Source organism: Callospermophilus lateralis, chromosome 18 (genome assembly GCF_048772815.1).
Source record: "Callospermophilus lateralis isolate mCalLat2 chromosome 18, mCalLat2.hap1, whole genome shotgun sequence".
NCBI classification, from domain to species: domain Eukaryota; kingdom Metazoa; phylum Chordata; class Mammalia; order Rodentia; family Sciuridae; genus Callospermophilus; species Callospermophilus lateralis.
In genome coordinates this window covers 18,744,844-18,810,976 of record NC_135322.1, presented here as the reverse complement: position 1 = coordinate 18,810,976, position 66,133 = coordinate 18,744,844, and the positions used below count along the sequence as shown (strand labels likewise).

At 47.5% G+C, this 66,133-nt stretch overlaps 1 protein-coding gene across 2 annotated transcripts; it reads left to right on the top strand.

The window, feature by feature from the left end:
* Window positions 1-24,042: 24,042 nt before the first annotated feature.
* Kctd15 (potassium channel tetramerization domain containing 15) lies at window positions 24,043-39,066 on the top strand. Of its 2 annotated transcripts, none has more exons than XM_076838778.2 (7): window positions 24,043-24,150; window positions 25,815-25,910; window positions 27,607-27,699; window positions 28,326-28,501; window positions 33,511-33,655; window positions 36,090-36,395; window positions 37,573-39,066. In XM_076838778.2, the coding sequence occupies exons 3-7, from the start codon at window positions 27,634-27,636 to the stop codon at window positions 37,729-37,731; spliced, it is 852 nt and encodes a 283-aa protein (XP_076694893.2). In that variant the 5' UTR covers window positions 24,043-24,150; window positions 25,815-25,910; window positions 27,607-27,633; the 3' UTR covers window positions 37,732-39,066. The 2 variants fall into 2 exon arrangements, with proteins under 2 accessions (XP_076694893.2, XP_076694892.2); XM_076838777.2 differs by having other exon boundaries at window positions 25,812-25,910.
* Window positions 39,067-66,133: the final 27,067 nt, after the last annotated feature.

The window sequence follows — 66,133 nt, the reverse complement described above, 5'->3', positions numbered from 1 at the left end:
TCCTGAGGATGGAGCATCCCCCAGGCCTGAAGGACCTGGCACTCCCAGCCTCCCTACCATGGGCTCGCTGTGCTCTGCCTCTCATTTTCTCTGGACTGACCCCAGAGGTTACTCTCCAATATGCCAGCTCCAGGGTCCCACCTGCTCTAACACCAAACTCCCCAATACCCCCAATGCCTTCACCCATCACATGGGCCTAGGGTAGGGGCGTCAATCACTTGCAAGGGCATGGGCTCCACTCTACAGGACAGGGATGTCAGGCTTTCTTGGACCTCGTGAGGACACACACACGCAAGCACACACACATGCAGACACACACACAGGCACAGACACATACCAGCACATACACAGCAATTGCACACCAACACACACATTCACACCCTCACACGCATGCAGACACAGATGCACATAGACACACAGACAGACAGACACACATGGACACAGAGGCACACGCCACCTCTTACGGGACTGAAATAAACAGGAAGGATCAGAAAGTTCCCTGTCTTGTCAAGTGTACACCCTGCACTGAATCCCCTTCTCTATCTTCTCCTGGCCCCTGTCAGAGCTTTCTCTTCTCCTCACCACCCCCCACAGGACCCCAATCCCTTTGCCTCTACTTCAAAGGTATCACCCAGGTTGCGCCTCCCCTCTCTGCATGCCTCACGCTTTCCCTGCAATCGCCCCATCTTAGAAAACAAAAAGACCCAGCCCCAAGTCCCCTTCCAGCACTCGGCCATTTCCGTCCTCTCCTTCCCAGCAAAACACACCCTTCTCTGTCTCCCAGGTGTCCCACGGGGGCCACACACCTTTCTCTCCTCTAGCCTCACCTCTCCCACCTCCCCATCTCAGCCCGTCACACCTGTATCAACCCTGCCTTCCTCCCTCTCACCCTGCCCAAGGGTGCCCTGCCCAAGGGTGCCCTGAATCTGTGCTCTTCTCCCTCTCCAATGCTGTCGTCTTAACATGAGCCACTGAACTCTCCAGCCTCAGCTCCTGAAGCAATAAGAAATAGCTACGGTGTTGACTGGTGTACCGGCTACTATTGCTCTAAGTGTTTCATATATGCATTATCTTTTTGAATCCTCATGACAGCTCTGTAGGATGGGTAGAGTACAATTACATTCTCCCCATTTTTGACAGATAAGGAAATTGAGACACAGAGAGGTTAAACAATTTGCTCTAGGGCGCACAGCTATTAAGATAAAGTTCCAGGATTCAAAGCCCAGATGTTTGCTGGGGTGTCCACATTCTTACTCATTAGCATGCTTTCTCTTTGGTGCTCCCATAGGGTAGAAGTTTTGGGGACAGTGGCTTATAAATTGGATGATCAGTGGAGCAAGGAGGAGATAAGCTCTGCAGGAAAATAGGGTGATCTCCAGGCGCCATGGAGGGCCCACTCAAGGCTGTGCCCACTCACATGCAGCATGACCAGCGTGGCCAGAGCTGGCCCTTCCAGACATGTCTAAGAGAGGACAGAGAATGGTAGCCAGAGAGAAATGGTCCTGAGGAGGAGGGGCTGAGGGAGGGAAACCCACAGGCAGAGAGGAAGCCAGGGGTCTGGGGAAGGGTAAGGTGAGAGTGGGAAGCCTGTGACTAAGGAGTCGGTGCCACTTCTGGGACCACAGGGCGGACTGGCTGCAGGTGTCGGGGGTGGCCAGGATGAGGAGAGGGAAGGGTCACCAGATGGAGATGACCTTGATTCCGGGGATGGTAGACAGGCCACATCCCACAGTCATACCCTCCTCCTTCCTCTGGGGTTGGAGCCACCATGACCCACACCCGTGTCTGCAGCCGGCTCCATCAGATCAGGCCTGCTGCCTGCCCGCTCCCTGTGCCAGCCTGTCGTACCTTGTCTGCAACGATCCGAGTGTTGCTTGTGACTTTCTGTAATTCTGCCCAAGTGCCTGGGCCAGTCCGTCTGCCTGGGCAGGTGGTGGTTGCCAGGGCTACGAGTCAGGCCTGTCCTTGGGGTATGGAACCCAGGGCAGGGGTGTGGGGCACGGAGTGAAGACATAGGGCCGCACTAGCTAGATCTGGGCCTGGGGCTGCCGATGCCTGGAGCCTGCTCTTGGCTAGCCCCACAGCCCCAGAGACCTGCTGTCCCAGCCCAGTAGGAAGGGACACAGCCCAGCGAATCCAGGCTAGAAAGGGAAGCTGCATTTCTGTTCTCCAAACCCATGTGCTGAATTTTACTTTTCCTTTTATTTATTTCTTCTTCTTAAATCCTGTTTCTCTCCCCGAGGCATCTAATCTATTATTTAACATTGGATTGTGCGATTGAAACTCCCAGGCAAATTGAAAATTATTTGTGTTTGAGGTTTCAGGCGTGAAGCTGAGACAACCATTTCTGGGAGATCCTGGGAACCCGAGTGAAGGTTGAGTGAAGAACCCTGGCGCTGCTCAGCTCCTCGGAGGGGCTGGGCGGAGCAGGGCGGTGGGGGAGCCCAGGGCACCCAGAGCCACAGCTCGGGGCTCATTAATCTCCATGTGGCATTTCGCTTGGGAAATGCTGTCAACACTTCCCACTGGCCAAAGTCCTCAAGAAGCAAAGCAGGTGCAATCAGTCACCCTGGCCCCGCGCCCACCCTGGGGGAAAAGCCTGGGTCACAGGAGAATTAATGACACAGGGACAAGGGCTCACCATCATTTTTCAGAGGCTGACTCTCCATGGAATTGCAGCCAGAGCGGCGGGCCTAAGGGAGTCGGGGAGGCTGAAACTGGGTGCTGGGTGTGACCAAGGGGCAGGGCTCAAGGTGCGATTGGGGTCCCTGGCCTGAGGAGTGCAGTAATTCGGCCTTCTAGACCCCGTACGGATACCCAAAGGCTGATAGAAAATGTGACATCACAGCACAGGGTTCAGGACAGGAATCCGGACCACCCTGCAGTGATGGCCCCAGAATTGAGCACACAGATGGTGGGAACCCCGAGCCAAGGCTGCAGGGAAGGAGGGACGTGGGGGCTGGGGGCTGAAACCAGGTCAAGTGTAACTGTGTGGGCCACGGTAAGGAGAGGGGACTTTGTGTGGAGAGCAAAGGGGAATCATCAAACGGCTTTGAGAAGGGGAGTCACACAGTCAAGTGTGTATATCCAAAAGGATCGAAAATGAAAACTGAGAGGCTGTCTTAGTTCATCTAAGCTGCTGTAACAAAAATCCCATAGACTGTGTGGCTTAAACAACAAACTACATCTCCACGTTCTGGAGTCCAAGATCAAGGGCCAGAAGATCTGATGTCTCTGGTGAGGACTGGTTTCCTGGTTCATAAAAGGCCTTCTTCTTGCTAGGTCCTCACATTGGTGCAAAGAGAGGATTCCCTTGGCCCTCTTTTAAAAGGACATTCATCACATTCATGAGGGCAGCCTGTTCATGACCAAATCCTTCCCAAAGGACCCAGCTCCGGATATCATTGTCTGGAGGGTCAGGATTTCAACAAAGGACAATGTCTGGTGGGGGGACACATATATTCAGCCAATAACAGAGGCAGCCACATACGTCCATTATTTAGAGTGGCCACGTGTCGTCATGCCAGGACCCAGGACCACAGTGAGGTGTGGCCCTCTGCCACCCTGGTGGTCACTAGATCTTCCACTGTCCCTGCAGAAACACTGGTCTGATGCCTCCGCCCCTGCTGTGAACTAAACAGAGGTGGGCACAGAGACCTACTGGTCCCATGGCCAAGGCTAGTGAGTGGGTTCAAGCCGGTGTGTATGTTTAGCATAAGTAAAACTTTTGCAGCCCACAGCCTCTGAAATAAAATCAAAAGTTTGTCATAGATCTCACACACATTCCTACACACACACACACACCCCAATAAATTCCCAAAGAGGGAATGTAACAGTCACATCTTGAGACAATAATTGGTATGTCCTGAAACAGTTATAGCTGGTGCCTTTTGGTAGCAAATATTAGAAACTTGATGGCATCCACTTCAGGTGAAGAGGGCCTTCAGGAGAAGTCTACAACATGGGGCATACACAGCTGGATGGCAGGAACCTGAGGCCTGGGACCTGGAGTGCTACCAGGGCTCTCTCTACCCAGGTCACTCTGCTCCCTCGATGGGCCTTTCCCTCCTTCTCTATCCCTATTGCGGATCCATGTCCTCTGCTCTTTCTGTGCCAGTGGCGGAAATGGAGGGGACATGCTATGGTCCCTGCTACCTGGGGAGAAACCAGCCTCTTCTCGAATCCTAGTCCTAGTCCCAGAGAGACTCCTGCACCCAGATGCTCCACGTCTCCAGATCTGTCCTAGAATTTGCAGGCTGGGGGACAGAGCTATTCAATGCTGCTCCTTGTAGCACTGTGGGAACTGACAAAGTATTAGAAACAGTAGGATGGGCTGGGGATGTGGCTCAGATGGTAGAGTGCTTGCCTTGCATGCACAAGGCCCTGCTTCAATCCCCAGCACCACCACCACAACAACAACAATAATAATAAAGAAAGAGAAACAGTAGGATTTCCATCAGTAGGAAAAATGAATGGATGGCATATGATCGGCCCAGGTTACCAAATATGATGTAGCCACTTATACAGAAAGCAAAAGTCTCTTTAGTTCTTTGGTTCAACAAATACAATCTGGGCATCCACTATGTAAGTCCCACATAGTAGATACTGCTAAAGTGTAGCATTATGACCTTCACAAAGGCTGTGATGGAGAGAGAAGTCAGGGAAGTCTTCCTGGAGGCAATGATGATTGAGCCAAGTTCAGAAGGACAAGTGGGAGACAAGGGAAGAATGTACAAATGCCCTGGGGTGAGCAAACAGGAGCTCTTGTATTTGATTATGAAGTGCACCCCCCCACACACAAATATCCTGTAATGTAGGAACATTCAGGAGTGAAATGGTTAGATTACGTGGGCCATAATCTAATCAGTCCACCCTAGTTTAAATGGGCTGACTGGGTGGTAACCGTAGGCAGGTAGGAGCATGGCCTATAAAGGAAGTGTGCCCTGGAAGGATTCATCTTCCCTGAAGCCCCTCCCACCCCCTCTGCTTCCTGACCCCTCCATGAACTGAGTAGCTTTCCTCTGCTGGCCCTTGTCCCAAGATGTGCTCCCTCACGTTGGGCCCAGAGTAACAGAGCCACCAATGTATGAACTGAGACCTCGGAAACCATGAGCCTCAATAAACTCTTCCTCCTCCAAGCTGTTCTGGTCAGGTATGTTGATCGCAGCAGTGAAAAAGCTAACTTTACAAAACAGGGTTGTGTGGAGGCCACGGAGGTGCAACCCAGACTCCTTTGTGAAGGACGGACTCCTCCCCCTGGGCCCTGGGGTGCTGCTGGCCCTCCTAGGCATTGCCAGGCTAAAAACAGCTGCTTTCCCAAGGTCACACCCACACCCCATGATTCATTGACATCAGGTACCAAGTTTCAGCTTTCTCACCCCAATAATTCTGAAGGGGCCTCTCGGCATCAAGCTCCATGTGAGCTCAGCTGAAGCCTTGGTGAGGATTGATTGCATCTATGGTAGACAGAATTACAACCCGCCCTAGAGATGTCTACATCTTAGTCCTCAGAAACTGCGACTATGTTGCCCTCTCTGGCAAAAGGGGCTTCTCAGATGTGATTAAGGACTTAGGGCTGAGGACATCCTCCTGGGCTGCTGAGATGGGCAGCATGCAATTGCAGGGTCCTATAAAAGGGAGGCATCAGGGTCAGAGTCAAAGAAAATGAACAATGAAAGCAAAAGTGAGATCGATAGAAGAATCCAAGAAGGACAGGAAGCCTCTGGAAACTGGAAAAGTTTAGAAAATGGGTTTTTCTCTAGTGTACCAGGAAGGAATACAGCCTTGCTGATCCATTTCAAAAGCTTGGGACTCCAGAACTGTGAAGAAAAAAAAAATTGTGTTGTTTCAAACCACATGTGTGCTCATTTGTTATAGCAGCAATAGGAAACTAATACGGCGTTCAGCCCAACTTCTTCCTTTTCCCAGTCCTGCTCACCTCCCCTCCATCCCACAGATGTGGAACCTGAGAGCCCTTCCTAAAAGCCTCCTGTAAGCTGATATCTATCAAGTTCTTCTCCCAAAGAACACAACCAGCAACAGCCTGAGAAGATGGATACTGGGGATCTGGGAGCTTGATCACCCATCTCACCATTGCCTGGCAACAGTGGTAGGTGGAACACAGGCAGCCCCTGTCATAAGGAGGCAGTGCAATTGTCAAAACTTTCACCATTGGATTAGCAGGTTTACCCCTGGAAGAAAATGCAATGGTGGGGGCAGTGTATTAGGGATTGGGGAAATATCAAGAGAAAACAGAATCAGTGGCGTTAGGTGGTTATTACTAAGCAGAACTAACACTTTGAAAAAATGATAACAAAAGGCTGAGAGTAATTAAGAGCTGAGTGTGAAAGCCAGAGGGTCTCCTTGATAGCATAGAAGGAAGCTCTCATGTCCTGCAGTTGGAGGACAGAGACAGCAGGAGACCTCCGAGCAGCTGAGTTCTAAAGAAAGTTAAACTCTCCACTTAAGTAGATCTGCTGTGCCAAGGTCATGCTCTGTTGGGGAACGAATGGCACTCTGACATTGGGGAGGAGGCATAGGAGTTGATAAGCCCCCAAACAAGTCTTTCAATTGCCTTGATTCTTCTGAGTCTGCAGAAGTGTCCCATTCTTTTCTATTAAGGATTAATGTTCTTTTTTCCCCAGAAATGCTGAGCTCTCCATCTTTCAAGATGCTATATACACCCCCTTTAGGATCTGGCCCCACTTTTCCTCTGGCTAGCAGGACAATAATTAGGGGTTCAGTCTCAACCTAACTGGGCTGGCCAGAGGCTGGGCTTAATAAAGGGACGAAAGAACCATAGCCCACAGGAGCTTCAGGGCCTGCAGCCCACGCATGCAAGGAGCCAGGAGAGCCCATGGGGTCTGGATTCTAAAGGTGCTCAGTCCGTGGGAGATGGGGCACATAAGGTTGGGATGTGTTGGAGAGTTTATCAATATGGGGACGCTTTCCTGAGACGCAGGATTCAATATCTGGCAAGGGCCATGGGAGGTGGTGTAAAAACACTGCCAAGATGGTCCCTAAGGACATAGAAGAAGTAATGGCCCCTGGGGCGGAAGGAACTAAATGTGGTCCTGGCCCAGGTCTGCCTCCTAGAGCCATGGATTCACTCAGTGGTCATTTCCCTAGTGTGTAATTGGAATTGGCATATTGGTGGTTATCATAATGCCCACACGGACTCCCTGGATGGCACGGTGAGACATTTGTAGTAGAGTAGGCAGAGGAGATGTCTCTGAAACTACCGTTTGACCCCTGTCGAGATAGTAAATAGAAAACATTATTAAATTATTGAGGGGATGGCAGGTATCGGGGTGCTACCCATTAAGGCATAAAGGACACAAGGGTGGGGTCCTTGTGGTATCTCTATTGAACTGACCAGTTCGGCCCCTGTTAAAACCAGTCCGAACCTGGAGAAGGATGGTGAATTGCTGAAAACAGCTAAATGGCCAAAAGTACAGCTGCTAGGCCAAACGTGAGATCCTGGCCTGCACACATTATGATCAGAGCGCAAGATATTTGGCCGTCCTCATCCGAGAACAGCTTGTATTCTATTGGAAAAGATAAGAGTATACATTTATAGTCTTTGCCCAGCAATATGTTAACTTTCCAGCCCTCTGCCCAATTATAGTCCCCCTAAATTTGGCATTGACATTGACTGTGTCCTGCTAAACACTGAATTCATCTGCCAAATTAATGACACATGCTAATTAGAAGGGATGAGCCAGGGGTGGCTAGTACATGGGAGGCCTTGCCAAGACCCATGCACACGTGAAGTGTCAGGGCCTGGTACATCAGGAAAAAATTTAAGAGCTCTATTAGTTTGGGATATGCCCAGACATCCAAAATGAAGAATAAATAATGGCATGCTCCACCTCCCTACTCAAAGAGGAAGCACAATGATTGTAGGTTCTGAAGGCATCATCCACAGCCAGGAATAATACAAACCACACTCCAGGAGACAGAAAGAGCGACCACTTTGGGCCAGTCCAGAGTAGGGCCAGAATGCCAGAGGTCCTGGGCCCTAGGACCCAGAGGACCCTATGGTCTTAGAGGTACCAGTATCGGTAAAGATATCCCCGAAGGGAGATTTGCAACCCAGCCTCTTAAAGTTCTGTCACAAGGCTATTTTACGTGGAAAAGTACAAACCTTTTGAAAAGCCACTCCTGGCATGCTCTGGGCCTGGTGTCAATCTGACCAGAGGACCCCAAGTGAAATGAAGTCTTAACTACACTCCACCCTGCAAAGATCTGAGTCCCATCAGACTTACCATATCTGATGGTCAAGTGGGCACCCAGCATCCATCATAAGATAGAAGTGACACAGGAGCCGGGAGCTTGGGCTCTCCTGCCTGACACTGTTGCCCCAAGGCCCCTCCCTCCACCCAGCTTGATGGCCACATGACGGGGAGTGTGACTGTCTAATGGAAGAGGAAAATCCAGAGCTGGCTCACCCCACCAAAACCCATTGCTTGTGGCCGCCATACCTGGGCTCACTTGCGCCACAACTAGGTGTCTGCGGACCAGTGCACTGGAATCAAAGTCCTCAGGTGGCACAGGCCAGTGGTTACTAAGGCCCCGTGGCACCTCTTTGGAATCCCCACTTCAAGGTCCTAGCTTGCCTCAAAGGTCACTAACATGCCTTCAGGGGTATTCTCCTGTGGTCCTGGCTGCCTTCTGTTCAGATTGATCTCTTTGGCAAAGGGTCCCTGGCCACACCCTTAGCAGAGTCCCCCTCACATGCTGTTTCGTTCTCTGCATGGCCAGGCTAAAAGTCTCCCAAGTCGATCCATTTCAATTCCCCTTTAATTGATTTCATCTTTAAATCATTTCTTTCTCTCGTGTCCTATAAGCCACCACAAGCTTGGACACGTGGCTGCTTAACTTTTTCTCGGGCCGGATATTCTAGTTTATTGTCCTTCCACAAAGTCTCAGGACATGGACACAATCCCATTAAGTTTGCTGCCCTTGTATTTCAAAGATACAGCGTATCCACCGGTTTCTAACACCCTGTGTCTCATTTTCTCCTGAGACCTCATCAGAATGGCCTTGCACTGGTGATAACCATTCAGGTAATGTCTAAGAAGATTCAGGTGATTCCTACATGTCTCCTCTCCTTCTGATTCTCTCTCCAGAATGGACCTTAACACTGTTCATGGCAATCTAGATGTTTCTTAGCTTGATCCTCCAAATTCTTCTGGTCTCTACCCAGGGCCCAGTTTCAAAGACACTTCCACATTTTCAGGTATTTATGACAGCAACAGCCTCACTTCTGGGGACCCGTTTTCTGTCATGGTCTATTTTGTGTTCTGTAACAAAGCAGCTGAGGCTGGAAAAAGTCTCATAGACTTATAGACAACAGGTATTTCTTAAGGTTTGGGAATCTAGAAGTCCAAGATATGCCATCCACATTGTTGTAGTCAACTTTTGCACAGCTATGACCAGAACAATTGTAGAGGAGGAAAACCTTACCTGAGGGCTCACAGCTTCAGAGGTTTTAGTCCATAGAAGGCCAGCTCCGTTCCTCAGGGCTTGAGGTGAGGCTGAACATCATGGCAGGAGGGGGTGGTGGACACAGAAGGATCAGGAAGCAGAGAGAGACTCCACCTTCCAGATACAAAATATATACCTCACAGCCATGTCCCCCAATGAGCCACTTCCTCCAGCCACACGCCCCCTGCCTCCAGTGACCACTCAGTTAATCCCATTGGGTTAAGGCTATAACCGGAACATTTCTCCCCTGAATCTTCTTTCGTTGTCTCACATGTGAACTTTTGGGCGAAACCTCACATTCAAACCATGACACATCATGTAAAAACTTTCTTATTGGGTCATCCTATAGCAGAAGGCAAAAAATAGAGGGAGTGTAGGGACTGAGGGGACATTAATCCATTCATGAGGGTAGAATAAAGGTAGAGCCCTCCTGACTTAATCATCTCTCTCTCTCTTTCTCTCTCTCTCTCTCTCTCTCTCTCTCTCTCTTTGAATACAAGGGATTGAACCCAGGGGTGTTTAACCACTGAGCAGCATACCCAGCCCTTTTTTATTTTTATTTTTTGAGATAGGATCTTGCTAAGTTGCTGAGGCTGGCCTTAAACTTGCAATCCTCCTACCTCAGCCTCCCAAGGGCCACCATGCCCCAGCCCTAATCAACTCTTAAAGGCCCCACCTCTCAACCCCTGTCACATTGGGGATTGGGTTTCCAACACATGAACTTTGGGGGAACACATTGAAACCGTAGCAATCCCTTTCATTCTGGAAGATGCAGTGTTTTAATTGTGTCAGGAATAAACATGTATTCTAGGTATGGGATTGCCTTCCTTGCCCACAGGGCCTGAGCTACACTGCTGGCCAAGGGTTTTATAGAGCATTTGGTCCAATGGCACAGGATCCCACAGAACATTGGGTCAGGTGAGTGGACTCATTTTACAGCAAAGGAGGGGTGTGGATGGGCATATAGCCTTAAGTCACATTGGTCATGTTATGTACTATTTCCTCCTGAATCTGCCAGGGCTTATTTAAAGCTCTGCTAAAGTGTCAATGCAGAGGTGATATTTTGCAATGAGAAGGTACCATTGCCCAGAGCAAAAGGTACATCTTCAATGAACAATAGTTTGGATATGGCTCTATCCATGTATGATGGGCAGAAAATGAACCTCTTCCTCAAAGTTGCCCACATCCTATTTCTCAGAACCTGTGAATAGGTTACTTCACATGGCAAAAGAGACCCTCTCCGCAGGATGCAATGAAGTTTAGGATTTTGAGATGGGGAGACTATCTTGAATTATCTAAGTAGACCCAATGTGATCAAAGGGTCCTAAGCACCAGAGTCAGGGTCAGAGTGGTGCAGTGGGAGAAGCGTTCAGACCTGGTTGACTTTGAAAATGGAGAAATCCAGCGGCCAGCCTATAAAAGCTGGAAAAGGCAAGGAAATGGATTCTCCAAAGGAATGCAGCCCTACCTGAACCTTAATTTTAGTCCAGTAAGACTCATTTTGGACTTGGGATCTCCTGAATTCCAGTATATTTATGTTGTATTAATTCACTAAGCTGGTGCAGTTTGTTATAGCAGCAATAGGAAACTAATACACTATGTCATGTGTGAATGGGGTTTGGAAACTAAGGAATAGAAGCATAAATGTCCTGTTCACCATCACTTCTACCTACCTGTGAATTGATACTGCCCACATACACAATTCTGGGTTCTAAGGACTTAGAGTTCCTGGTTCCCTTGTGAGGAATGCTCTGCTGAGGCACACAGAGAGGGTCCCATTGAGCTGTAAACCTTGCTTGCTGCCTGGGCACTTCATGCTCCTTTTGCGAAGGAACCAGAAAGTAGGAAGAGTCACCCTTTTAGCAGGAAGAATGGATTCGCATCAGCAGAACAAGGCAGCATTTTTGTTACATAGGAAGGCAGGGAGAAATCTCTTTGGCTCCTGTTTAATCCACACTCGGGTGTTTCTTGTCACTCCCTCACCCATTTTTTAAAATACTTTTTGTTTCTTATATTTAGCATGACAGTAGAATTCATTTTGATACATCATACATAAATGGAGTATAACTTCTCATTCATCTGGTTGTACATGATGTAGAGTCACACAGGTCATGAAATCATATATACACATAGAATAATAATGTCCAATTCATTCTGCTATCATTCATACCCACATACTCCTTCCCCTCCCTTCACTCTCCTCTGTCTAGTCCAAATTATCTCTATTCTCCCCCACATCCCTTATTGTGAATTAGCATCCACATATCAGAGAAAACATTTGGCCTTTGGTTCTTAGGGATTGGCTTATTTAGCTTAGCATAATATTCTCCAGTTCCATTCATTTATCAGCCAATGCCATAATTTCATTCTTCTTTAAGGCTGAGTAATATTCCATTATATATATATATATATATATATATATATAGATATAGATATATAGATATATATAGATATAGATATATATATATCACAGTTTCTTTGTCCATTCATCTGTTGAGGGGCACCTAGGTTGGTTCCATAGTTTAGCTATTGTCCCCCACCCATTTTTGACAGTGAACAGATAAGTGCAGTACAGTTACTCTAGCCTAAGAAGGTCATGTTGACCAGGATCTCAGGCCTCTTGGGCATAAGTACTTGGTTACTGTACCAGGTAAGTCACTGAGACCAGGAGAGCTGTTAGCCACGAGTAGATGGGATCCAGAATCCATAACAAAGGAGAAAGAAGTTGAGTATCAGTTTCAGCCTCAAGGTCAATAGCAGCAGTGAGGGTCGTAGTGAACCCATTAACCTTCCTCTTCCAAATTCCCCCAGAGAGAGGGACACCAGAATTCTGGGAGAGCCGCACAGTCAACCCTCTGCAATCTGTCACTTTTGTGTCCATGGATTCAAAGAATTGCAGATCAAAATACTTAAAAAAGAAGTCAGGCATGGTGGCACACACCTGTAATTACAGCAACTCAGGAGGCTGAGACGGGAGAATTGCAAGTTCAAGGACAGTCTTGCAATTTAGCCAGGCCCTAAGCAATTTGGTGAGACGCTGTCTCAAAATAAAAAATAAAAAGGGCTGGAGGTGTAGCTCAGTTGTTAAGCACCCCTGGGTTGAAGTTCCAGTGTCAAAAAAAAAGGAGAAAGAAATTCATGTCCATCCTGAAAATATATAAATTTTCTTCCTTGTTATTGCCTAAATAATACAGTAGGATAATTGTATTATATTTGTGATTATAAACAATCTAGAGATGATTTATTAGATTAAATAATTATACATATTATACATAACATTTGCATTGTATCAGGTATTATATGTAATCTAGAGATGATTTAAAGTATTTGGAAGGATGTGCATAGGTTATATGCAATTTCTATGACATTTTATTTGAGGAACCTGAGCATCTGTAGATTTTGTATCCACAGAGGCTCCTGGCACCAATCCTCCATGGTTACTAAGAGATAACTGGTTTTTGTTTTGTTTTGTTGTTTGGGGGTAGGGGGTTATTTGTTTGTTTGTTATTATACTGAGGATTAAACCCAAGGGTGCTTTTACCACTAAGCTACATCTCTAGCCCTTTTTATTTTATTTTATTTTTAATTTTGAGACAGTGTCCCACTAAGTTGCTTAGACACTCATCAAATTGCCAAGGCTGGCCTCAAACTTGCAATCCTCCTGCCTCAACCTCCCAAGACAACTGATTCTGAAATGAATCCTACTCATGCAAAAGGTGAGCTGTGCTGGACCCCTGATACACCAGCCAAGTCCCTCTTTAGTGATGAAGAGCAAATTCCCCAGCTTTGGGGATTATTGCCTGTAAAAAGCCTTAGCCAGTATCTTGCTTCCGAAAAAGCCCCGGGGAAAGAGAAATGCCTTGCCCAAGGTCAAACCCCATCTCCAAGGACACTTATAACAATCAACACGGGGGCAGGGGCATACGAGACCCTGCTCACTCACCCTAAATGGGGGGTAACTCCTTGCAAAGTTGGCCTCTGCTGATGCTGCGAAAGACCTCAACTCTTTCTGCCCGCTCCTTCCTTGCCCTCCCTTTCATAGGGATGCAAAAAGCACAGCTTTCCAACCCTTCAGGGAACGAGGCAGCAGACCAGGGAGGTGGGCCGGCCAGTGTGCACATCCCACTTAGGATAATGTTATTTTTATCATGAGAACAAGAGAAGCCTTTGCAAGGTTTTAAGAGCAAGCAACCCCATAATCTTTTGAAAAGATCCCTCTGGCTGTCATGGGGAAAGCAGATTGTAAGGATGAGACTGAAAAGCAGCAAGACCAGAAAGAGTTGCTACCCGTACCCAGATGAGGGACGACGACCGCTGGACCAGCATGAAACTGATGGTGGAGAATCGTGGGTCGGTCAGAGGAATAACTTGCCAGACTTTGGTGATGGACTGGAGATGGGAGATGTGGGAAGGAGAAAGGGCAACTCTCAGTTTCTAGCAGGCACAACTGAGTGGTGGGTGACATGGGGACACTGGGGGGAGATCAGGTTGGGAAGCAGGCAGGATCAGGATTCTCAGCTGTGACCTGCTGAGTCTAGGAGCCTCAGAGACTCCAGGATATGGGTGATAGGCTCTGCAGGTGGGAGGAGATGGAGCATGAGATTCTGAAGGGAGAAAGTGGAAGAAGAAGAGAGGAGACAGGGGAAGGGAGAGAAGGGAAAGAAAAGGAAGGGGAGGGAGCCTGAGAATGACCAGGCTGCCATGATGAGGACTGCAAAGGGGACTGAAAGCAGGGGGCTTAGCTGAGAGGCAAAGAAACTGTGAGCCCTCTGTGGATGCCAAGTGCGATAGTCAGTATAGGCCAGGTTGTGCTGTGGGAAAAAAAAAAAAATCCCTAAAGTTTCAAACGCCTAAAATGACAAAAGTTTCTTTCTCCCTCACTCTCTACATTCAGTTTAGATTAGCAGAGAGTCTGCTTGTCAGGGTCTCTTTGGAACCTAGGTTGATGGAGGCTCCATCTTGAGCTAGCTTCTTAATAGCCCTGTAAGAGAAGGGAACCTGAGAATGGAAGGTTTCTGCCTCCTGTTTTGCTGGCAAAGTGATTTACAGGGCCTCATCTAATTTCAAAGGAGGCAGGGAAAACAATGTTGCCACAGAGCCCCCGAGGAAGAGAAAGGAGAGTTCTTGGGCTGCACTAATCACTAACACCCCGAGGAAAGAGCACCAAGAGGAGGGAGTGGCCGTTTGAGCTCTATGCTGCCCAGAAGCTAGTCATCTGAGGGCTGAGAAATGTCCTTTGACTTGAATGATAGAAAGGTCCTTAATGACCTGAGAAAGAGGTGTTGGGGTGGGGGGGGAGTGCGGGTGCAGGGAACAAAGGTAAGACAGACTGGGGTGGATTCTGGAGGGCCTGGGAGCTGGATAGGAGACCGGAAGTGGACACCACTATTTCCACTCTGTCGGCTGGGGGTGCAGCGGGAGTCAGTGGATACCAGGGAAGGTCAGAGTCTGGTATGTGCTCTTTCCTGGGAGGTAACTTCAAGGTGCGTAAGGGCCACTAGAAAGGGCCCTTGAAAGGGAGAGGTTGAGGATGTGAGAGCAGGAAGGGACGGTCTCAGCATGAGAGGACAGTCTGCAGGTGCTCAAGTACCTGGGATGCTGTCGTTTCCTGCCTAACTGCCCAAATCATGCTACCAGGGCCTTTGTGGGCCTCTTCTTCCTTAGGGCAGCGTCCACCAGCATGATGGCCTTGGGTAGCTATTCGTGGACAGAGGCTGGATACGCAGGCTGGAGTGAGTACCAGAACACATCAGGCCCCATGTGCAGAAAGGAGCCAGGTGTGGGGACAGAGGGAGGCCAGAGACAGCTGTTCCCAAGCCACCACATTCCAGCACACCACTGGAAGGAATCCACAAATTCTAGGCTGAACTGGGCCTTCCAGGTCATTAGGAAGGTGTATTTGTTAAGGTGTGGTGGTGGTTGGGGGTGGGGGGAGGTAACTGATTTTGATTTAATGGAGTTAGCTCCATTTGTTCTTTTTAAATATTTAAACCTCTGAGATATGGACCTCCATTTATCCTCTTTTTCTGGACCCCCAAAAATGTTAGCGCTGGGTTGAGATATGAAATAAATTCACACTTAATTCTATGATATTTACAGTATACTCGGTTACATAGAATTTGTTATATAATTATAAGTCATAGAAGAACATGTATAACATCCCAATCTGATTGGTGTATGTATGTGTATTCACACACACACACACACACACACACACACACACACAATATAGTTTATATTTTTTCGGCTATTGCCCTGTGATACAGAAAAAAAATTTCAGTGGCATACAAGAAAGAGGCATTTATTTCTCCTGCACCTGCAGGTGGCTCTCCTAGTCCCGCCCCACAGGTCTCATTCTGAGGCTCAGCCTCGGGGGCCTGCAGCTGCTGCCTGGGGCATGTTTTCTGGGGCAGCAGAAGACAGACAGACTCAGTGCTGGCACGACCGAACTCAGGTCGGCTGGAGCCATGATCTGCTAAGTTCCCTTCGGTGAAGCCCAATATCAGGGTGGGAAGCTCTTTCTGCCCACCCGAAAGCCAAGCTGTGGCAAGAGTGGAGATGTCTCTAGGAACGACAGGGCAGGGAAAGACTGGAATCAATAATTTAACCTCTCACATGTACCAGACTGAGGTTCCCTAGGAAGAGGAAATGAGATTGCCAGAGTGGGGGGATTCATTTGTAATTAGTTCTAATTACTAAAAGAATCAATGTTTTAATTTTTTACAACTTATTTGTATTCTCCTATTCCTTCTGTAACAAAGCAAAAAGAAGAGGCTCTGGATGTCCCCCGACTGCCAGTGAAAATCCTCCATGCAACATTTTCACTAGTTGGTTTCATCTGGAAGCCTGGCTAGCCATTTTGAAAAAATAGATTCATTTTCAGATCCAGACCTTTTTAGATGCAAAAGTTAATTCTAAAAGGCTAAGAAGGGCTCTAAATGTAAAATCAGAACCGTCACAATTTGCAGGGAGATAATATTCTGAAATGTATCAAGATGCGTTTTCTTTTTGTACTTCCTTCGGTGACCTTCCAGTTTTTCAGCCAGAGGCTTGCATTGCCTAGAGGTGGAGGAGGAGGGAGGCAGCCAGGGAGGACAGCAGGAGAGGAGGGAGGAGGGGAGAGAGCAGGGGAGGGAGGGGGAGAGGTGGGGGAGGGAGGAGAGAGAGGACAGGGAAGAGGAGGGGGAGGAGGGGCAGAGAGGGTCTGGAAGGGAGGAAGACTGGATGGGGGAGGGGCTGGCTGAGGGAGGGGACTTAGGGCAGGAGCTAGAGGCCCCACGACCCCATCAAAGGAGTGACACGAGAGGGTGTCTACCCTGCCTGGTGATGTGCAAAAAGCAAGTGACAATCACAGGATTCCAGAAGAGACACACTTCCATGCCATTTATGTCCAAGTTCCAAACAGACACAGCTGTTGTCATTGTTCATGACATTCCCGTTGCCAAAAGTAGACAAACGTGCTTAGAAGTGATACAACTTAAGCTGGGGAAGGAGAGAGGGGTTTAAACTGGTCTGTATCATTTTGTTTGGTTTTTAAAGAGAGAGATGAAGCAAGCATTTCAAATGGTGAGGTTTTTACATCGGGATTCTTAGATTATTTTCTATAGTTTGAAATACAGAATGGGGGAAAGAGGCTGTGGATAGGTATGAATAGTTTGATTTCATATTTTAAATGTGTGAATGTGCGTGCACTCAGGGTGTCTTTGGGACTGTGCTTCTGTGTGTCTGTGATTATCTGTGGCTGGTTGGAAGTAGTGGGGCATGCTTGTAACTGCAGTGACTGGGAGGCTGAGGCAGGAGGATCGCAGATTTGAGGTCAGCCTCAACAACTCAGTGAGACCCTGTCTCAAAATAAAAAAATAAAAAGCAGCTCGGGGTAGAGCACCCCTGACTTCAATCCCTCAGTCACACACACACACACACACACACACACACACACACAATCTGTATTGTGTAGTACTCTTTTGTGTATACATTTGCAGGTGAGCAGGTGGGCATCTGCTGTGCCTCTGTCTCTGTTACTATGTGTATCTGTGTCTATCTATAGTTGTGATTGTGTCTTTGAGCATGTACATTCATGTGTGTGTATCTGTCCGAGTCTGTGCAATTGTGTGGGTGCACACTTGTGTGGATATGAATAGGAAAATGGCTGGTGATTACATCAAATCACTGGGACCGTTCCCTTTGGGAGGGGCGAAACAGGATTTTTTTTCCCTTCATTTTATTGAGGTTTATTACTTTTTTTGCGATGAACTTGTATTCTTTATTTTTTATTAACTTGCATTCATTGTACATATTAACAGTGTTCCACGTGCTATTTCAATCCATCATACGGTGTATACGGATCAAATCCTCTTCCCTTTAGCCTCCCCCTCTCCTTCCAATATTTTAAAAGACCTTAAAGTGTTTCTAGGCATGAAAAATAAAAAGAATTTCCCAGCAGACCCTCTGGGCTCTCTGGGCTCCTCCCTTGAGCTGAATTGCCCTTTGCCTCTGGGGGCCCTGAGGGCAGAGGAGCCTGGGGACACTTCCCAGGCTTGCCCAGGGGCACAGCCCAAAGGAGACAGGACATTTTTCGAAAGTCTTATATTTTATCTTTAAATGTTAGGCAAATTTTACGCCTTCCCCCTTAAGGTATACAAGTTCATCTTAATTATACAGTCACGAGGTATTCAGCCCGGACTCTTTGGAGTCAAGGGGCAGTTCCTGAGTTCCCATGTGTCTCCTGTGGGTGGGCTCCAGGCCAGTGGCACCCGGGGAGGGAGAGGGTACAACCTAGGCCTATCCAGAACTCTTTGAAGGGTCAGTTGGACTAGCCAACAAAAAAAGAAAGAGGAAGTTTCCACCATCATTTTCAAAATAACTCACACTTGCTGAGCGATTACCCTGGGCCTGGCTGCGTCCCTTGCATATGTCCACACACAATTCCCCAGGCATTCCCACCAGCTAGGTCCTCTCAATGTTCCCACATCACACAGCAGGACACTGAGACTCTGAGCCGGAAAGGCCAAGACCACCCAGTTGGACTCACACTTCCCAAGTTCATGCCCCATTTTCAGACAGTCTCCTACTGGACTGGCCCAAGGGGAAGGAACTGCTTGGGACAAAAAAGAGGGTCAGTGTGCCAGGCTTTGGTCCCAGGAAGGCGCCCAGGGGCAGGGCTGACTCATCAAAGGCTACTTTCCTTACTGTATAAACTCTTTTCATGAGAAAAACTCTTGGACTCTCGCAAAAGCAATCTGCTGAGCCCTGTGACCTGTGAGCCCTGGTGGTCACTTAGAGCCACAGTGGTAGCCTCCCGATATTTAGAGGCAAGACTCAAGGGTTTAAGGCTGCTCCCTCAGGAGTCCGGACAGGGCCTATATGGACTGAGAAAACTTGAGGCCTCTCTCCACTGCAACAGCCTCATCTGACCAGCAATCTCAGTGAATGCTACTGTCCCTGGGCTGCTCTGGGGCTTCTTCCCCATGTCAGGCACTGCCTGCACGGCCATCCATTTCCCTGTTTCCCGAAGTTGCTGTTGACAAGGAACAGCCTCATTCCCCCATGCCCCAAGGGGCTGCTTGGAGGATCTCAGTTCTGTGCTGAAGCAGCTCAGAAGAGTGGAATGAACCCTGAGGAGGAACCCAGGTGGAGGGCCTGGGGGCAGTGGCCTGGCTTGGCTTCCTGGAAGTAGCCACCCTCTGCCAGACCACCCCCATATTTGGGCCTTGCATCTCCTGAGGGTTTGGGTGAAAGACAGTTGAGGACATTGCTACCTTAAATTTTCCTGGAGGTACCTGTTAGAGTTTGGGGGGCCTCTCTCCACTGTTCTTCTTTCCTTCTAGCTCAGGGTCAACAGCTTATAAAATTTGGGGGTGTGTCTTGAACACAAAATCTGCCTCTCTGAGGCAGAGCTCCACTTGGCTCGGTATCCATTTCTCTTCCAAGGTGTGGGGCAGTAACCCCAGACTCCCCACCCCACCCCTAACCACAGGGAACCTGATTGGCTGAAGCCAAGCCCCTTCCTAGCAGTAGGATTGCTAGGTGGCAGGTTGACTCGGTTTGGGCCAATAGGAGGCACCCAAGAAGGTCGTGGGAGCCATTGGGATGACTTCCTTGAATTCCATGGGTGTCTAGGAAGGTCTGAAGCTTTGAGTTCCAATAATCTTGAGACCAGGGAAGAGCTGACATGAGAACAGCCCAATGTGCTGGAGATGGCAGAGGCCAGTAGAGAGACCCAGGTCTTTGATAATGCTGCAGAGCCACCCAGTCAATTCCAGGCTCCCTCCACCCACTTGCTGTTGTAGGAGAGAATCAAGTGCTCATCAGGGAAGCTACTCTGATACAGCTTTTGCTATTTGCTTCTAAATTCACATAGACCCTTTTGAGGATTAGGTAAAAAATGCTAAAATATATCTTGGAAAATGGCTTAAGCTCAGAGCAATTGGGGGTGGGGGTATTTGTGGCTCCTCAGAGGCCCCTCCATAAACCACCAACGCACTAAGATTCCTGGGCAGGAGGTCTCAGGCTGGTCTCATGGTTCTTACTCTGAGCTGGTTCCCAGGGAGGGCAAAGTTAGTTTGGTTCTGAGCAGCATGCCTAGGTTGCAGGCAGAGGAAAGGAGGGAGGGGTGGCCTGCAGCACCTGGAGACGGCCCCTGCCTTCCGATCCACCAGAAACGATAAAGCCTGTGCCTGAGCATGGTGTCTGCAACTGGGCAGGGCCCAGAGAGTCCTGGGGGTCTTGCATCATTCTCTTCAATGACAGGCAGAGGAAATGTGGTTTGGGGAGGCACTAGTGTCTTACATTCCCTCTTTGAGGGCTCAACCAGGTGGAAAGGGTGAGGGGGATTCCCAAGAGGCCAAGTGAACATCCGATTCTGAGCTCTGGGCTGGCCTGGCTCAATTCTAGCCTGGACATGGGCCATCTCTTGAGTCATGGACAGAGACCCAGGAGGGTCTGGCTTTCACCCCAGGAAGCCTGAGGGGAGTAGGGAGAAGACAGCCTTGCACAGTACCCCAGCTCTTCCCTCCTTGCAAGACCCAGCTGCTGGGTCCTTCAGCCTACTTATTACTCCATTGGTCTGGTCACAGCCTTCCTGAGATTAGGTTAGACAGACTATGATCTCACTTGGGATTCATTTTACCTGCCTCATTAAGGTCCTAATTTTTAAACAGTCTGCAAACAACAATAACAACAAAACACAAAATCACACTGGAAACCAACCTGAAATATCTGAAAACCTGAGGTCTTGCCCTGGGTTCTGTGTGCCACTCATGGTTTTATACCTGGCAGACGACCTGCCTGACCTGTGATGTACAGAGGAATGTCAAAGTGGGCACAGGTTTGAGTCTGCTTTTTACACTATAAACTGCAATGGCTTAAGTGCTAGTTAAATCTTAATGATAAAGCAAGTTCTGATTAGACTCACATCCAATTTTGTTTCCTGGACCGCAGTAATCAAAGTAGATGTATTCCACAAGACGTGCAATATGTTTTCAGTCCTAATTATACATTTTCAATTAAAAAATGCATCATCATTGTATTACATACCACAGACCATTAAGTGCCTATCACAGGGCCATGTCCACATTTCAATGTAAGGGATGGTTGACATTTAGCCAGGAACTTTTAAAACACTTGAGAATAAATTATGACCCAAACTTACTCTTTTTAACGACATGTATAAAGTTCAGCTCTTTAATAAAAGGGCTCAGGAATATAAAAACAAAGTCCCCAGCAGTATTAAAGAAAGAAAGGTCCTTCAAAATGGTCAGTTTTTGTTTCGATTAAATTGTGCATTTTTAATATAGTTGGTATAAAGTGAAACTCTTTAAAAAAACATGTAGGAATTTAAAATAAAGTGGAACATCCTATTTTCAGGGTCAGCAGTACAACAGTGAGATCTGTCTCTTAAACAATGACACTTAGTATCTCTGTAGTTCTATGAATACTTTTGAAGTGTCATATTAAAACCAATCTCGTGGCCTTGAGGCAAAGGGAAGCAATTAGTCTTGGAGTTGTGAATAAATAAAAATCCATTTATACACCCGTCCTTGACATGTACCTTGCAAATCTTAGAAACTTCATCTAGTGGGAAAAGAAATGTTAAATCATGAATACCAATACTAATCACATTGCCATGTGGCTTCCTAAAACAGTTGAGTTTATACCAATCTTTTAAGTATTAATTTATATGTATATATTCATCCATATTGAACACAAAACAAAGGCACACCAGCAACGACCTAGAAGAGAAAAGAGGACTGAGGGGTCCTGGGGGCCACGAGGGCCATCACAAGCAGGTTTTCAGTGGGTCCTGGTTCCTCAAACGAGCCCGGTGCATTTTTCGTCATTCTTCTCTTCTCAAAGGAATAGGAAGTTTCTGTCCTTGAAGCTGGGAGCATCCCCACAGCATCTCCTCCATTGAGGAGTGACCCCCACCTGGGGTTTGGGGAGAACCTCAGGAAGTCACAGTACTTGTAACTTCCTATTTGGGTCCGTTCCTTCAATGCGAGGTGGAGGTTGCTTTGCTGTTCTTAGGTTCTGTACAGCGTTGGACAGATCGGAGCAGTGGGCCACAGAGCTGAGCCCACCACTCAGGGTGGGCCAGGCCTGGCCAGGCTACCCAGCGCCAAGAGTGGTGTTGTTTAGCCAAAGCTGGGAATTAGAAGCCCAGGGGCTCCAGAGCGTGGGGAGCAGAGTGGGCAGCCCTGGGCCGCATTGCACAGATCCCTGACCTACTTCCAGGGCCCCTTTCTGTTCTTGGAGCAGCTTAAAATCCATAAATTAAGGAAATTAACTGATGGGGCCTGCGGCATCTTTGTAAGCTATTTAAATCTATAAATTTACAACATCTTCTGCATATATCAAGTAATTGAACTAACTGCAGGGATGTAACTTTAATGAGAAAATTTCCCCCTTCTCCAGTAGTTCGAGATCTAAAATAAATAAATAAATAAAACAAACCCTCCCTTAGGAGGAAAGTTTCTGCTTATTCCCGCGTGGAGAAGTTACAGAAACGCGGTCCGGACGCTCCTTCTGCACGCAAGGTCCCCTAGTCCGGAGAAGCAGGCCCCCAGTTCATCATCCTCCCACAGCTCTCCCCGCGACCCCCGGGACTGCAGCCGCTAGAGGGCGCCCAGGTCCGGCCGGAGCTCGTGGAGGGGCCCCCGGCGCTCTCCCGACCGGAGCGCACCCGCCCTCCAGCCTGAGCCCGGTTCTGGCCCGGACGTCCCGGGAGCCAGGCGGGGGCGCAGTATGGGTCGGGCACAACGGCAGCGCTCGGTTTCCTAGGAGCTAGGAAATGGTCGTAGAGGAAGGTCGGGCGGAGCGCAAGGGGAAGAGGAAGAGGAGGCGGTGGGAGAGAAGGCGAAGGAAGGGGCAGTGGACACCAGGACCGGATAGTGGGGTCATGGGCGCAGGCCCTAGCGCCGCGGGGAGCATTGGCCGCCACCGTCTCCACCGCGCTGCGCGCGTAAAGGAAATGGCGCGTCTAGCCGGCGGCTGCCGGCCGGGTGCCCCCCGCGCGCCCCTCCCCCGCGGTGGCCGCCCGCGTGTCCGCAAACGTCACTGGCGGCGCTGCTCCCCGGGAGAGGGGCAGCAGGGGCAGAGACCCGGGGAAGGAGGCCGGGAAGGGGGAGGGGCGGCCCTGGCCCCCGGCTCCGTTCCAGCCCCGGCCGACTCGCAGCCCAGTTTCTTCCCAAGTCCCGCCCCCAGCCCCGGGCGCCGCGGCGGCGGCTGCTCTCCTCTTTGTAACCGAGGAGTCAAGAAATGTGAGAAACGTGCCCTGTGTTACTTATTTGGGAGCCGAAAATTTATGCCCAGCTGAAAGCGCCCGGGGAAATATTACATCAGATGAAATGACAATGATTAAAATCAGCTTCTCCCCCGCCCCCTCCCCGAGCCCGGAGGAGGCCCGGGCGCCGCGTGGCCGGCCGGCGGGGGGCGGGGGGCTGGGCCGCGGAGGGCGCGGGGGCCTGGGCGCACCGCTCCCGGGAGGGTCCTGGCGGAGGCCCCGGCGGGAAGGCAACGGCTCGGGGAGAGGCGGGTGGGGATCGCTGGGCGAAAGGAGGGGAAACAGCGCATTTTTGTCGCCGAGCGCGGCAGGCGCGGGCGCGCGGAGCTAATTGCGACTCTAATCCTCTGCCCCGAGGCGCAACCGAGCCCCGAGCCAGGAGTCGCCGCGCGCGCCCGCTCGCGCTCGCCGCTCAGGGTAATTTGGAGCCGGATCGCTGCCCTCTGCGTCCCGGCTGGGCCGCGACAAGGCGCGGGCTACGGGCTGGGGTGGGGGGCTGATTTTCTCTCCAGCAATCGGGGGAGGCCGCTGGAGAGAGAGGAGGGAGGAGAGGAGGTGGGAGCGGCGGGAGGGCAGCCGGAGAGCGGCGCGAAGAGGAGGCGGCGGCGGCGGCGGCGGCCGCGAAGAGGGGAGGAGGCGAGGGGAGGGCGGGGAGGGGAGGCCCCGGCGCGGCGCGCCGCGAGGGGCCGCGCGAAGCGGGGGCCGGGGCGGGAGGGGTGGGTGGGGGGAGGGTTGGGGGCGAGGGAGAAAGTAACTCCAGGACGAGACCGGAGCGACCCGCGCAGCGAGCATAGGCGGCGAGGCTGCGCCGGGCGCCCGAAACCGGCGGCTGCGGGGGGCGGGGGCTGCGTCCGAGCCCAATCCGTCGCTCCGGCTCTGAGGTAAGCCCAGCGCGGGAGGCCACCGCCTCAGCGCCGTGCACCCCTGTCCCCAAAGTGGGTGCGATACCGAGAAAGTCTCCCGGGCAGGGTCCGGACGTGGGCGGGGGTAGCTGCTTTGTCCCTCTGCTGGGCGGCGGGGGCTGGCGGCGCGGGGGCGCCCAGCACAAAGGCCTGGCGCGAGGGGGGGTTGCCCACGTGGGCTGGTCCTGGCCGCGGGTGGACCCTCCCCACGCGGGCGGGATCCGAGCTTCCTGCCGCACGGTGTGTATGTGTGTGTGTGTGTGTGTGCGTGTGCGTGCGCGCGTGTGCGCGCTTGCAGGTCCTCACACTCTGGTCCCAGAGCAGGGCCGAATGCCCTGCAGAACCGGCGACTTTCCGGGGTCAGAAACCGGCTCTTGCAGCTGGGGCTTCGAGGCGCACAGGCCCTAGCTTGGCGCTCAAATCAGAGAAAGAAAAAGTCTCTAACGGGACGGATGTGCGTCCTCTGACACCCACCCCGGGAGTCCGAAACCAGGCGGGAGGGGTTAGTGCGCTGGTGGTCGTTCCAGGCGCGCGGGGTGTGGGACCCGGCCAGGGCCGCGCTGAGACCCGACCGCTACCTCCAGGTCCTTTCTGCCCACCAGCACCTTCCTGACCTGGACTCGCAGGCTGGGCACACACCCGCAAACATCCCCACACTCCCGCCTCCGTAGCAGCGCCTTTCTGTCTTCCCGAAGACCCCGACTGCAGAAAGATAAAGCTTCAAGTTTTCACTCCATGTCTCAAATGTGCATGAAGGAATTTAACTGCACGAGTGAATAACAGCATTAGTTTCAATTAATTTTTTTTAATCCCAGCAACAATAAACTTTGAGAACAAAAGCGCTTTTACGTCCTTAATTAGGCGAGCTTCCCATCTGTGGTCTCGAAGAGTCTGCCTCTTGATTTAACTTTGTCCCCGCCCCCGCCGCACACCCCTCCCTTCCCAGCCTGGCCCTTCGGGTGCCGAGGCCACCCCGCCCCGCGGCGCCGGGAGCTTTAGCCCAGCCGGCTCCCGTCGCCCCGAAGTTCATACTGGCCGGTTGGGCGGCTGGGCTGGCGAGCACCAGGTGGCCCGCCAGCCTTCCACCCGGTCTACCCACTGGACAATTCTGTAGGCCACTGGCACTAGCGCCCGGGGCCAGCGCCCAGGGCGTGGAGCTGAAGGGAGCTTGCGAGGCGCCTTCTGTTTACCTTTTATGGTTAAAATAACAGCTTAGCAAAGAAGCGACTTCACGAAGAAGCGATTTAGTGAAATCGTCTCAAGCTGCCGCAGCTCAGCCAGTTTAATCACCCCCAGAGAGCTGAACAACTGCGAGCACAATGGGACACAAAATCATTTTGTGTGTAAATGAGCGTGGCATTCTGCTCACTTCCCTCTGCTCGGGCGGGCGGGGCTCAGCTGCGGGCGGGCGCGGGACCCGGGTCTCCCGCCGCAGCTTGGAGAAGCGGGCCCATACTGGGCCAGTTTGCAAACCTGCGGGCCCTCCCGTGCATTGCTGCTGAGCTCCCTGCAACAGGCTGTTCGGCCTTGAGTCTTAGGACAGCGGGGAGAACTGGGATTGAGTCGTGGTTTTGATGCTGGTGTTGGTGGAGTGAACTTGTGTCTCTTAACTGCAACCACTTTTATGCTTCTGACCTCAGCAGTGGTCTCGGGAAAAGGGTCGTTGTCCAGCACAGATGCGTTTGTCCGAGGGAGCACTGGAGATTCGGGTCAAGGCGTAACGCCTGGGGCTTCCAATGGTGAGTTTCTCATTTGCCCTGAACATCAGATTGTGCTTTTGATGGGAAAGAGGCTGCGTGAGAACAGGATGGAGCAGTTCAGGTGATGGGTGCTTAGTGTTACCTGTCACTTTTGAGTTGTGTCTTGGTGGTAGGGAGATGTTGTGCAGTCCGCTTGGATAGAATTTCAGTTGGAATTCCTTCCCCTTCAGTTTATCCTCAGCGGTGTCTTCCCTTCTGACTCCTCCCCCAGCAGAGCCTCCTAGGGCAGGATAATTCATTCCTGAGGTCTGTTTTGGTTTCTCAGAACTTCCTTGAGATAAGTGACCTGGTTTTCTTTTTTAAGCTTTCAGGAACTCAGGAATGCCAAAAGTAGCAGATGGGGCAGCCAGCTCCCCAGTGAGGGTATAACCCTCTACCCCCACCCCAAACAGTTTCAGGTCAGGGAATTTGCCAGGGCACTCAGGGCAGAACTAATCACAGGAGAGCAACCTTACATAAATTTGCAGAATGTGATTCTCATTGGACCTTGGTCCATGTTTTAAAATTCAGTGTTGAGTTTCAAGGCACACATTTAGAAGCCAGAGTTTAACAGGGAAAAACAACCCCTTGGGTCCCCAGGATTTTATTTGGTTTCTCTCTAAGGGTTAAACCTGTGAAAGAGAAGTGCAGGTTAGGTGTGTGGAAGCTCTGTGAGTGTGAGTGTGTGTGTGTGTGTGTGTGTGTGTATTTGTGTGTGTGTGTGTGTGTGTGTGTGTGTGTCTGTTCACCATGCAAAGCTCCCTTCTCCCCCTTTGAGACAGCCCCAAGTCAGTGGAAGGAGCTGCAGAAACCTGCCCTTCTCCACCTCTCCTGCATGGAGCCTGCAAAGAGCCCTGGGGGTGGCTTCTTGGGACTGAGGGACAATCTTATTTCAGGTGGCTATGGCACAGAGAAAAGTGGCTTAGTAGCTCTGGGGAGGAGGCAGAAAAAGGGTCCATTTGCTGATTGCTGTCTGGCCAGTTCTCTAATGCCTCAGGGGCATGTGATCCTGAGGGGGTCTGGAATACATTAGGCATAGACAACACCATAGTGGGGGGCTGCTGAGAAACTGGGAGGTGCAGATTAGCAAACAAAGACAGGTTTTCTCTGCTATTGGGAGCCATAGGGGAGAGGTGGCTTCCCAAGCCACTTTCCCTTATCCCTGTATCCTGCCTTCGGTTAAAAGAGGCTTCCCTGGGTCCAGCCAGTTGCAAACTGCATCTTAACACAGTGGAGAGAGCTCCTGGGCTCTCTGGCCCATGGAGGGTGGGGGATCCTTCCTGTGCTGCCGTCCACAAGGTTCCCTGCGGATGCAAGAGGAGACACGCTTGGTAACATGGCTCTAAACCAAAATACCAGGAAAATCAGATTTGTTCTGAAACATTTCGGGGCAATAATGGTGAGCATATGTTTCAGTACTGTCATTAGCTGAATTAGCAGACATGGAGCTGCCCAGAAAACACATGTGTGAGTGTGTGTGTGTGTGCGTGTGTGTGTGTGTGTGTGTGTGTGTAATCTGCTATGCCCAGGGGGCCTGCTTATGGGTGTGAAGAGAGGATAGTGGCAGGTGGAATATGGGGGGCTGCCTGGCATGTGTGGGGTCCCAGAGAGCATGCAGAAAGGATGACGCTAAGCATCTCTGACTCCAGGGGAGATTGGGTGCCCATGACTCTGGTTTTGTCGCCGCTTCCCACAGATACTCTGGGCAGCCATGGAAGCCTAGATGCCTCACCGGAAGGAGCGGCCGAGTGGGTCCTCGCTTCACGCACACGGCAGTACCGGCACCGCGGTGAGCCTGTAGGGTAGGCTGGGTCCATTCTGGTGGCCCCCTCTTTGCCTTTTTTCAGGGTGCCTGCTCACTGACTGCCCTTCCCCGGGGCCCTGGCACTCCAGAGATGGCTGTTGACTGGCTGTACAATTATGTATTTTTTGAAACAAAAATGCTCTTAATTTGATGTGAAATTTACTACATGTATAAAACTCAACGCCTTAGGTGCTGAGGAAGTCACTAATTTAGAGGTGTCTCGTTACTGAGACAAACTTGCAAAAACCCCTGAATCCCAATTCACAAATTGGTGATTCGTTTGTCAAGGGATATTTCACATCTAACACATAAGCCCGCGACCTTTAATTAGAATTTTGCAGTTTGTTTTATGCCCCTGGAGGCTGACACCTTGAAAATTTTTTTTCTTGATTTCTTATTGCTAATAAGCATCTTTCTTTTTCCCTCTGGTACTTTGAAGAAAATGATGCAAATACACTTAATTACAGTGGTGGCCGTAATTTGTCAGCGGAATATGTGATCAGGCACAAGCAGAAGTGATCTGATTAGATCTGTGATCACACTTGCAATAAAGGGAGTACATGGCGGTGTCACTTAGAAACTCTTGGTTTTCACCTTGTTTCTGTCTCTAGGAGGGAGGAAACATGTCCCGGCTGTCTCTCACCCGGTCGCCTGTGTCTCCCCTGGCTGCCCAGGGGATCCCACTGCCAGCTCAGCTTACCAAGTCCAACGCACCTGTGCACATCGATGTGGGCGGCCATATGTACACCAGCAGCCTGGCCACACTGACCAAGTACCCTGACTCCAGGTAAGAGAGAACCCCTCAAAATGCCAGGCATGTAGTGATAAGAGGTGGCATTTGTAGCTTGTAATGGCAAAGCCCTGTCTACCCTGGTGGCCCCCTACAGGGCTCTTCAGGGTGCACTGCCTCATGCAGACACAGGGAGGAGGGTTCGGAAGACATAGTCTGCTTGTCGAAGACTGCTTTGAACCGGAGTTTGTGACCCTGTACTGGTGGCATTGGTTGTGTGAGGTTGCCTGACCTAGTAACAAGAGACTTGACTTGTTCAGAGCCTGCCTCAGCTGAGCCTGACCAGCAGCTGGCTGGGAAGTCTTATGCACTTTCAGGTTCCTCTTGAGGGGGACTGAGGTCTCCCTCATTTGTGAGCAAGGGACGCTAAGTACATCTTGGGGTCCTGTGTGCAGAGGTATTTGATCCAATTTCTCATTTTGGCCTTTGGGAAAGTGCATAAGGAGGAAGAGCTGCAGCCTGCCCTTTTTGTGTGTTTGGGTGGCCACTGTTGGACCCTGAGGGCTAGCTAGGTAGCATCAGGCTTCCCTTGGAGCTGGATGTCACAGTGACTGACTAGGAATTCTAGGACGTTCAGGAATATTTGAGGCAATGACTGATCATGGACCTCGCAGCCCCATGGTGGATAAAGTGTCTGTGACCAGGCCTCTGGCGGGGGCTTGCAGGTTCCTCCCATACTGCTTTGGTACAGCCTCCTACGCTGCTGACGCTCGGGTTGTCCTGACTCTACCTAAGGGTATCTCTGACACCCCTGCTCTTGCCTCTTGGGTATTTCCCTCCCTGGGTGGACCTGGTTTCCCCATTGGCACAGCAGCCGGACCCACCAGAGGTGGGCTGCATCTCTGTGAACATCCCCTGGAGGTGACATGTCATGCTGCTTGCTGTTTGCTCCTGGAACAGTGGCAGCCACAGTTCTCTGGGGCTACTGAGGGCTGAGCAGTGGGAGGGCCACGGCTTCGGGGCATCACCCTGATTTTATACATTTAAAATAAGAAGAAGAGTTAATTAATTCCCTAGATATCGAGGGATCATCTCTGGGGAGCTTGGGTGTCAGGCTGCCTCATCACGGGTGTGGTTGCTTAGAGCAGGGAGGATTACAGGGTGTGGAGTGGCTGCTTTGGGAGCTTATTGAGGGCCAGGCGGAATAGCCCCTTAAGGAGGGCAGAAATGCCCCCTTGAGGGAACACTGGAGATGAATGCTGTGTCCAGTTCAGAATTTGGGGAGTATGGGGAATAGATGGTGGTTGGGGCTTCATGCCCTCAGCCTGGCAGAGACTAGGCATGGGGCCCTTATGGACTTGGGGCTTTGGGAGACCGGGAGCCATGAGGCCAGGTCAGTGGCATAGGCCTACGTGCTGACTTGCAGAGCCCTGTCTTGGGTAGGAGATGGATTCTGCTTATTTAATTTGAGTTTTGCCTTCTGCGGCATTCCCGAGTTGTATGAAATAGATCATTCCTTAATCGGCGGACGATGTTTGTGAGTGAAATTCATAAAAGCTTTGCCTATAACCCTCTTGGAAGAGTGTTTCCAGAAGTCAGACGTTTGGCTTTCTGGAGCCATCACAGATCAGACCTTGGGGAAAGGTCTCCCCACTGCTGCCTGGGAACAGGGAGGGCAGGGGTGGCCTTCCCTTCCCAGATGCACAGTGTGGTTCATCCTTCCTCTCTGACTGGGGAGCTGAGGCTCCTGTGGCCCCATGATCTGGCATGTGGGACTCTTGATTGGCAGGATGTGCCCAGAGGGGGTAGCAGTCAGCGTTCTTTCCCAGGACTGGGGTCAAGATGAGTGTGTTGTTCTGCCCGGATGGCTTCTGGTTTGAAGTAGAGCTGATCCCCAGGACTGAAGCTTTGGCCTAGAGGCCAGGGGCTTTTGAGACCTGCAGGATAGCCAGGGAACTGGCGTGAGGCCTCTGTCTGGTGAGGATATGTGTACCAGCTCTGTAAATTTAATTTTACAACTTAAAACTTGTTTTTCAACAATTTTGGAATGAAGATCTATCCCTTCCCCAGTATCATTGATGGTCACCTGCACATGGAGAATTAAGAGTGCTAATTCTTAATGGGAGTTTCTGGATATCAGAAATATCATGCCCTGGGCAGAGCTGTGAGAGCCAGGGTTCCCTGTGCCCACAGCACTGTGCTCAGGATTCTGGTTCTGATGGGTCAGGGTGGCCTGGGTGTCGGAGGGCCTGGTGCTGGGTGTCTCCCCTGGTCCTCCCAGGAGAAGTCATTGGTCCTTACCCAGAGACACAGCTGCCTGGGGCTGGGTAGACTTCCTAGGTCTGCTTCTCCCCTGTGTCCTGCCTGCTGGATGTCACTTGTCTGCTGGTGTCCATCTGATTGTGGAGAACTACAAATGGAGTTGGCCAGGAGCTTTGGGACAAATAAAACCTTGTGCTGAAACATCTAGGAACTTGGAGCCAAAGCTTTTTTAAAAAGGGAATAAAAAAGCAAATGAAGATAGTATGATGCTTCCTCTGTGCACTAGGGGGGGTGGGGGTGGGACAGTCTCTTTTCTGCCCCAGAGGGTCCCAGCTGCCACAGTGTGAACTTACCAGCTTTCTCCGTGGAGGACTTCGCAAGTTGGCTCCCACACCCTGCAACCTCCCTCAGGGCGGCCTGGGGCTGGTTTCCATAGGGACACATGGAGCCACCAACAGAACCAGGAGGTCATGGTGGGAGCTCACTCTTAAGACCCTGCAAGTGGCAGAGGGTTCTTTCATGGTGATGGTCCTGACCCTCCCTCAGCCTGCATGCATCCTTGGTAGGCTCGGATGCCCAGGGCATGAAAGGTCTTTGTGCTATGAGATGCGCTGCTGCCGATTGGTCCCAGAATAGACGCTGAAGTGTGGAAAGATCTAGAACCAGCCAGCCCTCAAATAAGGCAGGTTGAGAACTTCCCAGCCTTGGATCAATACACCAACATAGAACCTAGCCAGCCCCGGAACGTGGGTGGATTAGGAGTCCTCTAGACCAACAGGACGATCTACAGCCTCAGCCAGCCCTGATGTCAGAGGGATTTGGATCTCAGCCAGGCCCAGCACATTGCTTGCTGTATCCAGCAGCTGAGCTCAGCCGCGAGGGTGTGGAACATTCCCAGGGAGACCGAGGCTTTGGATTTGCTGACTCACCTGTAGATGTGGCTCTTACCTCTTCCTGCTCATGCCTTTTGAGGACCTTCAGCTGTCTGCAGACCACTGTCCATGCACCTGGCAGCCTGGCTGAGTCACATGTCTCCAGGGATGCTAGTGGCCCTCAACTCTTGACAACTCAATGTCCAAGCTCCAGGCCACTGGGCACTTTGAATGCTGCAATGAGTCGTGAAACTCATAAGGTTTTCCAGCATGCGCTGTGTCCCCCAGGACCACTATCACAGGTTTTGGGCTCAGTAGCCTTTGCAGCCCTGAGAAGAGTATTATCTGGGTGGCTGAAGCTCTGGTTCCACAGGCTCAGCCCTCCATAGCCCTCTCTGTGGCCTCTGACCCACTCACGCCCATCCACGAGGTGGTCTTGCTCTTTTATGCTTCCCCACTGGGGCAGAGGCTTACCATATACCTACAATGAGAGCAAGAAACTGCATAGCTATCCTGTATGTGGATGGAACCTCTTGGCTGACACCAGGCCACTACAGCATACAGTGGTATGGATGGGAGGCCCTGAGAGGTGCTTGGGGACTCTAAGCTGCTCAGCTTTTGCCTAGCTAGTATTCCTGGCAGTGATAGGCAGGGCCTTGGGAGAGGTTGTGAATGGACAGCGAAGTGGGCTATTGTGGGAACAGAGGAGCATCCCTGGAGAAGTATAGGCTGATGCAGGTCCCAGCTGTACAAGCTAGGCTGGTAGTCGCAGGTTGAGCCACCCTTCTCCAGACTTGCAAACAAGCTGTTGCTGTGGCAGGATCTAGAGGGGCCTGACTATGTGGTCTCATTGCGGGGAGATGCTGCTAGCCTCCCTCTTCTTCCTGAGCCAAGTTCTTGCCTGCCCCAATCATCCTTGGGCTCCCGAGTTTCCATAGCTTAGCCTGGGGTCTGCTGGGTAGTCAGCCAAAGCAGAACCTGTTGGGGAGGCACCAGCTCTAGCTCTGAGACTGGTTCTTCCTCCCTGGAGTGGACAGGGACAGTCATCAGGGGTTCCCCAAAGCCTGTTACATGTCCTGTTTGTTAGAGCCACCACTCTTACAAGGACAGGGTGCCAGCACCTGGTGGTTCTCACCCCTGCCAGGTGTGCACACACTCTGGCATATATGAATGCCCATGCTGTGTCATGGACACATGCTTACATGCTATGGTATGTGTGGGGGCCAGGGTACACATGCACACAGGCTGTCCCTTCCACCTGCTTCTGTTTCCTCCATGGCTTCCTAAGCAAGAAGCTATGGGGCATTTGTGATTTTGTGTTTCAGAGTGACTTGGGTTGGTTGGTGTATGTCTTGGCTTGGATGTGTTGGGTCAGCCTGAGATTTGTGTGTTACAAGGGGAGTGACTGTGTGACCCCATGCCTGTTGCCTGAGTGTGCTGTGTCTGATGCTCATTGACCTGGGTTGGGTGAGGAGGGTATGGATCCCTAGTGACTGTGTTGGCTGGCTTCCATGTGTTCACCAGGTTTGTGGCTGTTGGCTAGGGTATCAGGTGGTCAGTGTGCATTCTCTGGGTGGGTCTGTCTGGTGAGGATTTGTGTACCAGCTCTGTGACCACCTGATTGGTGTGTCTTGCTGTAGTTTTCCAAGCCTGTAAGAGTGTGTCAGCGGGCTAATGTGTACAGATGGGTGTTTCCTTCTGGGGCTGTGGCTTATGGGTGTAGGTGAAACTTGTGGCATGTTTCTGTAGCTGCACCATTGTCCTGTATGAGGGTGGCCTGGATGCCCCAGGTATGTGCAGATGGCTGTCAGGCCTGGCATGGCCCCATATGGTCCCTCACCCCTCCCAACAGGGTGGGCCCTGAGGAGTGGGGTCAGGGTAGGGGGATTCAGCCCCTTCCTTCCCACATCCCGCTTTATCTATTGCTTCCAGAATAAGCCGCCTCTTCAATGGCACTGAACCCATTGTTCTGGACAGTTTGAAGCAACATTATTTCATCGACCGGGATGGGGAGATTTTCCGCTATGTCCTGAGCTTCCTGAGGACATCAAAACTGCTGCTCCCGGATGACTTCAAGGTAGGTCCACAGCCAGTGATTCCCCTTGTGTGGCCTGTGCTGTGGCATTACACAGGGGACGCTGTGACTTAATAAATGGACCCCATGGTTGTCATGACAACCATAAAAAGTTAAACGATGAAGCCAAGGGCTAAATCAGTTTTTCTAAACTAATTTTGTCTTCTCACATTTTTAGCTTATTTATCGGGGTGTAACAACAATTAAGCTGTGGCACTTACCCCGGTTTAATGTTTGTTGGATTTAAGGGCTGCTGCGTGCTGGAGTTATAGGAGTTAGAGGTTCATAAATCTGTACCTTGTTGGCAGTTCCCAGAGGGAAAACCCTGATGGTCCAAACAGACAACTGTTGCCACCAAGTCTCAGGATGAACCTGTCCAGGTTCACCGTATCCTCCCCAAGCCCTTCCAAAGCACCAGGAGTCATGGGAGGAAGGAAACTCAGACCTGATCCACCCCAGCTCATGTTAGCAAAAATCCTTCCTTCCCTTATTTCCTTCCTTTATCTACCCAGAGAACCATTAGCCTTGGGTCTCTTTTGTCCTTTACCCATACCAGTTACTGAAAGCCAGTGACTGAACTTGAACTGAAAATATGGTGACACATAAGGAATCCATAAGCCCTACCCATGAGCTTCCAGTCTGGTGGAAAGATAGACATTGAACTTGAATCTCATGGAGCAAAATGCTTAGAGAACAGTATTATAGGAGCAAACAGGGAACCTGGCCCAGGTGGGTTTGGAAGAAATGATGTTTCGTGGGTGGTGAAGGAGGAACCAGGTAGTCAGATGGGAGGGCCTTGGTGAGGGGCTGGAAGTGGCAAAGGGCTTGATATATTCCAGCAGTCGAGACAGGGGTCACGCTTGGGGCCTTGTGAACTGGGAAAGGAAGGGCAGGAAGGGCTGTCTGATGGCAGGATCTTGGTGAGTGGCTTAGCATTTGGCACTTCCCCTGCATACAGTGGAGGGGTTGTGAGTAGGAAAAGGGCAAGCAGTTCACCAGCTGGAAAGATCACACTGGTTCTTGAGTAAAGTTCAGGGAGGGAGTGGGGTGGGAAAAGGAGGCCACTTAAGGATGAGGCCACTTCCCCAGAGAGATTTGCTGAAGGCCTGGGACCAGGGTAGAGGTAGGATAAGTAGAGCAAGGGGGAGACTTACACATGTAGGAAAAGGCTGCAAATTGACCTGGGGTTGTGTTGGCTTAGCGCTGAGCCCCTCCAACACTGTGCCAGGTGCCTCCCAGCTTGTGGCTCGAGTCCTGAGTTGATGAGTACAAACTCAAGCATTGAACAGGTTGAGGACGTGTATTGCCTCGTTCCTTTGGGAAGAGCTGGTAGAGAGAGTCAACTAGAGACATTTCGGGCTATGAGGAAAGGTGAGGTCCTTCGACCTATGGATGTCACATTAAACTCCAAGAGAGCAGAGGCCCAGGATGGAGCCCTGAGGAGTCTTTGTGAAGAGGCCGGAAGGGTCCCTAACCCATGGCAGGCTCAAAGGAAGGGTTAAGACTTGGGATTCCCTTGGGGCAGTTCCAAAGGCCATGGCATGGGCCCTGTTTTTCCGGGTTGAGCTTCCTTGCCTTTCCCCAGGGGTCCTCAAGCTTGCCAGTCACCTGTACCCTGAACCCAACGAGTAGTGTGAATCCTGGGCCCGGGCCACTCGGGGCTGGGGTTGATATGGGTGCACAGGGACAATATCAGAGAAGTAATTTGTGTGAGTTCGCCCAGCCTGGGAGCGAGTGGCCTGGTGGGGGCTGGGCTTCGCCTTTCCAGCCACCTCATCATACTCTGTGCCAGGCACTTGTTAGACTTTTCCTCCTTTAATTCTCACTTGCCTTCTCTTAGCTGGGTGTTTATACCCATTTTAATGATGGGGAAACTGAAGCTCAGAGAAGGTCAGTAACGGAGACTGTTAGGTCTTGGGGCTGCAGGCGATGAAGCTGAAAGTCCAACCCATACAGGTCTTCCTGGAGATGACCTTTTGACCTCCCGGCTGGAATGTGGTTTCCTTCAGAGTGGGTGAGGGAGGGGTACCCTGTGTCTAGCCTGATGTCTTCTCTGGATGGGATTCTAAGAAGGCAGCAGGTCCTCAGGCAAAGACATAGGCTCCTACTCCTGAGTGTGAGGTAGTCTCCAGGTCTTTTCATGAGGCTTCTCTGCCCCATGGGGATGAAGTTGCCCACTACTAAGGCCAGAAGTTCCGGGTGGGGGGGTGTCTGGCACAGGTACCCACTAGTCTGCAGCTAGAGTCCCTGTGCCTGTGCAGAGCATCTGACCCTCATTTGCCCTTCTGTACAATAAGGACGACCATCCCAATCCACACTGAGTATTGGGTCACAGTTCCTGCAGAGCTGTAAGAGGAGGACCCCTGGGTTTGGAAAGGACTGACCGCCTCCCCCTACCCTGTGTGCACCTGTCCGACCCCTCTGCGCATGTCCACAGGACTTCAGCCTGCTGTATGAAGAGGCCCGGTACTACCAGCTGCAGCCCATGGTGCGTGAGCTGGAGCGCTGGCAGCAGGAACAGGAGCAGCGTCGCCGCAGCCGGGCCTGTGACTGCCTGGTGGTGCGCGTCACGCCTGACCTGGGGGAGCGCATCGCGCTCAGCGGAGAGAAGGCTCTCATCGAAGAGGTCTTCCCTGAGACTGGGGACGTCATGTGCAACTCGGTCAACGCCGGCTGGAACCAGGACCCCACGCATGTCATCCGCTTCCCGCTCAACGGCTACTGCCGGCTCAACTCCGTGCAGGTGAGGGCTGCGGCCAGCCATCCCACCTCCCGCTGCCTCCTGAAGCCCTGGGGCGGCAGAGCAAGACCGAGGAGGGGCGGTCCCTGAAATGGCGAAGCCCTCTGTGCCATCTTACAGAAAAGGCAACAATGTGTCGATGCATAATTTATAACCCGCTCATAATTAAATGATGGCGCCTGGGGGATGGACTTAAAAAAATTGATCTCTACTTTTTTTTCCCCCCCCAAAAGGATGTTCTATAAAAATGGCCCAGAGTATTTTCAACCAAGTGTGCAGTCATTTGACACCCAGAATCTGACTCTGGATTCAAATTAAACCCAAGCACCAGGAGAGGTGGGACAGAGGTGGAGTCCCTTCCTCATCCTGCTGACCTGGGAACCAGCTGGCACCCAGCAGCTGCCCAGAGCATTTCTGGACTGGCTTTTCCCAGATGGGTGTAAGGATTGAGAGACCCCAATGGAGGGGGGGCGGGGGGTCTGTTTTCTGGATCCAAGGGCAGACTTGCATTTTGGAGTGAGGGCAGAATAGGCTCTGCGGGAAAAGATCCTCCCAGGCACACATTCTGCAAGTTGCCATCAGAACTTGATAGTTACAGGACACAGATGTCAGTGACTAAAACCCACCTCACAGGGGCAGAGAGCCACGTGAACGTGGAGCCTGCAGAGACTCACACACCAAGAGGACGGCCCTCTCTTTCTTTCCACCCAGAGCTCCTTTGAGCTGATGAGCCCCCAGGCCTCAAACCATCTGGGACTCACAGCTCCAGGAAGCAGGTGGCTGCCCAGAGGCTGGGGGCAGGGGCTGTCCATTATTGGGGCAGGAGAGGGTGCCTGGGGCCATGTGCGTGTGAGGAAAGAGGGGGCAGATTACACCCAAGAGAAGGGAAGGGTCCAAAGGATCTTTTTTTCTTCTCTAAAGCAAGGCTGTACACCCCAGAGAGCAGCAGAGAGTCTGGGTAGAGCAGCCCACCCAGGTGGGATCACACAAGGGTTCCCTGGGTCCAGCTGTGTCTGTCCCTCCTGTTGTGGCACCCAGCAGATAGTACAGTTGGGACCTTTGTCAGGGAGTAAGATCTTAGCAGGAGAAGGTAGCTTGCTCTAGCAGATACCTGACTGCCTGCCAGGCCAGGCGAACTCTTGTAGCTGGGTACTATTGACTCCTATTTCTTCCCTGATAGGTCCTGGAGAGGCTGTTCCAGAGGGGTTTCAGCGTGGCTGCGTCCTGCGGGGGTGGTGTGGACTCTTCCCAGTTCAGCGAGTATGTGCTTTGCCGGGAGGAGCGGCGACCGCAGCCCACCCCGACTGCCGTCCGGATAAAGCAGGAGCCCCTGGACTAGGCGCTGCCTCAGTGCTCATCTGAGGCCTCTCAACCCTGGGTCACCCCCAGAGACCTGGAAACAGTTCTGGGGAATCCTGCCTTTGTGTGCTTAGCAGTGGGCATGAGACTGAGGGTGGGGCTGGAGGGCTTCCGCCCAGGGAGCACCAGGGCCCCAGGTGTCATGGCAACAGAAATGTGGGATGCTGGAGGCGTGTCCACTGAAGGAGTGTTGGGGTGACCTAGAGATGCTGTGGCTGGAACTCCAGTGCCCACTCTCCGAGCCCCTGGGCTCCCCAGCCCGGTACAGTGTCCTCTGAGGCTCAGGGACCTGCCGAGGCAGGGTTAGCAGAGGCATCCCCAGCCACTCCGGAGCAGCCGATCATCCTTCTCCACTCACGGCAGACTCTCACAGGTCTCCTTGCTTCAGAGATGGCTTATTTTTCTACAGTATTTAAAAATGGAAGTAACTGTCACTGCACAAGTCAAAGAGGCCGACAAGGACCAAGCCTTCTTTATCTGGTGCTCAGTTGGACGTGCAGCAAGCCTGCATGGTGGATAAGCTGCAGGGTGCTCAGGCCCAGCTGGGGCTCTGGGGACAGATGCGGCAAGGACAGTGCTACAGAAGCAGAGCCCCCAAGGGGCAGGCTGTTGGGAGGAGGGCTATGGGGGCTGGGTGGCTCTTGACCTATCTTAGACCCTCTCCTTTGCTGCTGTACTTGGTAGGTCACCTGACCTACTCATGCCCAGGGGCTTCCAATCCCATCTGCATGTACTTACCTGGGTCCCTAGAGAAGTCTCTCACCATCCAGACCAGCCATGGGGCTGCACCTTACCTCAGGAATGGGCCTCATTACAAAGAAGCCCATCTGTCAGCAGCATCCTCTGGGTCCCCAGCTCAGGGAGCCACCCCTAGCTCCAGTTTTTCCACACTAATATGCACACTTGAGTTTTCATTAAACTCGTTATGCTAGCCTGCCTGTGAGACCTGGACACAGGTATATCTAGTGCTCTTGACCCTAGGTTCCAGTGAGGACTGGCCCTGAGAGGGCCCAACCTGCTGCCTCCCATACAGGCCCAAAGATGGACACCCCCGGCCTTGTCACACTTCCCCATGTGCTGGCTCCTCCCAAGTGGAGAAACTGCAGAGAACTGGTGGGTGGGGTGCCCCCGTTGGCACTACCCTGTGTATAATGCCTGTAGACTTGTATATGACTCCTTTAATATTGTAAAGATGCTGATGTACAATTGTCGTGTTTGTGTAAACACATTACGTTCTAGTTCATGCCATAAATGATGCTATCAAGCAAAAGACTGAGGCTCCATCCTGTGCAGAAGCAGCAGCCGGGTTCCCACATTTGATGTTGTGCAGGGAGGTTTGGGGGTGGAATTCCTCCCTCAGGTCCTTTAGTTCAAATCCAGGAATGACCAGCAGCGGTAGCTGGGGGAGGGGCGGGGGCAGGGGCCTGAGCCGGGTGTTATTTATTGCATTTGGGTATTTCTTCGCTGCTTCTGCCTGTCCCCTCTGGGCAATACAGATTCTGAATTCCGATTCACAGCCCCTAACCAGATGGAAACACGGAAAGGCAGGCAGAAGGTTTCTGGGAGCTTTTGAACCTAGTCTTAAATGTTTCGGATTTTCTCTCTCACTGTCTTTTGGTTGGAGGTGATATTCTCTTTAGAATTCCATACAACCACATAAGAAGGTGGCAGGCCATGGCTTAGGCCAGCCAGGGGGACAGAACCATGCAGCTAACATGAGGACTACAGATTGCCTAAGCAAACTGGATCTGGATAGCAAAGGGGAGGAGCCTGAATATGTCCCACAGGCCCCCAATTTTAATGAAGCTTTTTTGTATTTTTCTTCAAAGCCCCTGTGTTCTAACCCACAAGGACCTTTTTACATGCCTGATAAAGTCCACCAGACTTGACCTGCCTGGGAGCACAGGAGCAGAGGCCAGCAGCTTCCTGTCTGAATCCCACTGTACAATCTAATTTGCTGGACAAACTTGCTAGGCTTCTCCTCTGCTTAGCAACACGCCTACTGTTGGCACATCTGCATTTTGGCTCACATCTGAGGAGGAGAAAGTGTTGTGTTTATTAGGAAGGAAGTCTTGTGAAAACAGCTCAATTCAGCGTGTGTTCATGGATTTTTCTGGCATAATAGCATGAGTACTGATGGGTTGAGATTCTTTAACATTCTCAAACATTCTGTGCATTTAAAATAATAAGGGAGAGGAGAGTAACTCTCATATTAAAATGTTACTATATTTCTTTACCAGTTAAGTAAAATCAAAAGGTTTATGAAACTTTTATTATTTTATATGATGCTAGGAATTGAACCCAAGGCCTCATGCATATTCGGCAAGTACTCTACCACTGATCTGCACCCCCAGCCCATGAAGTATGATTTAACCTCAACTGGGGAGTGTGTATTTGTAGGAAAATACTGTGTTCCCAGAGTACTGCTATCATTCTAATATGCTTCCTCTCCATAAACAGTAAGTACAAATTAACCATTCCTTTAAGCATTTCTACTCTTCCTGGAATGAATAGATTAAAAGTAGTCTTTTGAAGAAATACCAGCAGTATCAACGTTAACTTCTGCTCTTCCACAAACCTCACTCATGAATTATTCTTGAACATAAGCAACTGGACAGGACTGTGCCCATGCTGTTTCCCACCAAGCTAATGCCAGCCCAGAGAATCAGGCAAAGCCATAGCAGGCAGCTTCTACCATTGTCCCCTCAATGGGCTCAAATATAGGTCACAACACTAATAATATCTTTTTTAAAGTGTGTGGTTTTTTTTTTAACCTACTACTTGACTGTGTTCCTTAGACTAAATAAAGGATATTTTATAAATTACACACAGCTCTAGTGCTTTGTTTTCAGTCTACCAAGGAAGCCACAAGAAGGTATTGTAACTTGGGTGATTACTTGGAACTTGATTGGCCACTAAACAGGGCCTTGAGTATCTATACTAAGTGCAAATCCCAAAGCTTCCTGTTCGGAGCATCCTGCTGAGGATTGGACCCATTTGCAGCTGCCTGGGCCCTCAACACCTAGCACACACCCTGCCACAGCCCTGGGAGTGAGGGCATTCAGGCAGTGACCTCCTTCACCTCTTCTAGACCCCCAGCCCTGGGCTCCATCTTCCACCATTGACAACCACTGGGTGTGCTGAGCCTTTTGCACTAGGTTGGTTTCATGTATGTGTATGTGTGAACAGAGCCACTAATGCATTTGGAAAGATGGCAGACAGTGTATATGTGATAACTGGGGGAAACTGTCCACTAAGCCTCTTTCAAGGAGAAGACTTGAAGTTGACTGAGCCCAGCAGAGTCTGTCCCCTGTCTAAAAGGCAGACCTTTGTTCCCTGGAGAATGCTGTCTACCAAGATGGCCCCATCCTGACAGGCCCTGTTCTCCCCTTTGACTCCACAGACAGCAAAACAGTTACACTGGACCAGGAGGACCAGGACCTAGATTACTAGGACACAATATTGGAGCGTCTAAGTAGGTGACGAGGTAGAATATATAAAAATGGGAGCTGCCAGAGGATTTTCAGTTGAAGGCAGGCACTTACTTCAAAACAATAAAGAGTTCTGGACAGAGCTAGAGGGACAACCAGCGGCCAGAGAGGGCAGCTTGAACCTCATATCTCGACTGACATGGTGTTCTGTGAAATGTGATGCCATAAATTTAGTTGAGTTTATTTTTTTGTACCAGGATTTAAACCCAGAGGTGCCTAACCACTGAACCATATTCTCAGCCGTTTATTTATTGATTGATTGATACAGGGTCTTGCTTAGTTGCTTAGGACCTTGCTAAATTGCTGAGGCTGACTTTGAACTTACAATCTGTAACCAAGTCACTGGGATTTCAGATGTGTGTCACCACTCCCAGCCAGTTTCAGTTGATTTTAAGAGACAGGCAAAGGTGTTTAGTCACAAAGCTCAAGGCAGCCCCATAAAGTGGTCTTGTCTCTTGTGTGATGAGGGCACAGATGGCCCTCTTTCTACTCCCCCAAAACCCACCCAAAGGAGGTGAGAGCACTTGGGGCCTCTGCAGACATCTTATCTCTATTGGGGGCTTTGATTTGAGATTATCTATCCTCAAAGACTCTGGGTTACTATATAGGGTAAAATCTTACTGTATTCATTGCCACAAGTTGTCAGACTATCCACAAATGGATGTCCTTAAAATTAATTAAGAATAGAGGAATGATTTTCATGCATATTTGTCAAAAGAAGCTCCTGCCTTATTAGTGTGAGAATTCACATTAGACCAAAACAAGGTTTGTTGTCCGTATCCATGGAAACCTATAAAGGAGTTACAAAGATAAAGCTCTAATGCCCACATAAAGCCCAAGACAGTTTCCCTGCTTTTTTTTCATAACCTCATCCTGATCTGAGGAAGATGGTCAAGGGCACTTGCTTAGAGAAAACTATACAGTAACAACAGTAATTTAGATAAAACCACTCAACTCACTAACTGGGGCCCAGAGTCAGAGAAGCATTCTCTTCAGAATTTCTTTTTAGTAGGAGCTCATTCCTTGCGCATTCTTGGCAGTTCTGATATTGTCTAGACCTTAGGAGGTAGCCCTGCAAGGAAAGAGACAAAGAAAAAGGTGTTGGTGGCAGCTGAGAGCAACTTCCTGCCAGGAACAAGATTTGAGCTGATATTCTCTTTAGGTTCAGGGAGGGAACCCTCAGCCCCAGGGAAGCCCACACCCCCAATCTTAGGCTAATTCTCGGATCTGGCTTGGGAACTCTGAATTGCAGCTCAATTCCCACAAGCCTCAAAACTGAGCAAGTGGGGCTCCTGCCTGACTCCTGCTCTTCACACCTCAGAGTCTAGAAAGGCACTCTTGAAGGTGGGTGTCCAGGCATGGCTGATGATTGGTAGTTTCTTTTCCACCAGAAAGAAGTCGGCTGTGTTTTTACCCATGCCACACCTACCCCTAGCAGTAGAAGGATGTGTTAGATAGAATTGATGCTATTTGGGTGGTAAGTCAAACCACCATGACCAGGAAAGCGGGTAGAGGTGGCTGCTGGTTTCAGACTTCGGTTATTAAAATGGTCCCTGCTTCCCTACAAAGATCTTTATCTCCCTAAACACTGGAGGACAAGAATAGTTTGTGTAACCAACCTATGCCAGCCACTGCAGGGGCTTGGATGATGACATATCCTATGGGCTAAGAGAAGGCATTATTTTTATCCCCAAGAAATGTTTACTTTTAATTGTTTGTTGGAGGATCTGTAGGTATCCAGAACAAAAACTATATATAGTTTCCCACTTTTGTCATGACACCAAACACAGATTACCCCCAAATGCCTGAATTTTCATGTAAAGCCAACTACCTCTCAGGCCTCATAGTCAAAGAAGCTTCTCTAAAATTCTAATGAGAGACCCAGAAAATGAGGCAGCCACACTCCTCGGGGGAAACACATAAGGAGAAGGGCCAGAGGTCAGCTGCATTTGGATTTTTGTCTTTATTTCCATTACTCAGAACAGCCAGTCGTGACAGCCATCCGTTGGCTCCCAGGCAGCGAGGGACAATGCTCTTGCTTGACCCAGAGGCATGGCAGAGGAATAACAGCTGGGTCATCAGAGCCTGCCTCCTGGGACCCTCCTCACACGGAAACCACAAACCAGGATAAAGTCTTTGGGAGCTGCAAGGATGAGCCAGCTGCGCTGGAGCAGCAAGTAGACCACCCTGCCCCTGGGAGGTCCCAGGCGTGGGCATCCCTGGCTGGATGGGCAGGAGATGCTCCACCAGGCACAGTTGGAGCGGGCCAAGCGTGCGGCTCGATGCCCGTGTCTAGAATGTCACCAGAGCTTCCTCCTCTGTGTCCTGGACGGGATCCAGGGCTCCCGAAGAAGCTGCGGTTTGGTGCGCACAGACTGCCCGGGCAGGGCTGGGCTGCTGCTAGCGCTGCGGACGCGGGCCACGCCCTCTTGGACGCGACCACGCCTCCATCTCCCGGGGCCCACGGAGACACGCCCGGCCCTGCAGCCAAACAGCAGGAAGGCAGATTTGTACGAGTAAGTACAAGGTCCTGGAATTCTCGCCCGGTTGCCACACACTATAGGGAGAATAATTGGGGGGAGATTGTGCAACTGCCCGAGAAGCCGGGGCGTACAGCGAGGGCTCTCAAGTTCTCATCACAGGCGTCCCGGGAACCTTGGGACCGAGCCGGGCGCCACCTTCGAGTGACACCGATGCCTGGCTCCATCAGGGAAGCAGTATGGCTCTGCGGAGAGTGGGAGAGCCCGGGTCCAGGCTGGGTGGACCGGAAAGGGGGTTGAGATGGGACCACGCCTTCAGCCCCATTGGCAGCAGCCCCGCCTGGCAGTGCCTAAAGCCCCGGGGCTGGACGCACACCAGGTCTCTCCCCCTGAGGGAGAGGGGGAACCTGGGGAAGCCCCACCCAGAGACTGACAATCCCTACCCCACCCCGTGGGGCCGAGCCTGGGCAGCTGGGCTGCATGTCAGCCCCAAAGAACCCCCATGGGTGGGTCCATCCCGGGGGCCTAGTGAGTCACTTCCCCAGGCCCCGAGGCCTTCGTGGAAGGTGCCTCCCTCTTCGGCAAAGCATCCTTTGTTCTACTGCTGGCTTCACTTCACAACGGCTCCCTCCTCTGCTTTGCAAACTCAGGTCCCGCGGGGGTTGAGGGCACCAGCTGTGAGCAGCACCGAGTGGGCAAACGCAGACCGCCTCCAGAGTGCCCTGGCACTGCAGAGTCTGAAACTGGCTTCCTCTGTCCCCTGCCTTTCAGGGCCCTGGCTCTCCCACTTCCCCAGATGTCTGGGGAAAGCCCCACCTCCCCACACAGGTGGTGGGTGTGCACCTCCTGGGGAGTGCTGATTCTGGACGTGCACCAGGAGGGAAGGTGGTTTGGATGTGCTGGCCCTGGCCGGCACCGCCTGGAGCTGCTGGACTGGCCTCAACACTAATCTTGCATCAGGGAGAAGTTTCCAGCAATCACCACTCACTCTCCCTCCCTTAGGCCTCCCCCAGTTCCCAGGCCCTGGTGGAGAAACCTTGTGAAAGCCCAGCCCAGGAAGGGAATTCATCAAGCCACCTCCAGACACAGCCTCTCCTTTGGCTTCACTCTTGGCCTTCCAGATGTCCCATGGGCAGCTCAGCGTGGGCAAAGTCCAGGAGCTGATGTCACTTGTGTGGTGAGCACTGGCCTTGTAGACCCCTGCACTCTTTCTTTTGAAGAAATAGAAAACTAATTGAAAGAAAGAAAGAAAGAAAAAAAACTTGTATGCATGAAGAGATTTTCAAATTTTATTTTCACTAGACCCAAAAAGGCAGGGGGCAGTGTCCCAGGAAAGATGAAGTCCATTATGGAGCATCATTTGACAACATATATTTAGCTTTCCATAAATATTTCTTGAATGTCTACAATCTACTGGCACTAGTAAGACCTGTGGCTCAAAAGAGGGCTTGCTGGGGACTAGGCTCTGAGCCATGTGTGTCACATCTATCAAGTCATCAAGTCCTTATACCCATCTCCAACCCCTCCCCACCCATGGGGAAAGAGCAATTAATATTCTCTTACACAGAAAAGGAAGGTGTAAATTCCCTCCCAAAGGAGGAGCAGAAGAACAGCCCCAACAGGCTCCCGAGCTTATGCTCCTGCCATTCAAAACAAAGGCCAGTTCATGGTTTTTTTATGTGACTGTGACAAATAACCACAGACTCGGTGGTTTAAAACAACTCTTAATTTGAGACAATACATTTTTCATCTTACATGTCTATAGGTTAGAAGTCTGAAAGGGGTCTCACAGGACTAAAATCAGTGTTAACAGAGCTGTGTTCCTTTCTGGTGACCCCAGGGGAAAATCTGTCTTCTGTTTCCAGCTTTGAGAGGCTGCCTCTATTCCTTGGCTTGTGGTCCCTTCTTCCAGCCTCAAAGCCAGCAGTGTGGCATTGTCCCGTCCGGCAGGACACATCAACGTGGGCAGCGAACCTAGGTGGGGAGGAATGAAGGGACAAGAGACACAAGAAATGACAGCAAATTTCCTTCTAGCCCCTGACATGGCATCTCTGGTTTGTCTCTTCTGGACTCATCATTACATTGGGCTCACTTGGATAATAGGATGATCTTCCTATCATAAGGTCAACTGATTAGCCTTAATTCCATTTGCAATCTTAATTTCCCTGTGCCACATAACCTAATATGTTCACAGATTCCCAGGTTTAGGATAAAAAGGGCATAGATGGGGGAATTTTTCTGTGTGGTAGCAACTTTACTCAAAAAAATCTCGATTGAATACATTCTGTGTTTCAGGCACTAGTCTAGGTACTGCTGGTGATTAAAAAAAAAAATCTCTGACCATGTACAGCTTATACTTTATTGAGGGAGATGGAAAATACACTAAAGAAATGAGTGAAATATCTGGCCTAGGTGGTAACAAGTGCTAAAATGAAAAATAAAGCAGGAAAGAAGGACAGGAGTACGTGTAAATTGTTATTTTGGACTGTGTGCTGGACATCTACCCTCGTGCCCAGCTCTGTGCCTGGAATTGACTTCAGAAGCAGCATGAAGGGGCTCCCTTATCCTCTGGCTTCCTGTTGAATAAGGCTGATGGGAAGCACCTTCAGAAGACAGAAGTGTAGAAGGGAAGTGAGGTTAGCCTCTTTCATCCCCTTCCCAAGGCCTCAGCCCCTCTAGGAGGCTTTTACCTGCACAGCCCACCTGGCTCTGAGAACAACTCTCTTTCTTCACCCCTTTAGGCCTCAGAATGGTAACTCTGGCTGGATGTACTAGCCCTGAGGGGCACTCATTGCCCCTTCTGCCCACACCTTTGTAAATAGTATGTTATTAAAATCTCCTTGGATTGTCCGAATTGGAGGTTACCATCTTCTTACCAAGAAGGCCTCCTAGTAAAGCCCCAAAGAAGGTGAGGCAGGAGGCATGCAGGTGCCTGGAAGAGCATTTGGGGTAGAGGTAGCAGCCCTCAGGTAAAAGCACCCATGATATGTTTGAGAGACAGCGTGAAGCAGGTTTATGTGGCTGGAGTGATCGAGGAGCAGGGGAGTGACAGAGATGAGGTCACGGGTGCCTGGGCCAGGGGAAGTCAGATGATAGAGGGCCTTGGAAGAAGATGCTGCCAGTGCCCCACTAGTCCTTCAACATTCCCCTTTAGACAGCCGCAGACCCCATGGCTTCCTACTGTCCCTGCAAATCCCGGCCTGAGAGTCTTTTTTGAGCAGGTGTCACAGACCCCTGCACATGGGCCAGGCCAAGGAGTTAATGGCGCTGGGAGTAGCTGTCAGTCAATATGGAGTTGGTGAATAGATACCCAGTGTTTTGCCTCTTGCATTTGACAATTTCAAGACACACTCAAGGCAATTTCTCAGACGTCCCCAGTGGGGCCCACATGGTAACACCCTTGTGGACATGTTTCCATCATTCCTCTGTCTCATTTCTCTGTCTCTCCCCACATACCTGCAAGAATCACCTCTTAAATGAACTTTTTTTTTTTTTTTTTTTTTACTCTGTCCTGTCAGGTGACGCATGATTTCTGTTTGTCCTGTAACTGATTACTTTGGTTTGACTATGTTTTAATTGTGTCCTCCCAGATGTTCATGTGGTTGAAGACTTGGTTTTCAGGATGGCAGTACTGGGGGAGATGGAATTTTTCAGAGGCAAGGCCTAGTGTAAGGACCTTGGGGGGCATGACCCAGAAGGGTTTAGGCAGCTCTCTGGGAACTCTTGGGTTCTCCTGAGAAGGCAAGCCTGGCCCCATCCAATCTCCCTCTTCTCCTAATTCAGGATATAACCATTTGTTCTGTCATGCAGTCTTGTCATTGCCAGATGTATAATAAAGTGATGCAGCCAGTGGCAGTACCTGTGCTACGTCATTTGAACTTTCAGCCTCCAAAACTATGAGCTACATAAACCTCTTTTTTGTCACAAGTAGTCTGTGTCAGGTATTCTGTTAAAGTGACGAAAAGGTAGCTAATCCACATGTGATATTCACTTTGATCACTAGATTAAGATACTCTGCACCTGCCTTCTCCATAAACTTACTTCTTTCTTCTTAGTAACTAATAAGTATATGGTGGTGGTTACTTTGAAGCTATGTAAATACCCCATTCCTCATCAAATTTCCCATTTATTCACTTGTCTATTGACATCAGTGAATCTTTATTCATTAATTTCTGTTATTCTCAATGAGTTGTAAACTACTATTTTTATTATTTACTTTGGTACTTCAGTCACCCCAGTTGGCCAGTGGGATCCCTTTTATTGTTGGCTTTCTTCTCTTAAAAAAGAAAAAAAGATGGAGACATATTAAGTATTTCCTTTCTGCCACAAGCTGTTTCAGGCTCATTTTATTTCCCCCCCATCCTGCCTCAAAGTCAGCCCCTCCTACAAAAAACTCTGGTTCCTCTTGCTGGAGAACAGAATTTAGAAACCAAGAGAAGGAACTAGGTGTGCTTATGGCTGTTGGGGTGTCAATTCTCCCAGATCCCCTCACTGGAAACCACTAGGGAATATACATGTGTGTATATCCACATGATTTTATGCATATTTGTTTCTATACTTTTAGAAAATCATGAATTGTCGCCAATACAAACCTAACACCACACATCTCAGCTCAATGTTCTCCTTTTTCCTATTTGTGTCTCTCCTAAAGTGAGAAGAAATATGGCTCTCATATCCTTAAAATAGCCTGTTGCTGCCCTCCCCATGTCATCGAAGACTCCAACACCTTCCTCATCCTGCTTCAGCTCTGACTCATGGACTCCCTCACAGCACTATGCAGAGGCCTCCAAACCCCCATCCTGCACAGAGCTGATCTCCTGGGAAGGTGTCCTCCTCACCTCTCAGCTTGCAAACCATCCTGGACCACTGTCTCTACCTCCCCTGCTCAGTCCCACCTAATAAAATCTGAATCGTTTAAGAGAGAAAGAGGAAGAAGAACTTTGACAAAACATCAAACACAGGGCTGGGGTTGTGGCTCAGTGGTAGAGCACTTGCCTGGCACATGCGAGGAACTGGGTTCGATCCTCAGCACCACATAAAAATGAATAAATAATGTTATCGTGTCCATCTACAATTAAAAATATATTTTAAAAAACATTAAACATAAAGAACAGGTTAACAAATCATATACATTGTATACAGTTACTTTTTTTAATAAAATAAATATAGGGGCTAGGGGAGTAGCTCAGTGGTAGAGTACACATTTAGCATGATCGAGGCCCTGGGTTTAATCACCAGTACCAAAAGCAATTTTTTTTTAATTTTATTTTTTAATTGACACATAGTAATTGTACATATTTGTGGGGTACAGTGTGATATTTCAATACATGTTATAATGTGTAATGATCATATCAGGGTCATTGGCATGTGCATCAACTCAGATGTTTATCATTTCTATGTAGGGAACATTCAAAATCTTCTTGGCTTACTATTTTGAAATATACAATTATTGTCAACCGTAGCTCTCCTCCCGTGCTGTAAAACATTAGAAGTCTCTCCTCTTACCCAGCTACACCCTTGTACCCATTAATCATCTTCTCTCCACATCCCCTTCTCCACACTTTTCCATTTAAAGATTTTACAAGGAAATTAAGACTGTGGGAATCATACTAAAATACTAAAATTCTAATTGCTATTCTTGTAAGTTAAAATGATGAAGTTTCTTTCCTTTTCCCCATTTTCAAGTTATCTGTAATATAGTACTTTTCAGTTAATATACATATGTATCAAAGGGAACATAATTTAAATTGCACTTTCTAAATCATCTCAAGCTGTGTACAGGATGCTCAGGATTTATGCTGTTGGTCCAAGAAGGTGATCGTAATTTTAACAGAAGATCTGAAGAAGAGCAGGTCTATTCAAAACAAATGTGCATCAGAATGCAAAGTTCTCATGAATGTTAAAAAACAAAACCTGAGTTCTGTTTCCAGAATAAGATGGTACTTTTTCTTACAACTCCCTGTGCTCTCTGGCCTATTATTAGCTATTTTGCACCTGGCAAAATCAGGAGGGCCTTGAATGGCCTAACTGTAAGTTCCCCTCCTCATTCTGCTCCCACTTATAAGATTCTCTAGCCAAATAACCCTCCTCCTTATGGGGGCCAGGAGTAGCTCCTCTTTATCCCTGAGTATTGGGTTTTGCCAGTCCATGGAATCATGAAACAGGCTCAATTACTTCTTCCCTTAGGGACCAGGGAGCATCCTCTCTCTGATACTACAAAGCCTTCTCCCACAGCCCCTGCTGTTCATTTAGTTCCATGTGCAACTCCCATGGGAACCTATGTGGCACGTGGTGTCCTCCTGCCCCAGGCTATGAAAATATGCAACTATTTAAAATCCTGTTTATCTCATCTGTCCAGGTTCAACCGTCATGTATCCACCATCCCACAACCCTTAGACAAGAATCCTTCCCTTATCAGTGGAATGAAGAAGAGGTAATTGGCCTTTGGGGCTGGGGATGTAGCCCAGTGTAGAGTGCTTGCCTAGCATGGATGAGGCCCTGAGTTCAATCTCTAGAACCACCAAAACCAATAACAGCAATACAAAATGCCGTCCTCTCTCTACAACTAAATACCCTGGAAATTGTTTAACAGACAATGATTAAAAGACTCACGTTGAGAAATGTTGTAAGTTCTCTGAGGTCCCTTTTTTATCTCCTGTTAGGGTCTGTAAACAAGTCAAGATGGCACCTGGCATTTTGCAGAGGGAATGGTTTGTGAAGTAACACCAGCGAGCCATTAAGTGTGGAGATTTCTTATTGGTTGACTGCTGTATCTAGTTTATGTTAATTAAGATAAGCTGTGTGTAATGTATATATACCCCTCCTGTCCTACAATAAACGGCTCTCAGTCCTGCTGTATCAACGTACACAAGTCATTCGTCACCCCCCGGTTATTTTGACCAGCCAGCCGGGCTGCGGCAGATGGTGGCCCGTACGGGGAGCCCCGGGACACTCGGGGGTAAGTAACAAAAAAAAGCTGCCCACCCATAGATAGGATGGGAGCAATCTGCTCGTCCCTAGGCAGATAGGGCAAAAGGAAAAATGGCCATTTCGAGAAAATGGAAAAGATTGATACAGTATGTTTGTGTCTTGTTTTGTCTTGAAATGTTGTATTGTCTTTATGATGAAAATATGGAAGGGGTGAGAAGTAAATTGATAAGGGAAAAAGGCACCCCAGTGGAACCAAGAATAGTTAGGGCATGTGTTGATAAAAGCCCAGAAACTCTAGTCAGAAAGAAAAAGAAAGTTCAGAAGAAGAAGGATTATCAGGAAAAAAGTTGCAGCAAAAGGCTATTACTGAATACTTTTCCTTACCAGAGGGTGCATGAAACAACAAGGCGGCTACCACCTGCCCAAGCCGATCATGGCGCAGCCAGAATTTTCCAAGCGGCAATTGCAGGCTCTTCCCCGCCCCCCCTTCCCAGGGGAGCGGATCGCCACTGTGAGCCCAAATCTAGACCTGACCTGGAGGCACAGTCTCGCAGGCTTTTGCTCCCTGTGCCCAGAAGCAGTTTGAGTCTGGGACTCTCCCCAGGGCCATCTGGGGCTGGCAGAAGAGCTACTGGCGTCCCTGAAGTTTGATCATTTCCAAGGCCAGTAACTACAATGGGTCTCCCACACCTGGAGGCTGATGAGTAATGAGTACTATTAAGGCTTATTTCAAATGTAAAAAAAACCTTGAGATAATGTACTAAATTGTTCAGAAGGTTGTTTTCTTAGAGCCTGCTGGAATGCAACAGGATCTTCTTTAGCCAGCATTGTTTGAGTTCCTGCCTTCATCCCAGTGCCAGTGAGGATGAGGGTGGAAAAATTTCCAATGTTGCTGAGAACCAGACGAGACTTCGGATCAAGCTAGCTGCCTGCAGAACTTACCTGGACTGTGATTTAAGCTAGCTGCCTGCAGAACTTACCTGGACTGTGATTTACCTGGACTGTGAGTTAATCTATTGAGACACTGCTTTACCTGGACTGAGACAACAAACTGTAATCTACAACAAATTGTAACTTGGTATCTTTGCTAACGGTGTCATTGCTGGTATAATTTTTCCAAGGGCTTCTTGCATGGAGCCATCAGTTGGCTTGGTATTGTAACATTTTGTATCCTCCCCTTCTTTTTGTAGCAGATTATTTATGGTGTTTATGTAAAAACCACTATGGTCGTTATTTAAATTAAACAAAAGGGGGAAATATTAGGGTCTGTAAACAAGTCAAGATGGCACCTGGCATTTTGCAGAGGGAATGGTTTGTGAAGTAACACCAGCAAGCCATTAAGTGTGGAGATTTCTTATTGGTTGACTGCTGTATCTAGTTTATGTTAATTAAGATAAGCTGTGTGTAATGTATATATACCCCTCCTGTCCTACAATAAACGGCTCTCAGTCCTGCTGTATCAACGTACACAAGTCATTCGTCACCCCCCGGTTATTTTGCCCAGCCAGCCAGGCTGCGGCAATCTCCCATGTTGCTGGACACAGTGGCACATGCCTGTAATTCTAGTGCTTCAGGAAGCTGAGATAGGAGGATTGCAAGTTCAAGTCTATCCTGAGCAACTTAGCAAGACCTTATCTCAAAATAAATTTTTAAAAAATGGCTGGGGATATGGCTCAGAGTTAAAGTGTCCCTGGCTTCAATCTCCACACACACACACACACACACTCGAAAAAGAAAAGAAAAATCTGCTCTTTCTGAGAAGTGGGCAACGGTCAAGTAAAAGCTCAAAAGAGACGTGGAGAGCCCCATTCTCCCTCTACAGCAGAAGCCCTGGCAGATGGGCTGATCCACATGTTGCAGCTGTCAAAGAAGGAGTTGTCAGGCTGGTCCACCCGCAGGGACAGCATCATTTTAGCTCTGTGCTTATCTGCCCTTCATCTAGTGGCATAAAAAGACCCAGTCCAAGCAGCTTCTGTACCGACCCTGCCACCAACCCTTCTTCAAGAGAAGGTGGTTCACAAACACCAGGGAAGTGCCTAATGCATCAAATAGATGTCACCAAGAGACCAAGCAGTCACCCCAGAGTTCTATAGAATAAGCCAGTCCAGAGCCACACTAAAAACATTCTGATAACCAAACTGTCTCTGGGACTCATACCTACAAGTATATGTCAGAAACTATATAGTAAAGTTGTACAGAGCAACTGCTTGCAGGAACAGATTTAAATAGTATCAAAAGGGTCCTAACATGGCAATCAAAATATCCAGGAACTAATTGAAATCACTCATAATCATATCAGATAGTCACAATTTCAATGAGAAAAGAAAATTGATTCCCCTGCTTATATGAATCCAATGTTGGAATTACCTGATAATTTTCAACAACACTGAAATGCTTCACCAGACACAAATTCTCTTGAAGCAAATAAAAAAAAAACAGAAATTATAAAACTGAAAAATATAACTGAGATTTTAAAAAATCGTTATATGATTCAAAAGTAGAATAGAGACGATAGAGAATGGAAGCAATTAATTTGAAGACAGAGTGATAGAATTTCCAAAGTCTGAACAAAAGAAAGAATAGCCTGAAAATAGAGCTGGAGTGTTCTCTTGAATGCTAACAAGACATAACATTCAGATACTTGGAGTCTCAGAAGGAGAGAAGAAAGAGGGTGAGGCTCAAAAACAAGAAAGAAATAGGAAATACGAAAAAAGAAGAAATTTTTTTTAAATCCACATCAAGCTGTATCATCTAAATCAAACTTCTGAAAACTAAATACAAGGGGGAAAAAGATCTTAAAAGTAGCCAGTAAGAAACAATGTGTTACCTATAAAGACACTAATTCAAATGACAACAGATTTCTTGTCTGAAACCATGGAGGCCGTGAGGAAGTGGTACAATATTTTTCAAGTGCTGAAAGAAAAGAACTGCCAACTGTGAATCCCTCAGCCTTCAAAAATGAAGGGGAAATAAAGTCATGCTCAGACCCTGGAGAGCTTGTTGCTCACAGATGTATCCTTGGAGGAGGCTCTCCAAGAAGAAAGACAATAATAACAGAAGAAGGATGTGACAGTCAGAAACGAAAGAAAAGACAATTGAACTGGCAAAATTGGAAGCAAATATGATAGACTCTCCTTTACCTCAGGAGTTTCTTTAATCATATTTTGTGATTGGAGCAGAAGTTATAATACCATCGAATGGGTTTAACGTATAGGATGGAAAACACTTAAGACAAGTATGCTTAAAACGTGAGCATAATAAGGTGATCCAGTGTGGACACCAGTAGGCTCTGATAGGTTAGAAATGTATATGATGATACCTAGGGCCACCACTAAGAAAACTACTCAAAGGAATACACTAGAAAGAAAGATGTCATAAGGAAATCTAAATGGAGGTCAAGGTGTTCAAAGAGCCCCACAGGAAGGCAAAGAAAAAAAGAAACAGAGGGATGAGAATCAGAGTAACAAGCAGAAGACAAATAATAAAATGGAAGACTTGAGCTCTCACATAATAAAAACTTTGAAATAACTGCTCTACATTCAAAGATTGGCAGAGAATGTAAAAAAAACAAAAACAAAACATAACCCAAGTATATGGCTTTTACAAGGAACTTCAAACACAATGACATAAGTCAGGTTGGAAGTAAATGGATGGAGAAAAATACATCATGCAGGCATTGATTTTTAAAATGCAGGAGTGGTTACATTAATATCAGATAAAGTGGACTTGAGAGCACAGAAAATTACTATGAACAAAGAAGGATAGTACTTAATGGTAAAAGGATCAATACCACCCTTATCAAGAAGATCTAGCAATTCTCAATGTGTGTGCATCCAATAACAGATGCTCAAAATACAAGAAGCAAAAACTGATAAATATGAAACGAGAAATTGACAAATCCACAACTGTGGTTGAAGACTTCAATGCTCCACCCTCAGTAACTCACTTTAGTACTAGACAAAATACCAACAAGGATATACTCTATAAGAAATAAACAAAACCAGGCTGGGTGTGGTATTGCATGTCTGTAATCCCAGTAACTGGGGAGGCAGAGGCAGAAGGATCACAAGTTCAAGGTCAGCTTCAGCAACTTAGAGAAGCCCTAAGCAATTTAGTGAGACCTTGTCTCAAAATAAAAGATAAGAAAGGGCTGGGGATAAGGCTCAGGGGTAAAGCACCCCTGGGTTCAATCCCCAGTACCAAAAAGAAAAGAAAAACATAAAACCATCACCAGTAGGATCTAATTGACATTCATAGAATATTCCACCTAACAAGAGCAGAATATCTATTATATTCAAATGCCCAAGACACATTTACCAAGACACACCATATCCTGCACCATAAACCTTAATGCCATTGTTCATCTCCCAAAGTTATGAAGCTTGATCCCTAGGATACTGGTGTTAAGGTGATGGAATCTTTAAGAGGTATGGCATGGTGGAAAGTGACTAGGTCAAGGGGGCTTCACCCTCATGAATAAGTTAATGGTCTTGTGGGAGTGGGGCACATCTCATAGGAGTGGATTAGCTCTCTCAAGAATAGGTTGTTACAAAGCCAGGCCACCCCACAAGCATGACTTCTGCATGTGTGCATTCCCTCTGCTTCTTTCCCATGTTGTGAGATAGCCAGGGGGATCTCAAAAAGATGCAAGATCTGTGCTGTTTGGACCCTCCAGCCACCAGATTCATGATCCAAGCATGCCTCTTTACTTCATAAATTAATCGGCCTCAGGTATTTTGTTATAGTAACAGAAAATGCATTATGCACTTAACAAACTAAAAATCATTAAAATCATGCAGATTTTGTTCTCTGATCAGAGTGGAATCTAACTAAAAATCAATAACAGGAAAATTTTCAAACACCCTGAAATTAATCAACATAGTTCTAAATAATTCATGAGTCAAAGAGGAAGTCTCTAAGGAATTTAGAAATTGCATATATCACTGAATTAAAATGAAAACACATGTCAAAACTTGTGAGGTACAGCTAAAGAAGAGATAGTGTCAAAATACACTCTACTGTCATATATATCTAAAAAGATCAGATAAAATTGTTAAGAAAAAAGAGATAAGAGAGAAAATTATAGCATTAAATGCTTATGTTAGGGAAAAAATGGAAAGTTTCAAGTCATTTATCTAAGGTCTCATCTCATGAACTTAGAAGAGAAAATTATACCCAAAGAAAGTAGAATAAAAAACCATAGTAAACATAAGAGTAGAAAACAACAAAACTGGAAAACAGACAAAATTAAGTTAAAATCTGCTTATTTGGAAAGATCAATAAAATTCTAGCAAGATTGACAAACACAGGAATGAAGACATGCATGATCAATAGCATGAATGGGAAAGTGAATATAACAATAGGTTCTGCAGCCATTATATGGGTACAAATGAATACTACAAATAATTTTATGTTTATAAATTCAACAACTCAGAAGAAATGGATGAACCTATAAAATGTAGCCAAGATGAAATAGACAGCCTGAATAGCTTTATTACTATTAAATAAATCACATTTGTAATTATGAAGCTCCTCAAAGAGAAATCTCCAGGCCCAGATGGTTTCATTAGAGAATTTTATCCAACATTCAAAAACAAAGTGCTAAAAGATTTGTAAACACAAATTCTACATAACCTCTCTCAGCAAATTCAAATGCGTTGAACACTTCCCAATTTATTTGGTTGAGCCCATAATTACCCTGATATCAAAACCTGAAGAGAACAGCACAAAAAAGAAAATTACCGACCAATATCTCTTATGAACTTAGACACAAAGGTCCTCAACAAAGTTTTAGCACATTGAATATTGGCAATGTATAAAAAAGAATAATATACAACAACCCAGTGGGATTTACTCCAGGTATGCCAAGTTGGTTCACTATCCAAAAATCAATTAATGTAACTTATCATATCAGCAGTCTAAAGAAGGAAAATCAACCAGTCATGGTGGTGCACATCTGTAATCTTAGTGGCTCAGGTGGGTGGCTGAGGCAGGAGGATCGTAATTTCAAAGCCAGCCTCAGCAACTTAGCAAGACCCTGTCTGTAAAATTAAAAAAAAAAAAAAATTTTTTTAAATGGGCTGGGATATGGCTCGGTGGTTAAGTGCCCCTGGTTCAATCCTTGGAAGAAGAAAAAAAAAAAGAGGGAGGAGGAGGAGGAAGAAAAGGGGAGGAAGAAGAAGAGGAAGAAGAGGAGGAAAGGGAAGGGGGAGAAGGAGATGGGGATGGAGAGGAAAAGAGAAAGGAGAAAGAGGAAAGAGAGGAAGGATGAAAATCATAGGTTCATATCAAACATTTGACAAAATTCAATACCCACTCATGATAATAATTTTTGGTATCTAGGAATAGAAAGTTCTTCAGTGTCATAAAAAACATATACAAAAATCCTGCAGCTTATATGATACTTTTTTAAAAATAGGATCTCACTATATTGTTCAAATTGACCTCAAACATGCAATCCTCTCACCTCGGCTTCCTGAGTGACTAGGATGATAGGCAAGCACCACTGTACCTTTAATATGTTATACTAGATAGTAAAAGACTGAATGATTTCCCTCCGGGGTCAGACATAAGAATTTCCACTTTTACTGCCCCGATTTAACATAGTATTGGAAGTTTTAACCACAGCACTAAGGCAAATAAAAGAAAGAAAAAAAGCCATACAATGGCTTAGAAGGAAAAAAAAAAACTCTTTCTCTATTTACAGAAAGCATATTATCTACAAGGAAATTACCAAATATCAAAAAACTCTTAAAACTAGTAAGAAAAAAAAAAGAAGAAGAAGAAGGAGGAGGAGGAAGAAGAAGTAGAGGAAAAGAAAAGTTCAGTGAGTTCACTAAAGTCACAGGATACACAAAATTCAATTATATTTTTATGTATTGAAGAACAAATAGGATAATACTGCATGATTCCATTTATATAACATTTACCAAATAGTGTAATTATAGAGATTTAGAATAGATTAAGTGGTTGCCATGTTTAGGTATGCAGTGGAGGAATGGGGAGAATATGTATAAAAAGGGAAATAAAAATTAAAAATACAATACCATTTGCAATGTCCCCAAAGAAAATGAAATACCTATGTGTAAATCTAACAAAACATGTAAAGGATCTATATAATGCAAATTACAAAATGCTGATGACAGAATTAAAAGAAAACCTAAATATTTGGAGAGACATACTATGTTCATGGATTAGAGACTTAACATGATAAGAATGTCAAGACTGTATAAAACAATCTGTTGTAGGCTTAATGCAATTTTAATCAAAGATTCTCAGCAAGATTTTTTGGTTGATGTAACAAGCTTATTCTAAAATTTATATGAAAAACACAGGCTTAGCTTGACCAAACTTCTTTTTTTTTCTTCAATGCTGGGGATGCTAGGCTAGCACTACTATTCTGCAATTAAAAGGAATGATCTATTGGTACTCACAATAACTTTGATGAACGTATAGGAAATTATCTTGAGAGGAAAAGACACTCTCAATAGGATAATACTGCATGATTCCATTTATGTAACATTTACCAAATAGTGTAATTATAGAGATTGAGAATAAATTAGTGGTTAACAGGTTTAGGTATGGGATGGAGGAATGGGGAGAATGTGTATAAAAGAGCACACAAGGGAGTATTGTGGTGAGGCACAGTTAAGTATGTTGATTGGGGTGATGGTTACACAAAACTATGTGTGTGATAAGTTGCATAGAGTTACACACGTGTGCATGCACACACAACCACACATGAGTGCATAGATGTGCTAATCAGCTTTTCATCATGTCATCAAGTGCTCAGCAAAAGCAACTTCAGGAAAGAAAAGTTTACTTTGGCTCACAGTTTCAGAGGTTCAGTCCTCTGTTATCAGCTGATTCCATTGCTCTGGGCCCAAGGTGAGGCAGAACATCAAGGCAGAAGTGTGGGGTGAAGAAGCACTGCTCTGCTCATGGTGGCTGAGAGAGAGAGAGAGCAAGAGAGAGCGAGAGAGAGCCAGAGAGAGAGAGAGAGAGGAGAGAGAGAGAGAGAGAGAGAGAGAGAGAGAGAGAGAGAGAGAGAGAGAGAGATCGGTCAGTCATATGGAAGATGAACCATTCTAGAACATGTCCCTAGTGACCCACCTCCCCCAGCCACACCCCACCTGCCTACAATGACCACCATTACTGCATTCAAACTAGGAAGGGCTGATTAGGTTGCAGCTCTCATAATCCACACATTTTACCTCTGAATATTTCAGCATTAATCCAGGAACTTTGGGAGGAACTCCTCATGTCCAAATCATAGCAATAATAAAATTTGTAGATGGTACCAATGTTCACTTCCTAGTGTGGATTTTTCACGATCATTATGTAAGATGTTCCTCTTGGGGGATGTAGAATGAAGCATAACAGGACACTCTGTACATTTCTTTTCCATTTCCTGTGAATCTATAAGTTTCAAAATAAACAGTTTTAAAAACTAAAACTTGAGACTTGAACCCATGTTCCCAGGCTCCGGGAAGCCCAGCTTTGCTCCGAAAGGGGCTCTGTTTTATTCTATGTCTTTGCTCAGTGCCCCTGACACCTACATGGTGCTCCATAAATATTTGCCCAACAATAAAATGAAGGCATAAAGACATTGGGGGTCCCTGGGGCCTGTGGACATGTAACTCCCCCAGCCTGTGTTGTCTGGTGTATTGGCCTGAATGTTTGTCCACCCAGGACTCATCTAAATGAGGGCCAAGTATGGCAGAGAGCTTGAATTATTGCAGCAATGCACAGAGGAGAACTATACCAAGCAGGAGTCTGTTTATTCCTTCAGCATCATCAGTGAAGGTCGGAGGTGAGAAGAGCACCCAGCTAATGTGCTAGAGATATGGAGGGTTCATACCTCATTTTCCTAGAGGGCACACATGGAGGAAAGACTGGTGGGGAAGTGCATTAGAAATCAGTGAAGGCAAAGACCCAAATGCATGAAAGAGAGGTGTTTGGAGTTACATACGTGTGCATGCACACACACCCACACATGAGTGCATGGATGTGTTAATCAGCTTTTCATCATATCATCAGGTGCTCAGCAGTTGCCAACATTCCTAAAGAGGGCTGCTTTCTGGCTTCCATTTCCCACCTTCTACACCCAGGGCTGTGCCCACTCTGCAAGCTGGCAGGGGATGCCTAGTTCATAATCCCTTTCTCCTCTTTCTTCCTCAATGGAGCATCATCTTTTTCTTTTCTTTTCTTTTTTTCTCAGTTGCTGAATGCGATCTCCAAAGTATAGCAATCAATGAGAGGAGATATTGGGGAGGTGGAAGTAGAGGGTCTGAGTGGACATGTCCCATGGGCCCAGGACACTGTACCCCCTGAGCTGTAAATCAGACCTGCTCTGGGGGAGCCCTCTGCCCTCCTTTCAGTTCCTGGCACCCAGTGTGGGCCTGTCTTTGGCTGAGGACAGTGACCTGTTGCATGTCACTCTCTCTACCCACCACAATTGCTTCGGAGTTGGAAAAGTCACCTAAGCATCTCTAGAGGGACCTCTAGCATGTGTGTGGGACTCCCTGCCTCCACCAGAGCTGCTGGCTTCTGAAAAACTCCAGGAAGGAAACTGATCCCAGAGAGCGAGGTGTGGGGGAGGGAGGAGAGAGAGAGAGAGAGAGAGAGAGAAAGAGAGAGAAAGAGAGAGTTGAAGTCTGGGGGAGGAGACTGAGCCCTGATGAGGGTCCCTCCTGCCTCCAGCCATGTCTGCACTAGCCTGCTCCAAGGCCTCTGGGCTTTTCGGATATGTGAGCAAATACACAGTCATGTATCATGAATCGGTATTCCAGCCAGTGATCGACTGCATACACAACAGTGGTTCCCTCGGATTATACAGAAGCTGAAATATTCCTATCACTTAGTGACACTGTAGCCATCATAAAGTTTTAGTGCAACTTAGACAACTGTTATGGTTTGGATGTGAGGTGTCCCTCAAAAGCTAACATGTGAGACAATGCAAGAAGGTTTGGAGGAGAAACGATTGGGTCAGGGCCTTCACTTAATCAGTGAATTGATCCCTAATGGGATTAACTGTGTAGTAACTGGAAGCAGGTGGGGTGTGACTAGAGGAGGTGGGGCATTGGGGACATGGCTATGGGGTATATATTTTGTATCTGGCGAGTGGAATCTCCCCCCCCAACTCTGCCCCTGCTTCATGTGAGCCATTTCCCTCTGAAACACTCTTTTGCCATCATGTTCAGCCTGACCTTGAGCCCCAAGGAATGGAGCCTGCCATGTATGGATTGAGACCCCTGAAACTGTGAGCCCTCAAATAAATTTTTTCTCCTCTACAGTTGTTCTGGTCAGGTCCTTTAGTCACAACAGTAAAAAAGCTGACTAAAACAACAACCAGAGTGCAACTTACTAGAAAAATCTGTGGATGGTTCCGAGTCCGTTTCCTAGTGTTGAGTCTTCATGATCGTGTTTGTGGTGATGCAGGTACAGACAAATCTGTTTTGATACATTTAGATGCACAAATACTTACCATTGTGTTACAGCTGTCTACAGTATTAAGGCCAGTAACGAGCTGTACAGCTAACCTAGGAGTCATAGGTTATATCGTATAGCCTAGGTGTGCACCATACAGGTTTCTGCAGATGTATTCTATGTACGATGCTCATGTCACTATGAAAGCATCGAATGACACAGTTCTCAGAACATGTCTCTGTTATTAAGATGCATGATTGCATTTCCTTTTTTATTTTTTGTCTTATGTCAATTTGAATTGGGGTTTCTTTTGCAACCTAAAAGTCCTGACTGATAAAAAAAATTACTTACTCTAGAATTGTCATGGGCCCAACATGTGGATTTTGAAGATTACATCTACTGCTTAACATAATAGTAAAAACTATGAGAACTTGGGAAATGGTGTGAGACCAGTCCCTGATTCCCTGCACAGGAAAATCTCACGTAAGGAGCAGATAGAGAACAGAACCTAGCAGACAAATGTTAATACCTTTCCTGGACTTCATGGCTGAAAAATGAGGGTGAACTGTGGGTGAGGTTTTAAAACTTCTAAGAAGTAGAATTTACTTCTTATTTAGGCTTTAGGATGTCCCCCATAGTGATCCTACAGAGATACCTAAGAAACAGGAAAAATTGTAAAGAATCTAATTTATATTCATAATTCTGAAAGGTAATTGCATCTAAAATATGAAAGCAAAAAATCATGCAAATGGAACAGTCTGAGGACAGAAATATTCTTGGAGATTAAAAAAAAAAAAAAAGCTCATCAATAAATTTAAAACATGAGAAAGGCCGTGAACAGCAGACCAGATAATGAAAACAGAAAACTGAATCAGTGAATTAGAACACAGGCTCAAGAAATTCTTCAAGGAAAATTCTAAAACATATTATAAACCATAAAATACCTATGAAGTTAGACTCAAGCCAGAAAGAACAGGATCATTGAAGATCATCAAAGAACTAGTGGAGAGTCTTCACAGCCAGCAACCCAGTGGGCTGAGCTAACAGAACCCCTGTGCCCAGTACAAGCACACAGAAATGGTGGATGAAATAGAATAACAGCAACGAATCCTGGCAATTAATATACTTTGAATGCATAATGGAACATGTAAGAATGAGAGAAAATGAAATCCCGAGTATGGGAAATGGAGCACCACCCCAAGGTCAAAAAAGCAGGCTAGGGCTGGGGATGTGGCTCAAGCGGTAGTGCGCTCGCCTGGCATGCGTGCGGCCCGGGTTCGATCCTCAGCACCACATACAAACAAAGATGTTGTGTCTGCCAAAAACTAACTAACTAACTAAAATAAATAAATATTAAAATTCTCTAAAAAAAAAAAAAAAAAAAAAAAAAGCAGGCTAATGGCAGCAGGACACGGTGGTGTGTGCCAATGGTCCAGCTACTCAGAAGGCTAAGGTGAGATTACTTTATGAAACCAGTCTGGGCAACACAGTGAGATCACCTCTAAAAATATAAAAAGTCTACGCATAGGGCTGGGGTTGTGGCTCAGCAGTAGAGTGCTTGCCTAGCACATGCGAGGCCCTGGGTTCAGTCCTCAGCACCACATATAAAATAAATAAAAACAAAAGTACTGTGTTCAACTTCAACTAAAAAATAAATATTTTTTTAAAAAGTCTATGCATAAAAAAATAATTCATCATGAAGGAGAGTCAGCAGATGTAACATACAGGAGGAGTACCACCCAGGAATTCAGGATAAAAGAGCAAGTTGAAAAGGATCATAAACAAAGGTGTAAAGAGAAAAATTTTGAACGTTTTGCAATGTATTCATGTGTCAAAGTATCAAGGGATACCCCACAAATATAGACAACTTTTGTGTTAACTTAAATTTTACTTTTAAATTTTAAAACCGAGAAAGTAAAATTAATAATGTTAAGACTAATAAAATAACAAAAAAGAATGATTTTTAAAGAACTCTAGGAGTGTAAGATGAAAAAGATAAAATGGCTAGGAGTGATAATAAAATAAGTAGAATCTATAAGAAAAGAACAGGATAGTTTGAAAGTCTGTGTATTCATATATACACACACAAATATATGCATATCTATTCAGTATATTTGAAGACATAGCAATATAAGATAAAGAACTGAAGCAGAAAGGAAAAAATACTTTAAACATGAATAGAGTCTCTGTGACCTGTGGGACAATAAGGAGCAGACTAACATCAAAAGAGATACACAAGGAAGTGAGGAGGGATTATTTTTTCTCCCCAAGAAGTAACAGTCCAAGTCTTGTTTGAATTGATGAAAAAAAAATTCACTCGTAAACCAAAGAACCCCAATAACCCCAAAGCAGGACAATCACAAATAAATCATTAAATAGCTGAAAGCAGACAATAAATAGAAAATTTTAAAACATGGATATTAAAAAAAAAATTAGAGCCCGACATGATGGGACACGCCTGTAATCCCAACGGCTCAGGAAGATCTTGAGTTCAAAGCCAGCCTCAGCAACTTAGCAAGGCCCTAAGCAACTCCGCAAGACCTGTCTCTAAATAAAATATATAAAAAGGGCTGGGGATGAGGCTCAATGGTTAAACACTCCTAGGTACAAAAGCGGGGGAAAATAGGTCAAAGTGAAATTATTATCCAAACAGCATAATCTAAGTGCATCCAAAACAATTTTCAAATACATCGTAAAATCCATCCTTAAATTAGTCAAAAGAGTAGGTCATTATTTTTTCCATATTTTTATTGGTGCCTTATAATTATGCATAATGGCAAAATCTGTTACAACATATTTGTAGATGCACACAATAAAACAATATAAACAATTTAACACTGAAGAATAAGACCTCCTAAGAGGCAGCTGACTATATCATGCCACCAACATAGCCACCATATGAAGAATTTTAAAAGGCACATTTTAGATAGGGATTACAAAGATAAAAGCCCCCCAGCTGGGGCTGGGGCTCAGCGGTAGCATATTTGCCTGGCATGTGTGAGGCACTGGGTTCGAATCTCAGCACTGCATATAAATAAATAAAATAAAGGTCTATAATAAATTTTTTTAAAAAAAAATTTTTAAAAAGTGAATGCTAACTTGTCAGAAACAATGTGATCAGGAAGAAAAGGAAACATCTGTAAGTGCTAAAGGAAGAAATGATTACCTTTGCTGAATATAGAATTATAGGCCAACTTGTTTGTTTTCAGCTTTTCAGGGAATATATCCCTTTTCAGGGAACATTTTATTATCACTCCTAGCCATTCACACAGTATGCTGTGTGAAGTTAAAGCAAATCCTAGAGCAGGATTAAATCAGGGATAGCGTGCTTACCTCAAGAAATAGCAAAGGAATTTCTTCAAGTTGAAGGAATATGAGACTAAGGACAGACCTGGATCAACACAAAGAAGAGATGAGAGATAGAAATGTAAGCAGGTGGATAAATAGAAGATCTTCCTTAAAAAAAAATTCTCTTAAAAGATATTTGATTACTTGCAGAAAAATAGTAAAATGCATTTTGTGGCTTATAATATATGTTGAAGTAAATTATATGAAGACTGGGTCTGGGGTTGAGGCTCCCAGTAGAGCGCTCGTCTAACACATGGGAGGCCCTAGGTTCGATCCTCAGCACCACATAAAAATAAAATAAAGGTATTGTGTCCAACTACAACTAAAACAAAATATTAAAAAATTACATGATTACAATTGTACAAGGGAAAGAGGAGGGAAAGGGAATGTATTATTGTTTAGTTCTTATGTTATACATGAAGTAGTGTAACATGCGGAGTATGCTGTGGGAAGTTAAAGCAAATCCTAGAGCAGGATTTAATCAGTGGTGGAGTGCTTGCCTGGGATGTGGGAGGCCAAGGTTCTATCTCAAGTACCACAAAAAAACAAAAAGCAAGGTGAGGAGTCAGGCACCGTGACATGCTCCTCTGGTTCCAGTTATGTGGGAGACTGAGGCAGAAGGATCACTTGAGCCCAGGAGCTTGAGACCCGCCTGGGTAACATAGTAATACTCCACTTAAAAAAAAGCCACATATATATATATATGTATATATTTATATACTATGTGAAAGAACCATCAAGGCTTGCCATTGGAGAAAATGCCCATTTATTGAGGAACAGCTCTGCATATTTATAGAGCCCAGGGTGGTTTGACAGTTGGCATGGGGTGCTTTTTTATTGGTAGTTAAGGATCAGGTGAGCAGCAGGGCTAGTCTGATTGGTGGGTAAGGATCAGGTGAGCCAGCAGGGCTAGTCTGATTGGTCGGTAAGGATCAGGTGAGTCAGCAGGGCTCACCATTGGACGGCTCTTCTTGGGGGATGGGGAAGTTAGTCTTTGGAGCCGGGGCAACTCCCAACACTATGTATGAGAAATCTGAAGTAGTTTTATTAATATGATACAATGTAGACATCAGGACAAAGTATTATTGGAGATAAATGAGAACATTCCATAACAATGAGAGGATCAATTCATTAAAGAGACATCGAACCCTAAGATAATATATACTTAATAACAGAGTTTCAAAATTCATAAAACAAAAAATAACTAAAAAAAGATAAATTAATAAGTTAATCAAATTACAATCATAGTTGGTACTTCCATACTTCTCTTCAATAATTACTAAAAATAACTATCAAAATATCAGTAGGAATATAGAAGACTTGAACAATATTATCAAATAACTTGACATAACTGACATTTATAGAATAACACACTTAAAAATTACAGAATTTTTTTCAAGAGCATGTGGGTCATTCACTAAAATAGACTCCCCTATAAAATATACTGTACTATAAACAATTATCAATAATTAAAGGTATTGAAATCATAGTGTATGTTTTCTGAGCACAAATTAGTCAGAATTAAAAATCAATACCAAAGGGCTGGGGTTGTAGCTCAGCGGTGGAATGCTTTCCAAGCACATGTGAGGTACTGGGTTTCAATACTCAACACCACGTAAAAATGCATAAGTAAAATAAAGGTATTATGTCCACCTATAAATGAAAATGTTTTTTAAAAAAATCAATACCAATATCTGTTACATGC

Bases quoted from the DNA above. Each gene is read 5' to 3' on its own strand.
- Kctd15 (XM_076838778.2), top strand. From the start codon at position 27,634: ATGCCTCACCGGAAGGAGCGGCCGAGTGGGTCCTCGCTTCACGCACAC. The intron at 33,656-36,089 runs GTAGGTCCACAG...GCATGTCCACAG, and splicing joins TGCTCCCGGATGACTTCAAG to GACTTCAGCCTGCTGTATGA. The intron at 36,396-37,572 runs GTGAGGGCTGCG...CTTCCCTGATAG, and splicing joins GCCGGCTCAACTCCGTGCAG to GTCCTGGAGAGGCTGTTCCA.